At 37.9% G+C, this 60948-nt stretch overlaps 3 protein-coding genes across 8 annotated transcripts in view; all 3 read right to left on the bottom strand.

The window, feature by feature from the left end:
* mapkbp1 (mitogen-activated protein kinase binding protein 1) overlaps positions 1–10263 on the bottom strand; it is a 35237-nt gene extending 24974 nt beyond the window's left edge. Inside the window, exons 1-2 of one of the 3 annotated variants that reach the window (XM_053509549.1) lie at positions 9192–10263; positions 6343–6434 (exon numbers count right to left, since the gene is read on the bottom strand). In XM_053509549.1, the coding sequence (XP_053365524.1) occupies positions 6343–6434; positions 9192–9305 (206 nt within the window). In that variant the 5' untranslated portion in view covers positions 9306–10263. Of the gene's footprint in view, positions 1–6342; positions 6435–6946; positions 7043–9191 lie in introns of those variants that run through there. The other 2 variants (XM_053509550.1, XM_053509551.1) reach the window with 2 other exon arrangements.
* A 1864-nt stretch (positions 10264–12127) lies between these two features.
* On the bottom strand, positions 12128–36961 carry mgaa (MAX dimerization protein MGA a). Of its 4 annotated transcripts, none has more exons than XM_053509614.1 (26): positions 36938–36961; positions 35062–35200; positions 32258–33397; positions 28949–30479; positions 28720–28792; positions 28506–28613; positions 27553–27678; positions 27337–27435; positions 26519–27231; positions 26129–26402; positions 25855–26042; positions 25409–25519; positions 25294–25327; positions 24691–25121; positions 23849–24089; positions 23454–23648; positions 23005–23268; positions 21963–22816; positions 21675–21835; positions 15659–15698; positions 15334–15459; positions 15104–15215; positions 14317–14721; positions 13841–13963; positions 13622–13741; positions 12128–13410 (listed from the first exon to the last, which is right to left on the bottom strand). In XM_053509614.1, exons 3-26 carry the CDS (start codon positions 33328–33330, stop codon positions 12527–12529), a joined length of 8286 nt encoding a protein of 2761 aa, XP_053365589.1. In that variant the 5' UTR covers positions 33331–33397; positions 35062–35200; positions 36938–36961; the 3' UTR covers positions 12128–12526. The 4 variants fall into 4 exon arrangements, with proteins under 4 accessions (XP_053365589.1, XP_053365590.1, XP_053365591.1 ...); XM_053509615.1 differs by lacking the exon at positions 36938–36961 and adding an exon at positions 36644–36924 and having other exon boundaries at positions 28949–30476; XM_053509616.1 differs by lacking the exon at positions 36938–36961 and adding an exon at positions 36644–36924 and having other exon boundaries at positions 25855–26033; positions 26192–26402.
* A 1480-nt stretch (positions 36962–38441) lies between these two features.
* On the bottom strand, positions 38442–59782 carry tyro3 (TYRO3 protein tyrosine kinase). The gene is made up of 19 exons (XM_053510243.1): positions 59445–59782; positions 57332–57515; positions 53879–53979; positions 53370–53540; positions 50970–51056; positions 49565–49677; positions 48935–49115; positions 48131–48273; positions 46553–46691; positions 45518–45644; positions 45301–45395; positions 45099–45194; positions 44761–44841; positions 44563–44655; positions 44047–44168; positions 43668–43777; positions 43360–43519; positions 42823–42959; positions 38442–40027 (listed from the first exon to the last, which is right to left on the bottom strand). Exons 1-19 carry the CDS (start codon positions 59500–59502, stop codon positions 39610–39612), a joined length of 2616 nt encoding a protein of 871 aa, XP_053366218.1. The 5' UTR covers positions 59503–59782; the 3' UTR covers positions 38442–39609.
* Positions 59783–60948: the final 1166 nt, after the last annotated feature.

A 60948-nucleotide genomic window follows, 5' to 3' on the forward strand; every position in this document is an offset into this window, starting at 1 on the left:
CATACAATACATATTATACAACATCTCTCTGCTTTTTTTATATACAGTATAGCAGAAGTAGCAAGTTAGATGACGAGATCATATAATTCTTTGAGGCATTTCTATGATTCATAATATACATCAAAATATACAGGTTCACAACTTGCAGTATTACTGGAATAAAAAAATTAAATGAGAAACTTTGTTTTCCCATTTTACAGTAGGGCGAACTGTCAATTCATGGACTAGTTAGCTTTCGCCTGTAACTCCACAGCTTTTAACCAGAAAATAATGAAGTCCATCACATGCATCCTGCAGCTTTTTGAAATGCTGCTCATCCTGAATCAATGGGAAAAGTATAACTATCTGCCCTCTTCCGCATATATGAGCTCACAGACCGTGCATGAGCATGCCATCTGTTAAAAAAAAAAAAAAACACAAAACACAAAACATACAAATCCTAATTCAGACATTTGACCTCCAAAAAATGTAACCACTCGTTCCTGAGATATGGCAAAAATATGAATCTCGAAGGATGATGTTATACATTTTCAAAATTAAGCAGTTTAGAAAAGTACTCAATTTCTAAACCTGACTTTGTTATATACAGTAAGCTAAAAGAGCCTTTGTGTGTTCACATCAGCCAAATGATTAAATGCAATTGATACAGTAGGATACAAAAGAGTGGCCTTACTGTATTTGATATCCTTGGGAATGTAAATGTGGTGTTAGATACACAGATCTCTTTGCAAACATAATTAAGTCAACAGGTAAAACTGGAGTAGAAAAACTGGTTATCTTTCTAGATATGATTGCATCCGCCAGTCTCAGCTATATCCTAAGTTAGTGGATCTCACACAGAGTTAAGCAGCTGTGATATGGACGACAATGCAACTTTAAAGAAAACCAAAATTTGTGCAAAAAGAAACACATTTAAACTGAGAGGGGTGTTACAAACAAACAGCAAAACATTGGTTGTTGAAGACAAGATGGCATGTGCTGAACTCTGCAGGGCCGTGTGCATCATGTCTGTTCCTAGTGCTAGACAAATAGAACCAGTTCATTATTCCATATGGTCAGTGCTCAATCAAGTGTTGCAGGGCTTGGACCAAGGGCCACCTGCAGGCAGTACAGCTGTCACAGACTACAAACAACGTATGGGTTGATGATGTGAAACATTATAAATTGCATTACTGTATATTAATACATTTAACAAAAGTGAAATGTGGGTAAAATTATACACAAATGCACAAAAAGTAAAGACATGCAGAGTTTTATAAGAACGTTTGCACACCAAACATGTGTACATTTTTCAGCAAGAAAAGTTCAGCTATAATACATTATTACCACTTTGTTAACGTTCCTTTCCTGGATTTAAAAGTAACAGCTTGTCTAGACATAGAATGAGGGTCCAGACGGCATGGCATGATGATCACCCAGGTCATGACTCTATTGATTTTTTACCCTTTTATTTAAATTGAACTGTAATCCTATTAAAGACTTAAAGGGGGGGCGGAGGGAGATTTATGATTCCTAGCTATTTATCTGCAGGACAGCTGACCTTTAAATTGACCAACAATTCAACCTCTTTGAAAATCTGTGAAAATTTGCTTAAATTTTCACCTCCAGTCATACAAGAAGAATAAATTCACATTTTAATAATAGAATTATATACATTATATATTTCAGTGCATACTTATCAAAAAACTATGGGTATCTACAGGGTATCTTTTAGATATCTTTGTAGGTTAAAAGTTAGGGTGACCTGTGATTTTGTAACTAAGCATGTTAATCATTAAAAAAAGGCTTTTTGACTGCAAGCTAATTAAGAGTTTAAGAGAATTACTGCATGTGATAGCCTGGGTGGGAGGAAATCCTGCACTATGTCCCATGAGAACCAATAAATCTCTGAGGAAAACATTGCACAAGAGTCTCTGGATGATATTCCATAAAAGACAATTTATTCACATAGTCACTGAATGACTTGCATATTGGTACATCTAATCATTATGTGATCTCCAGTGGTGTAGACTTCCTTCGACAAGTCTATTTCCGCTTAAGTTAATGGTTTCCCCAGTGATGTTTGGATGCTGACAGTGGTGACAGTGGGAATGCATCTTTAGTCTGTCATGCTCTTATACCTCTCTATTTTTCTTCTTTTCTTTAACCAGTGTTCCAAATCATTAAAATTTATGCGATACACCCTTAATCAATATCAATCATGATTACTGATCAATCATGCTCATCATCCTTTATTATAGATCTTTCATTCTGGAACTCAAGTCTAACGTTTAAGGTTTGGACTTTAGAAGTACACACTCCGTAAAAGCTGACAAATGTTCTGCTCATGTACAACACTGTAACTGCTAACAGAAATAATGGAAATATGGCAGAAACAAACAAGTTAGCACGAACAATTGCCCAAACCAACAATCAAATATCAATATAACATTCAGTTTCCTTTAGCCCCAGTCAGCCCTGAGATCCCAGGGTTTGTAGAGTTTAAAAGTTTAATCAAGGGCTTAAGGAAATGCATACTTAAAGAAGAAAAAGCCACAAACATTATTTAGTTCAGTCAATGTTTAATGTGTGGTGCTGTTAGCCCTTAAAACTCACTTACTAAAAAAGGATTTGAGCTATTTTTCATTTTTCTAAAACATATATGGGCTCAGGATTGTCATATAAATGATGTATCCATTTTTTCAGCACAACCTAGACAATAGGATGAACTGAATGTTATTTTAACTATACAAATGTAAATTAGAAACAAATAAAAAAAATGGATCACATAGGCAAAGAAATAGCACAGATACCCCTGATCACGTGTTTCTGGTTGTTGTTTTTAGGACCAAAATTGGATCATTATTGACCTATGATGCTATGTTGCCTGCACAGATCTGTGTTGCTTGAGTTTTAAAAGTATTAACTGGACATTTTACTTCTGCCCACATACAGAATGTAGAAGAGGGGCAAATGGTTTACACCCTGAGCAATAAATACCTTTTTTTTTTTTTTTGGGTGGGCAAGGGAGAGTTAAAGTAAAAGTGGTTTACATGGTGTAGGATAGTCACCGTCTTGCTCCATCTGGTAAGTGGGATAAAACAGAGAGACAGGTGGTCAAGCCTTACACACATACACACTGATCCTGGTTCGCTGTCAAACTATTGGTTTCCAACTCACAAGCCCAACCCCCTGATGCTCCTGCATTAGCAAGGATCTGCCGTTGATCCTGGACTCCCACAATCCGAGCAGACTGAGCCCAGCTCTCCAATCCCCCAGCTTCCGATCACAGCTGCCAGGATTGAACACTTTAGCACAAGGCTTGCGAATCTTGGCACCATGTTCTGCCTTTTATACTCGCACTGGGAGCATTTGATATGGCATGACTTTGTGTGCAAATCAGGGGAAAATTAAATAATGTCTTTTAAAGTGCTGTCATTTTCCACACAATATCTAATTTGGTTTGTGGTGCAACTCTTAGAGATTACATATACAGGATTATAAGTATCACATCCCAAATGGTGCAATGCAGCAGAGATGTAGACTGTACAGTGTAAAGAAGGATTATAATAAAAAAACAAAAAAATCCTTCCTTTGTTCTGGTTCAACAACTGGGTAATTATGCTTTTCTGATTCCATCGTTCCATCCCTTCCGGCTTCTCTTCCTTTCACTTTTCCGATTCACTTAACTGTTCTGCGCTACTGACCCATTTTCTTGCAATGCTGTGAGACAGAGAACATCTGACCCACTTGTTCATGCACAGCTGACATTACTGTAATTTATAGTTAATTTTACTATCAAAGAAAATCAACCGCATATACTCAAAACACCACTAATGCTTCTAAAGTTCATACAAATACTACAGGATTCAAAAGGCTGATAAGTACACAGAAACACAAAGCTGTTTGAACATTCATTGTCCGTCAACAATGCAGCACTGCTAAAAGCTAAAAACTTCCATTGCATCAGTACATAAACAATTAAAAAAGAGAAGTGTAATTTGTCATAGGGTTTAATCTTAGTAAGTTTCTTTCCATTTGGTCAAGCAGATGACTGAACTCCAGTACATGACACTACAGTATGTACAGTAAGTTTAGCACTTACACAACAGCGTACGACCATTTCTAATATGAAGAGCAAGAAACAGGCTAAATTATTTGGTCATATTATGCCCTACAACATACACAGTAGGCAATATATAAAAGTAAAAAAAAGTCTTAACAATAACCCCTTTAATCGGTAATGGCGGTACAGTATGTTGCACCAACCACAATACCTATGACTCGAAAAGCAAGTCAAAACTAAATGAGCGTACTCCTGACCAACCAAGTACGTCTTTTCATTCAAGTGCACTTGAGAAAAAAAAAGGCCACCTCCCCAGAGAGTGCTTCAGGTTAAATCAACAAAGAATGATTTAAATGGAATTAGTTGCTCCTTCTGAAGTAAACGAGAGCTCAGTTTCCACTACTGAGTACAAGCAAATTATCAGTCGATTCATTATAGACCATTTGTTTGCACTTTGAACTTTAGCATTTACATGAATAGAATGTAAAATATGTAAGAGTTATCTGAAACCACAGAACACCACCCTCCATTTGCAGAGCTATAACCCAACATTTATATAATGTGCATTCCACGTCTTAAAAAACTAAAACTAAAAATAAACTCCCAGATGTGTGTGTGTAGTGGAACATTTGAGGAGAAACACACAAACACTTGATTTGCATTTAAATCCCTCTTGCTGTAATACTTGTTAAAAGTATTTTAAAGACAATAAAACATCCTAAAAGTCGTTTATTCTCACTCTAACTCAGGGGTTATCTGTTGTTTTACTGTAAAAGGAAAAGGTCAGCCAAAGATGCAATCAGTCAGAATGTACTGATATCAACTATGAGGGATAAATTGCATTTGAAATTGTAAAGTGTGATAGTAGTGCTTTGAGACAGATTTTGCAGACCCTGAAATCTTTTGCACCAACATAAACATTGCATTAACGTTCACTAAGAGAACAGACTTGGTATAACAGCTGCAGGGTCTCATCTGATTGCCCATGTGCACACTTCACAGTGCTCCACACTATATTCAGAGCAGACCATGGGCAGTTGTCTGCACCAACTGGTAACTTGGCTTAATCAGCAAGTTGCAGACCTTAAGACATGCCTTAAGAAAGCTGACATATACCTTGATAAGAAGGGTTTTACAACAAGCTATTCATCTTGAACGCATTTTGCACTTTAAAGACACACTGAATGACGGAATTAAATGAAAGAAATTAGGTGGCCTACTTGGAGGACATTTGCTTGATTTAATCAGTTCAACAGACTGTTTCAGTACTAGCCATGCGTATGTGTAGTATACTGCATTATTTCTAAAATTTGATTCAAAAGGCAAAACATGTCATCCTAGAAAGTGAGCATTAAAACTTATTAGCTTTAGTGCGGTAGATGAGAGGAGAGTTTAAACCCCCAAATCCATGGGCAGATTTTCTTAAATATTACCAGCATACACCAGCAGGAAGTTTAAATTATTAGTATCCAGCCTAAATGCCTGGTCTCCCTTCTTGCCCAATAATTTTAAATACTTGTTTTCCCATATCCAAACTGAATGCAGAATTACATTTGAACATTAAATGCTGTTTCAGTGCAAGAACATGCACATTTTATGGAAATACTTGTTTCTGTGGAGTGTCATACACATTGTTAGCAATACAGGAACATCCTGTGAATGGCTTTAGAAAAACCACAGCACTATAGCCTATGGGCATGTATACAGAAAAAAAGGGCTGTGTGCACTGTGTCACGCTGTACACCTCAGAGAATAAAACTGTCCTTCCTGACCCAGCTTTCTGCTTTTCATGTTTGTACTCCACCTAATTTCTGTAAATGCTTACACAGCTGTTATCAGATTTCTGGCAGATGAATTTGTATATCCGTTTTTTGCAGAATCCCATAGAGTACAAAAAGCAATTTTGTACTGTTAAGTGTGTGTTGTGTGTACCATTTAATGTTAAAAAAAACATATACATATATATATATATATATATATATATATATATATATATATATATACATATATACATATATATACACATATATACATATATATACACATATATACATACATATACACATATATATACATATATACATATATATACACATATACACACACATATATGTATATATATCTCAACATCTGAAATATTCAATTCAACGCAATTCTTGGAAGCCACCAGGTAAATGACGGAATGTCTCTATGCCCGAAAACTGATAAGAGAATGACAGCCATTCTTGCAAATAAGAACTGAGCTTGAACTTGTATCGCAAAAATTTGTGCTATGCAGTTTTTCTTGTGTTACTCACCCTGCAGGATAGGCTACCAAACCTGAATGAGGGTCGCAGGCCAAGGCACGGTTTCCTGCAGCAGTAATCCCCAAAACTTTTTCAAGAGTCACCTGTGAAACAACAAGAATAAATTGAAGTGCCTAATATGTGTGTCCACATGCATTATTACATTTCTGTCACTGAATGCAAAAGAACACTTATGAAGAACTGCCTGGGTATGAAAGGGTGTCACCGGTCTGTGTGCCAGATGCATGATAAAAGGCAATGTGCCTCAAATTTAAAAGACTTCAGACAAGCTTCTGCACAATAACAGCTCTGTAGAACAAACAGTTTAAAAGCCTATCCTGACCAGGACGGTTTCTCTGATAACTAACACTCCAAAACTGGGCTGTCGTTTGAAATGGAAATCATGAGTTAAGAATTTCCATTGCTGTGCAAATTCAAAGTTAGGAACAAACAGTTATACTTGAAACTCGTGTAACAAGCAACCATTATTATGCTCTGAAGCAAATGAAAACATATTTAAAAATCAAGGCATCAGTACTTAATACCATCCAGCAAATATTAATATGCTGTGTCATTATATGTTTAAAACCCAAATAGAAGCACACAAATCACTTACATCAGGTCCTGTAAATCTAAATGATTTCTTGGTAGAAAACATGCCGGTGCAACCCCAAAACACTCAAGGTTAAGTTTAAAAACAAATTTTTACAATACAATATTTTCCAAATGAAATCAATGTCTTCTTTTCAACAAAAATCCAAGATCCCTTAAACCCATGCATTTGGATTCCTAAAAGAGTGAGAAAATATGTCTGTGTGTATTTTGTTAGTATGACCCTGCCCTGTGATATGCATCAGTCAGTCCCCTTTCTGTTGCAGCGTCCATCAGGGCTCATCACATGATAGACTGAAGCCAGTACTTTTTCTTCTCTCTTATAATCGTCTTACATAACAGTTTAGGGTAGTCAACAGTTTACTAAAATAAGCAAAAAAAAAGCCTTTTTTCCCATTGGACCTTCTTTTAGTTATAAAAAAACAAAAAAGAAACTATTTAACCCATGCTCAGGGATTGTTGACTCAAACACATGAAAATAATCCCTGTGAGATGTTACTTAGTTAAGGTTCTAGTTGCGCACTTCTACAGGGTACCAGTTTACGACTGCTGCTACGGTCATTATCACTTGCTCTTTATTCCAAACACCCATTACTGCAGGTATAAAGGGTGGCCCAAAAGTCGGGACTGACAGGCATTTTTCTTATATAAAATTTTATAATTTACTTATCTTTCACACAGAAAATATCAAACTTACAATAGAAATTGAAAGAGAACTTATTCTAAGATATTCAAGACAGGATTGTGAAGTTACTGCCCAATTTTATATAAACATATGCTTGTTTCTCTATAAATCCAGACTTTTGGGCCACCCTGTATTATTTAAAAACAATTTAACGTTTTGCATGAAGTGTTGCTGCCAGTGGAATTCAGAAACATCCACTCTTCTCTCTCTCCATTGGGAATTTAGACTAAGCAGAAAGCAGACGTAAAGAATATTTCTGCCTATGAGATGAGACTTCTCTTGCAGGTCAAAGGTAATGTGGTACAGTATGGACGGGTAAAAACAAGTTCTGGTCATGTCACATGGCCCCACCTGTTCTGCTCTCCTTGCTTTAACACACCCATTTATACTTCCCAAAACCTGCTCCCTAAAAGGTCAGTTGAATAAAAAAATTTCGGATCAGCAAAACAGTAGAATATGGAGGGAAAAAAAAGAATGGTTTTACAGTAAATAGGACATTCATGCTCTCATGATCTCCAGTCAAAGGTTCAACAAAACTTTATAGTCAGGGGAAGCAACCATTCTTTTAAAGCAGCACAGCACGAAAGCCCCAGGACAAAAAGAAAAAAAGTCACGGTTTACAAACCACCACAATGTGGAAGTGCATGAACACAATTTTTCTTCATCTGGACTTGTAGAATTCCTCATGGTTCATCTGTAAACTCAAGTGCAACTTAGGACTTTTTTGCATACTACAGAAATTCCAAGATACAGCATAAACACTGAACAGGATGCAGGAATCCAACAACTCAGGGTTGCTTAATGGGCAAGTCTTAAGAGGCTTACACATGTTTGAATTTGGATTGAGTTGAACCTGATTCGACAAACACACCCACAGTGACAGTACAGTCAGGCAAGTCTTCTTAATACAATCTAGTCTTATTCACTGGCGTGTAAACAGGTCATTATGAGTTACTGCAGTTTGCACAGAGTATAAGGCTGCAGGGGTCAAAACCCAATTGGCTTACATCCCTCAAGTCCCAGGCAACCACTGGCTTGAAGAGGAAAGTACACGGAGCATTTGTCTGCAGCAGTAAACAGGCAATCAGGACGGAATGCAGCTCTCACAGAAACACACTGCAAACTGCACTTCTTTAAGAGATACACCAGAAAATAACTGTAACAAGGAAAGGTCTAAGGTAAACCATGAGCTACATTTGGAGGAATCATTGATCTAACCGGATCTGTGTAGAAGAGTGTGTAGGATTTGTGTGTGGATTTCTGCAGTACTTTTGTCCTTCATAAGGAGTTTAACATTAAAAGATCTAATACATAGGTGTTACAATGTAACAGTTTCTATTCCAGGGCTTTAACAGAGAGCTGTAAATAACCCTAAAGAAGCAAATACAGAAGAGCAATCATAAATAAAGGTTTATTTACAGAGTGTGTAAACCTCTCTCCCTCTCTCTCTCACACACACAAGCACATTTATAATGAATGCTCCATCACACACACAAACCTACACGAGGCATTTAAAGGGCACACATGCTATATTTTCTGTCCGGACATAAAACATGTTCCATACCTTATTTGCCAGGTTTTCCTTGTTTGATCTTGGTTTATTTCTCCTCAGTTTTATGGAGGGAGACCGGAGCAGGTTTTTAATCCGATTTTTAATGGTCGTGTTTTCCATCGTCATCTTAATCCCGTTTCAATTAAATGCAAATGTTTAAAAATTTAAATCTTGAAGTATGGCTCTGTTCTAGTCTATTTAAAAAAAACACCAACGTTACATTGTGTCTTAAACAATGTTGGGTGAAAGTAAGCTCCGGTTCAGGCGTTACTGTGCTGCTGAACATCAGAAACCAGGTCTCCTGAGCCGCAGTCCTGCTCTCCCGCAGTGAAGCCGCTCCGAGCTGTTACAAGTCTTTCTCCTGACTGCATTGGATAACATGGTGAAATGGACCATTGCTCATTCTTCGTGTAGTCAGCAATTCCGTGCTGAGCTCCGCGTCTCCTCTTTGGTCAAAAAGCCTCTTCTCGTCTCCAAGCGAGCCGTAGTGTAAAAAGCCAACTCGCTCCAGCTGTCCAGTGTGTAGGAGGAGCGAACGGTGTGAACTAATCAGCAGTTTATCTCAGCTCTGTTCAACTGACACAGGACGCTTTCTTTGTTTTTAAATCAACTGTCTACATAGCTGAAATGATAAAAACGCATCCTATAAATAACCATCATAAGCAGACCGGTAAACTCTGACACGTTGCGATGAGATACGGCCTAGCGTTCGCGAAATAAGGCTGACAGCTGATTCCCAATGAGAACACTTGATTGTACACCGCCTCAGCGCTTTGCTAAACAAACACACATTTCTAAATAAACCCTGTCAGCTAAAACACACATCTTGACCCGACATAACCTGAATTAAAACTCATGGTCCTATAGCTAGCTAGCTCCCCAAAACCTCTGGCTTGGTTTAAAGCTGAACCTAACAAAGCCTCCTGCGCCTGTAAACCGAGAGCTTCACGCTGCGCTGCTGCTGTTTATTTACAGCTAACATTGCGTTCATTCTGATCCTGATTTAATGAAGGTCGCTGTTGCTATCCAAGTTATTTTAATGCTAAGCTAGCTGGCTAAAAAACAGTCTCTTTCCCACACACCAGACCTGCATCTTCATCTGCTTCAACTAGAGGACACTCCTGCCATCCAGCGACAAACCGCTTCAGAATCCACTGCGCCATGCGAACATTCACATGATGGGAAAGGGATCCTCTTTACTCCACTCAACTCTGCTGGAAAACATCCTTAATTCATTATTCTTTTTTTGGGAACTGTTTTCTAATGCATATTTGTTTTATAAATAAATATCTATATATGCCCCGTTACCCGTTATGAATGATGTCTGATGCCAAGCAGAAAAAAGGTCACATGATTTAAGTTTTTTTCCCCCTTTAACCCTAATGATTAGGGCACATCAGCGCTACTGATCTTACGACGGGATGAGGTCACGATTTGATATTACCATATTAATCCAATTCGTACAGCCTTTTACCTAGGGTAATTAAGCATTAGTTATAACACAATGTGTCGTTTTAAAAAGTGGAAATAGCTTTAAAAAAAAAAGCAATTTCCCACCAAATGTGCATAAAAATTACAAATTAAAATATATGTAGATAACTACAAAAAAAACCGTGATATAATTAGAAATTGAATGCCGTAAAAAAGACTAAAGCGCGCCATCTACAGGCAATATATCGCCATTTATATAGATATAGAAATTTATATATACACACATTTTTGTGTATGTGTGTATATATAAAGTATATACATACACACTATATATAATATATACAGTATGTATACTGTATATTCTTCAGGCTAAACCATGTTAACCACCATTACCTGGTTTGCACACAACTCTAAACATCATTAACCATCTGCAACTAATTTAGAAAAAATAAATAAATAAAATAAAACTTTACCAACCCCCTGGAAAAAAGCATGTTTAAGAAAGGCAGGTGTGATGGGGCATGTGCAAGGCAAGTACAGTACTACCTGGTCAAAAAATTTCAATATATGAATTTAAATAAGCAATTAAGAGCATTTGACTGGATAATTAACATTCTTGGCAATAAAGTTTTTTTTTAAGATTCTAATTACTGCAGTGGTTAATATTGTAAATGATGGCCCCTCATTTCATACCACAACCATCCCATGGTTGTGGAAAAACGTTACTGTGTTTAATCAGAGGGTTCAAATTATTGGCGGGTATCAAGATCACTTAAATGCTTGGTAAAGTTGCATTTTAAAAATCCAAAAGGTTATGCACACAATGCTACAAGAACTTAACAATGCTACTTGGGACCAATCAGCTGTGTGACCATAAGAAAATATTTGTGAAGCTGGGGTTGATGGGGACTGAAAAGCAATAGGCATGTCAGGGTAAGAATGGAAGCACATGGTGCAAATCATCCATCATGCATAGTGCCCACTGCACAAGCCTCTTAGAATCAGTCTTATCTGATGTTTTTTCAATTGGTAAGATCAATACTTAGCAACATTTTCTGGCAATAAAATGAAGTCAGCTGACAACCTCAATGTTTTAACTGATGAGGTAATCAAAACAATGCATTTTTTTTTGTCTTTGATGGCATGCCCATATTCCAGTCAATGTCAGTATACATCAAGATCAAATTGTGAAATATGGTCAGGCAGTATTGTTCTTCCAACATTGGGAACAAGTTCTCCTGAAATCAATAATTTAGCTCCTTAATTAAAAATATCAGGAGAGTCCACTGGAACAAAATTTTTTAAATCACCACAGAAGCATAGGTAGGTCTTGCCTAAAGTACAAAGGCTGGCATACTGGATAGGTCATACACTATTCCATTGTTAATGTTGCTTAAAGGATTAATTATTAAGTTGTAAGAAGTCCTACTAAAACATGTGAAACATGAAATGGAGAACCCGTGCAGTATCATTTCATTACTGACTACTAAGGAACTAATTAACATTCAATAGACATCTGATTTTTGTTGTTTTAATCACATCCAATGGGTAAAATGGCATGCCCCATATAAGGCATAGGCATCTGATACTATACAGTTTAATATTCAACTTTCCTGCATAAGCATTAGCTTTTTACAGCATTTACATTACTATACACAAAACTATAGTCACTTTGCTTATTGTAATGCTTTTTTCTTTTCCTCTAAAACATAAGGAAGATTAACAATTTCCCTCATAAAATCTATTTGCACTTAGAAAAGGGCAAATAAACGTCTTTGGATCAACTAGAGGCACAACAGGTAGTTCTTGTTAAATCAGGATATAATGAAATGTGCTAAGAAACAAATCGACAGTTTTATGTCATGAGTTATACAGTACAAGTTAAGGTGAAACTATGAATATCCCTGATGTGGTTCTCATAAATGTGTGCCATGAAGACTGGGCAGTTTCAAGCCTGATTTAGGGGCATGAGGACTAATCGCTTTAGGGTGCCCAGTCTCCTGGATCTTCAGTCCGAGAGGAGCAAGCTTTGGCATTGGTCGCCATGACAAGTTGGCCTGTTCCTTTGGAGAGTCCGCTGTTGCAAAACCTCCAGTTTTCATCTGAAGTAAAGGGGGGGGTGTTGGAGCATCATGTTTAGCATGGCATATTGAAACACGAGTAGCATCACCACTGGCTGCTGCAACAATCTCTGATTCTGAAGAATTGGAAGGAGACTCCGAACCAAATATAACCTTAACAAGGTCATCTACCTTAGGAGGAATATCATCCATCTCCACATCTTTTGAGGCAGGTGATGTTATGAGATCCTCATCTAGTGTGAGAAACAGAGGACTGAGAGAACGTTCATCATCTCTGTCAATTTCTGGCTCTTTATTAGTAAACAGTTCTGTCAGCTCATCTCCTGCCCCCATAAGACTTGTAGCATCTTCTTGTGGTTCAGAAGTCTGATTGAGGAAAACAAGCTCATCAAGTAACGACATCAGACGGTCGTCATCTTGCTCAGGTTCACGAGCGTTTCTCTCATCTTCCTTTTCCTTTTTATTATCACCGTCTATCTTGACCTTGGCATCAGGCTCCGTTTTTGTTGGCAAAACCTCTTGGAGCTGTTTATCCAGGTGTCTCTTCTCTTCCACAGAAGGGACTTCAGCAGAAGAGGGATTCTCTAGAGCTTCCCCAGCTGAAGAGCTACATACTGCCTGTCTGTGCATAACTGTGGCAGCTGGAGGTGTAAATAGCAGCTTTTCTGACGGTACCAAAGAAACCACACTGGAAATCTTGGGGAGGTTTATAGTATCACCTGCAAATGAGAATAAAAATGCTAATTACAGTGGTAATGATCCTAAAGCAAAAAAGAATAAAATCTAATAAAACATAAATCACCATGATTAACAAAAATTGAAAATTACTGAATGAGTCACATGCAATATCCCCACTATAAATGATTTAAGTGCAAAAGTTTTTATGCAACCAAGTTCCAAACTTTTGCATTGGCTCTAGTTAGAAAGTACCTGGTGTGTTAACAGAGCTGTTGGCCAGTTTAAGGACTTGTGGCTGCAATACAGGAAGTGGATTCTCTACATTTAGAGAATGTGAGATGGAAGGAATAGATATGGACACAGCTGCAACACCTTTTGGGTTAAGAAAATATAATTCAATTATAATACAAAACATGCTAAATTAAAAGTATGAATTTAAACAGTATTGCACCTGCATGTTTACGAACTCACCTGGTGTTGTTGACTGCCTTTCCCCCAAATGACTTATGTCAATGGGCTGAAGAGGGTTACTTATGGTAATGGTTTGATTGGATGGCACTCCTGTGTTCACCATTGGAATCACTTGAACAAGCACTGGAAAAGATACAGAAAATATTAATGTGAGAAACACACTAGCTAGGTTTATATGAAATCATATTCCTGTCATGCAACAGAATTGTAAATTTAAATGCTAACACATGTAAGCACTGTCCTCCTTCCATATGAAGTGAACATAGTTTATGTAATTTAAAGTATAGCCACATCTCTACTTAATACTATAGTCCAAAAAAATAAAAATCCTGAGTCATATCTTTTTATAGTAAAATAAAAGTAATTTTTATCAGTCAGGTATATTTTATACATTAAAATAAAGCTATATAAACCTGATCAAGTTTGTCTGATGCTCAGCATATATAGTGTTGACCTTTCTCCTCCATAGTACCCACCTTGATTTTCAGTTGGAGTTTGAGACTTGCTGTGGGACAGGATGTTGGGCCTTGTTTTGTCATGTGGTACTAGAATGGGTGAAGGACATTTTCTCAGTTGTCTGTCTGGTGTTGGGCAAGTGTTAAGTGTTTTGTCTAGCTGACCAGGTATGGCAGCAGTCATTTTCTGCTTAGATCTGACATTTTCTGTTCTTAGATCCTGGACTCCGAGATGTTTCTGTTTGTTAGTGCTGTGTTCAACTTTTCCCCTCATTTTTTTCTTCTGTTTTGTGTCGGCCTTTGTCTGAGAATGCGTGGGAACTCTCTTTTTGCGGTTAAGATTATATGCTTTGTCATCAATCTTTGCAGATTTTTGGTTCGCAATAATTTCATCCAACTTCTGAGAGATGGATTCTTTATTTTTTCCTAAAAAAAAAATTAAAAAAAAGAAGCAACATTCCTTAATATGAACCAATTTTAATTAGCTAGCGTAACAATATAACCACGGTTTAAACCAGGACAAAGCATGTAATAAGGCTACAACTTAATTTTTGGTTATGAATGACATGAGGTTTAAAGTTGTTGTTTTTTGCCTTTAAACATGTCTACTTAGATGTGTCAAAAAGATTTTTTATTTTTATTTTGCCCATACTTAGCACAATCAATCATCCATCATAATAAAACCATTGTAAATAATTGACATTATGAAAGTCAAAATTGTTTAGAATAAATATTTATGAACTAATAAATTTAAATCCAGTTGAAACAATGTGGAGAGGAAATATGCATATATTGAACTCTGTATTACCAGATAACACGGATGCCATTTCAATGTAGTAAGATCTTTTCTGTGTCATCTTGTCCCGCATTTTTACCAGAGAATCTCTTCGTTTTGTAAGAGAATGAATTTCTTTCAGGGCCTGATGATAATGAAAACATTAATAAAAATAATGACATTACTGTCATAAGTAAATTGTTGAACATTGCAAGAGTCACATAGTAAAAGAATTGTAGTATTGTTTACTTTATCATACACACCTGTGACAGTAAGGTTATTTTGGGAACTTTAGTATTTTCAAAATTAAGAGTCTGCTGCAGATTTCGAAAACTATTACTCAGTGTAATGCGTCTCATCTTCTCATCCTTCCTCTTGCGAATTTTAATCTACAAAAAAAAGGTAAAAAAAAAGTGTTCATATACATTATACAAACACGCATATTATATATTACACACACACACATATATGTGTGTATATATATATATATATATATATATATATATATATATATATATATATATATATATATATATATATACACACACATATACACACACAAGACAAAAACCCTAGTAACAGACATACCAAATTTTCATTCTCCTCGTCTGACGACTGATCTTGAAAGCTGTTGAGATAAAAGAAAAAAAATAATTTTAAGGATCAAGTCATCACTGAACACTGTACATACAACTTAAACTTCAAACAAATTAATGTTCTGAATACCTTAAAAAGGCTTTTAGCCAGATTGTTTTTCTGTATTAAAATCACCTTAAAATAATTTTAACAAAATTGACCTTCAGCTTTGAGAATATTTTATGCGCTTTATTAACATAGGATACCGTAGTGATGTATGGCCTTCCATACCCCACAAATATACAGTATGTTTAAATTTAATAAATAAAGAAAACAAACTGAATATTTTTTGTATTTTATTTTCAAGTATTTTATTTTTTAAATCCTTCATTTTCCATCTTACATGCAAAATATAAGCTTTTAAAATAAAATAAAAATAACCTAATAACTTATTTGCAAATAAAACAGATTGGTCACAAGCATGCTTTACAATCTGAGCAGTCTTTCTTTTTACTGCGCCATTTGTTCCAGTCAACCTTAATGGACAGTGCCACATCACAGGCCATGCACTTCTTTGTCTTCTTTTATCCACCTTGCAGCAGTATTCACTGGTTTTGCGCGTTTGTGTTACCTTCATGCTTCTGTCTGTGGAGATGGCAGCAAGCATGGGCAGGTGTTGCCTGAAATTTTTGCTGAGATCTCAGTAAACACAGTCCCACGCAGCTGCATTGTGAGCTCCTCCATAAAAACTGTGTCAGGTATTCTGACCTTGTTTAGATGATTTTTTTGTTGCATTGTGTAATATTGGAACAGCTGGTCAACCCCACCCATAAATTTTATTACAGTAAAACCTTGGTTTGCGAGCATGATTGGTTCCAGAATGTGCTTGTAAGAGCACTTGTATATCAAAGCAAATTTTCCCATATGAAATAACTCATGATTCGTTCCACAACCAAAAAAGATTCTTAAAAATGATAAATACAAAAAGTACAAATAAAACAAATCAACATACACTATACCTTAGAAAAGGATCATGGCTGGTGTGAGGAAGACAAGAAGAAGAAAAGGAGGAGGGTTATTGTGTAGGACAACTTTCACTATCACTACCGCAATCACTGCTCACTGGAATTTTTTTTTTATGCACAACTTTAACAAGGAACCCATCCAATTAAACTAGCTTTTGCCTCCTTTTAAGGATTTCGCGGAATGCGACACTGCATTGTCAGAAAGTGACTGCAGCCTTTTCTCTTTACAGGGGCCATTATTGCAGTACAATAACTAAAGAACTATCATTACAGTAAAAAATGCTTAATGAAACAACATGGTCACAATGCTTTAGTAAATAGTATACACTTGCAGGGATGCTGACTATACGAGTAAGGCACGTCGACTTAGTCCAAGCACAGGCATGAATTACCCACAATTCCGCAATGAGAGAAAAACCATTGGGCTCAGTTATGTTTATGTGACAGTTGACAGACAAAGCATATACGTACTACTCGAGAAAAGAAGCAAAGTCTTGCAATAAAGACTAAGTTAAAATGTATTTGCGTTTTTTTTTTTTATTGTCTTGCAAAACGCCGGCTAAGTTACTTGCAATCCAAGGTTTTACTATGAATAATAAAATTGCAGCAGTGCTTGGACAGTTTTTCCACAAACTCTTGTCTCACTTGTCTCAGGGTTTGACTGGGCTCAGGATAGAATTTCCTGAGAAGGCCTGGTAAATTTTGGATTATGTTCCTCTGTATATCCCACAAACTCCAAAGTGTACCTCTGCCAAGTCTGTGAAAAGCCTAGGACTTATAAAAGTTGTCCATATATAGGATGAAACCAGTTCACAGTTTAGTAGAATTTACGAGAGCCATAATGCTGTCTCAAAATTTTTCATCCCTCTTACTTTGCTTGTTTTTTCAGTGCACTCAAATGAGTTGTATAGGCATTAAGAGTTTTCTAAGCTTGGACTTCATATACCAGGTCAGGACAATTTTAGCTTTTGTTGGCACCATTTTCTCTTCTATTGCAAGCTTCATTCTTTGATGGTAATATGCCTGGCAGAAAGCACAAATCCCATCTTCCTGTCATCTGTTCAAGTAGGCTTTATTGTCACTTCAAAAATATACAGTTGCTACACAGTGAAACGAAACAACGTTCCTCCAGGACTAAGGTGCTACATGCAACATAAATTTACAACATAAATTAACAGAAGAGCTAAAACTAATCTACTAAGAGGCCTAGTTAGCTGGCTAGCAGAGACAAGACAGATTGACCTGACAACACAAATTTTACACCAACATAAATTAACAACATAAATTAACAAAAAAAACGAACTATCTAACCCAGAGACAACAGACAACAAAGTGCATGTGCAAATGCGCAAACGAGCAACAAAGTGACGATGTGACAAACACAACATAACATAATACTTCGTGGTGTTGAGATGATGAGTTGAGGTAGTGCAGAACCAGTAAACGTTTTAAAATTAAGAATAATTATGAATGAATATTGTGCAAAAAAGAGCATTTAGGTTGGTGTGTACAATAGTTTGGTAGTGTAGGTCAGTGTGTTTGCGCTTGTGTTGATTAGTCAGTCCAGTCTCAATGTTTTAAGGTAGTTGAGTTTAGCTAAGTGATAATGTTTGTGCGTGTGTGTGTTTATCAGTCCAGTCCCTTTTTGTTGAGAAGACGGATGGCTTGTGGAAAAAAGCACAGTCTGGATGTGTGTGCCCGAATGCTTCGGTACCTTTTTCCAGATGGCAGGAGTGTGAAGTGTGTGTGAGAGGGGTGTGTCCGATCAGCCACAATGCTGGTGGCTTTGCGGATGCAGCGTGTGGTGTGGATGTCTTCAATAGAGGGGAGAGAGACCCGATGATCTTCTCCGCTGTCCTCACTATCTGCTGTAGGGTCTTGTGTTCCGATATGGCACAATTCCCAAACCAGACAGTGATGCAGCCGCTCAGGATCAGTGGTGGAAGTTGGGCCTTCCTCGGCCTTCTCAGAAATAAGGGAGCTGGTGTTGAGGGACACCCAGGAATTTGGTGCTTTCGACGATCTCCACAAAAGAGCCGTCGATGCTCAGCGGAGAATGGTCCCCTTGTGTCCTCCTAAAGTCAACAACCATCTCCTTTGTCTTCTCAACATTCAGAGACAGGTTGTTGTCTTTACACCAGTCCGTTAGCCTCTGCACTTCCTCTCTGTACGCTGACTCGTCGTTCTTGCTAACGAGACCCACCACGGTCGTGTCATCAGCGAACGTGAGGATGTGATTCGAACTGTGTGTTGCTACACAGTCGTGAGTCAGCAGTGTGAACAGCAGGGGACTGAGCACACAGCCTTATGGGGCCCCAGTGCTCAGTGTGGTGGTGCTGGAGGTGCAGTTCCCGATCCGTACTGAATGAGGCCTTCCGGTCAGGAGGTCCAGGATCCAGTTGCAGGGGGAGGTGTTCAGGCCCAACAGGTTCAGCTTCCCGATCAGTTGTTGGGGGATGAGGGTGTTGAATGCTGAGCTGAAATCTATGTACAGAACGACTATGTACAGAACAACTTGTCCAAGTGTGTGAGGGCAAGATGAAGTGTAGTGGAGATGGCATCGTCCGTTGAACGGTTAGGACGGTACGCAAATTGCAGTGGGTCCAGTGAGGGGGGCAGCAGAGTCTTAATGTGTCTCATGACGAGCCACTCGAAGCACTTCATGATGGTGGGTGTAAGTGCAACGGGACGGTAGTCATTGAGACAGGACACACAAGACTTCTTGGGCACGGAAACAATGGTGGTGGCCTTGAAGCACGTGGGAACGACGGCGCTGCTCAGAGAGATGTTGAAGATCTCATCTGCCAGCTGTTCCGCACATTCTCTGAGCACTCTGCCTGGGATGTTGTCTGGTCCAGCAGCTTTACGTGGGTTGACTCTGCGTAGAGTTTTCCTCACATCAGCTGTAGGGAGACAACACCTGGTCGTTCGGAGGAGGGGTGGTCTTCCTCGCTGCCATGTCGTTCTGTCTGTCGAACCGAGCGTAGAAGTTGTTCAGCGCATCTGGGAGGGAGCCGTCACCATCACAGGCAGGTGATGTCGTCCTGTAGTTTGTGATGGCTTGTAAGCCCTGCCACATGCACCGTGTGTCGCCGCTGTCCCTGAAGTGATTTTGAATTCTCTGGGCGTGTGCGTGCTTCGCCTCTCTGATGGCCCGAGAAAGTTTGGCCCTTGCTCTTCTAAAAGCCATCTTGTCTCCCGCTTTGAAGGCAGAGTCTCGGGTCCTCAGAAGTGCATGCACTTCCGCAGTAATCCACGGTTTCTGGTTGGGTCGTGAAATGGTGCTTGGAGACAGTGATGTCATCGGTGCACTTGATGATGTAGCTGGTCACTGATGACGTGTACTCCTCCAAATCAGTAAAGTCGCCGTAAGTTGTAGCCTCCCTAAACATGTTCCAGTCAGTGTTCTCGAAACAGTCCTGAAGAGCAGAGATGGCTCCTGCTGGCCAGGTTTTTACCTGCTTCAGAACCGGTTTTGAACGCCTGACGAGTAGTCTGTATGCTGGAATTAGCATAACAGAGATGTGGTCCGAGTAGACGAGGTGGGGGCGGGGCTCTGCCCGATATGTGCCGGGGATGTTTGCGTAAACAAGATTTAGCATGTTTCCCCCCTCTCGTTGCAAAGTCCACATATTGATGGAATCTAGGAATCTCCAGCAACAATAAACAGTCCATCCCGGTGTGTATTTTGCAGTTCACTGATCTTTGTATACAGTTCCCATAGCGCTTCCTTAGCATTAGCGCTAGGTGGAAAGAGAGTTCTTGCACCATTTCGTGTTGATGTAAACACACAAGCCATCACCGCAAGTCTTACCGCACAGAGCTGCGTTTGTCGGCGCAAAACGAGACTAGCCCGTCTGGCTGAATAGTGGCATCCGGTACTCTGTCGCTGAGCCATGTCTCCGTGAAAACAAAGACACAGCAGTCTCTAACCTCACGCTGTGTAGCCTGCTGGGGTCGGATGTAGTCCAGTTTATTGTCCAGGGAGCAGACGTTGGATAGGATGATGGACGGGAGAGCCGGTTGGCTAGGGTTTGTTTTTAGCATAGCTCGCGCTTCCGCTTCCTCGCGCTTCCGCTTCCGATGTCCCCTTCTCCAGCATCAGGCAATGCCAAGGCTCCGAGGCCTGGTTCGCAAGGGCCTGAACACTGCCCTCTGGAACTGAATCCTGGACCTTCTGACCGGAAGGCCTCAGTCAGTACGGATCGGGAACTGCACCTCCAGCACCACCACACGGAGCACTGGGGCCCCACAAGGCTGTGTGCTCAGTCCCCTGCTGTTCACACTGCTGACTCACGACTGTGTAGCAACACGCAGTTCTCGCAAGCCGAGGTCATGTAGCTTTTCCCGCAGCTCATCATGAATGTCGTTAACCGGGTTATTTAGGTGTCTGGTGGTTGTTTGTACGGACACCAGTCGCGACGATATCCATACACAGAGTAAAATAAACGCGCTACACACAAAACGTAAACAACTTAGCACCCTTTTGGCTCCGGAGCGGCCGCTGCGTGCTACTGCTGCGCCGCCATCTTGCAAGTCACCTTCCGCACTGATGCCATGGCTTTGTCCAGGTCTCTCATGTGAACGTTTTGATAAATGTTATTGAACCCATTTTCTCTGTTGTAAATGGGCCAGAGTAGGTATACAATAGTCCTGGACATGTCTTTACAAATGTGTAGATGACCACACCAAATTCTCTAGTGACATCAAACAAGATGTACTTTGCGCCAATTTTTAGACTTCTGTCTGCCACTTCAGTAATATTTGTGCAAAGTGTCTGCAAAGAACCCTTTGAAAATCCTGGTGAAAGGGTTCTGATCGGGTTTAGCTGTGTGATGCCTTAACCTGGTCTTGGGACTTTTGCATGGATGGAACAGGTGATGTGTCTCCACATACAGTTGCAGCAATTATCATTTTCACACTGTACAGCCTAATGAAGACCAATAATATAGGTTTTATATTTTAAACCCAGGGACATCGGCTTTGTAAAGCTTTAGTCTCACCTGTCATGTTGCATCTGCTCAGGGTGCGCAAGGCTTTTCTCAGCTCCCGGGTCAAACGTTTCTATATCAACCAGCTCATCATCATCCTTCTCATTCAAATCCTGTGCATGCGCCTCAACAGAGCCTTGTGTCTTCTTATTCATTGCTTCTCCATCAGATTCCTGGAAGGTAAACGGCAATTTTTAAAAATATATTTATTTATTTATATATTTATTTATATAATTGCCACAGGAATTGTCTTGTTAATCATAATAGCGAGTACTATTTTTAACAACTTGATTTTCTTACACTGGCTGCACACAGATCCTCCTTGTCACTGGACTGACTGCAGTCGTTATACATGTCTGAATCTTCTGTTAATTCTGTGCAATCTGAATCGACTTCATCTGCCACCAGATATGCCTTAGACTCACTACCACTCTCAGTGGACAAGTCAGAACCACTGGTATCGTAACCCTCTTCAACAGGACCCAAATCCAGCGCGTCCTTGAGGAGCATGTGATCTGTAGAGCGGTTTGAGGGATTAGAGGTATCATTAGAAAGATCAACAGGTTTCATTGACGATGGGCTCGTCTTCTTCTTTTCAAAGGAGTACGAGTGGTCTGTAAAAACCACATTTTCAAGTGACATTTTGGAGCTCTGGGAATCTTCTTTACAGGCTTCCTTGGTGGTTGTAGAAATGGTGTGCACAGGACTGTCCACTTTTTCAGGGTCTTTCAGAATCTTATGGGTTAAGCAGTTTTGGGAAGTGAGCTGTGAGCCTTGATTTGCAGGGCGACCCTGTGAAGAGCTTTGAGCTAAGGACACTAAAGATGTGTTTCTGGGATCTTTAACTACTTTGATCTCTTTAAAAACTCTTTGAGGTATAATTCTTAAAGTGGTTGTGGTGGAATCCCGTAGAAATCCTGGTATAATTTTTACTGTACTGGGTTTGTTACAAACCAACAAGGTCTTTGGATCAGTGAGAGAGCTGACTGGTTTTGCAGTTGCATTCGAGGAGGTGTATGGAGTGGTACTGTGCACTGGGGCAATATTCTGAGCTTGTGAAGCAGAAGAAGGCTCTGTGAGTGAAGCAACAGTTGTGGAGGGTTGAGGCTTACTCAGAGGGACATGATTGGGGGTTGGTAAACGGATAAGAGTGGCTGCAAAAAAAAAAAATCAAAAATGCAAAATTTAAATCAGTTGACCATAAACAACCTTTTTTTTTTCAATCCATTTTAGCAAATCGGTAAACTATTTATAATAGTCACAACTGGATGTTGCAGAACTAAAACGGTTTAAAAAAATCTCAATGGTATTGTTGAACAGATAAAATATTTTGCACACTTACATTGCTGAGAATTTAGGACAATGTTGGGATTGAGAGCCTTTATTTGACTGAGAGGCAAAAAATGGATTACTTGGCCATCAGAATTAGCTGCCTTAAACATCACCATCTTCTGGCCTGGAGGAGCTGGGCCAGTAGATGTTAGAGGCTGCACCAATCTGATTTCACTACCAGAAAGCGCAACATTTGATCCAGTACCACTGAGCACAAAAGTCTTCTCTGATACAGCTGATCCAGGGACTGCCTTAACCACTTGGATGGAGCCATCTAAATCAAATACAAGTCACTGGCTGCATCGGTTGTGTACATAACACTGAATTATATTAAAAACATTGAATATTTTTAAAATTCTAATATAATTTATAAACGTCAAAGGTAGTAACAGTAGTCACAGTAGTAATAATTTAGTAATAAAAACCATGGGTATCATTAGCTTAGAAAGGTGAAGGTACCTGTAGTGCCAGTTACAGGTGCTGCATGGAAAGCTGGAGACAAGTTAATCGACTCCAATATCCCGGTGGACCCAGTCAACACAGACGAAGAAGGAAGGATAGGGTTTTTAACTTTGCTCTGCATTGGTAATGCACTAGTACTGGCTGACTTTTTCTGCAGCAAATTTAAACTGCTGATCTCAAACTGCTCATCCACTGTAAAAAAAAATTATAATAATAAAAATAATTGTATGAAAGCTTAGACTAATACTATTTACCAGCAATCAGCCATAACATTTAAACCACCTGCTTAATCTTGTGTAGACAAGACAACTTTAGTGTACAGGCAGTGATAAAAGTAAGGTTTTTTTTTTTTTTTTCTTCTGTAGACTCGATTTTAAATGTCTGTGACCTACCTCTGGAGTTGTACAATGTTGCAGCTGAAGAAAGTGTGTGGGTAACAGCTGTTGCAGCCGCACTGGTAGGAGTGAAAGGAGTCGTAAGAGAAGCTTTGGTGGCTGTGGTAACAGTCTTAGGGTCAAGTTTGTTAGCCACACACACTCGTCCTGTAATATATGCAGCCAATCTGTTTGCAGGGTGCAAAGCCCCCATCTGGCCCAGTTCTAGTTTTGCTTGTGGGTATAGCTTTCCATTGACCTGTATAAAAAGATGGTGAAAGATTGTACTGCAAAGTCAGCTAGAATTTACCTGAGTTTTGTCATGACAAATTTCATATGCAGTGACATTGCAAGATAAAAGGTCATATTATAACAAACTGGTGTTTTCACACTATTAGTCTTTTTTGTCAAATCAGAACCAGAGCAATCTCTTTGATTTCACACTGCACAAGTCAAATAGTATAAAAAGACACAAAGATTAGCTGGAGGGCATGGTTAAGGGGTAAGGGGCAGTAAAAAAAACTCATAAAAAGCTTTTATTCACTGCTCAGTGATACAAAGACAAAAACGCAAACAGCCCACTGGCAAGCACAAATAAAAGTTAAGGAAATAAATCTTAAATCAGGACAATATTTTTGCTGCACTTCAGCTATGTACCTAGGCACAGTGTGTACCTCACGGGACTAAATAAAATGGCACTGTGTTGATTCTCATTGCATGTAAATCAGGCTAGAAACTTCCTCACACAGTTTGTTTCAAATCTGTCGTTTTGGCTAGCACACAAGCAAGAATGTATTAAGAAATGATTGGACTAAATGCTTCATATGCAAAAGCACCACTGAAGTGTAAGTTGTCCTTACCATTATCTGGCCCAGGGCACCAGAAGGTTTTTTATCAGCCTTTAGCAAACCTGCAGGAGTGACTGGAGAGAGAAGAGGGAGGCCCTTCACCTCACTTTTTCCTATGGTCTCAATCAAACGAGCTTCTAGCTGCTTTATCATTTCCTCCTTTTTCTTCTCTTCACTCTCTTCCAAGTATGGCTGGGAGACGACAACTTTATATGTAACGATGGAACCTTCATCTGTCTCCGTTATGGTCTTGGCTGTGGGTTGGATATGGAACTTGCCAATCCAGAATGGGTGCTTCAGACGGTCCTGTGCCATATGCTCACACACTGTACGCAGGACGATATTTCGGCTGCCTTCTGTTCCCCACTTGCATTTAGACACTATTTCCAAACGTTTGATAGGACCAGACTGAGTGGGTGGCCGAAGTTCCCCTTCCTCTATCTCTGTCAAAGGAATGTCAACGTGAAGATGGTTCAGTGATGGATGAGAACATTCTAACTTGAATATGTTTCTTTATGTTTAGAATTATGAGATTCTATTTATAGACTACATTCATATTATAAGATTCTAACTATAAGATAGAAGAAGTGGCATAAATTGTGCTGATTCACCAACCTTTCATTGGGTCCTGTGGACTTGGAGGACTTTCCTGAAAAAAAAGAAAAAGAAATTCTAATCCGGTCCGACCCCATGATTAACAGAAAGAGTTCTACCTGCATTTTAGTCTTACCTTCGCATGCTTTTGTCTACAGGGAGAATGTTTTCTCCAACAGAATGGCCTCACACGTGCACAGTCCAGACCATCTTGATTTTTTACTTTGCTCAAACCTTCCCCATCAACCTGTCCACAAAGATTTTAAAATACTTACTATCACATACTCGGTGTGTGGAAAATTAAATCCAAGCTACAACTTGGACCTAGCAAAAACTGCAAAGGAACTGCAGTATTGCTGAACATTTGCATCACTATGCTACTGAGCTAAATGACTTTATTCTTTCCTAATGCATCACTTGAAAAAAGTATTTTTACCTAAAGATTTAATATTATTAACTAATTTAATCGGCACTACCAATTAGATTTTTACTTGTGATCACCTTCGGAATTGAGAGTCAAACATGCCACGCAATTTTAAACAAGAGTCGTTTTAACATAGAAATCTGATTTAAAATGCTTACAGCTTTACGGTTAGCTGAAGGACGAAGAAAGTTCTCAAAGTCTTTCTGCAAATCTGACGACACTGGTTGATGAAGGGGCTTAGCAGGAAGAGGAATATAAAGTTGCTCTGAATCCAAGTCATTTTGTTGATCCCATAATGATTTTACATGAAGGACTGGCTCAGGAGCTGCATCAGGACCTGAAAGAACTAAAAAACAAGAACATAGCAAAACGTACGAATTGAAAATTATTACTTTGTTACATTTAGCTCAAACCTAATGAAAGCATACTCACAATAAGATATACGGTTTTTCTTCTTTTTTAATTTGCTTCCATTTTCTTTCTCATAATACGGACCTCCAGATGCCTCATCTGTGTCGCCGTTTTTCAAAAGTACTACTTTGCGTCTAAGGCAGTTACAACCCAGCATGCACTGGGCTTTGCCACAATGTTGCTGCCTTCTCTCCTGAACAAGACTAGCACACACACACCCTAACCGGCAGAAGTCATTTAGGCAAGGTGGTGCACGGCGTTTTATGACAGTAGAAGGGCTTCCTCCTATTGTACCCTGGATCCAGAGAAACGGACAACAAAAAGAAGAAAAAAAAGGTCGGAAGTAAGAGACAGGCTATCAGTGAAGAATTCAGTAAAACATTACAAAGTCACCTGTAGCTTAACACACACCTCTGCTGTAACAAGACAGGATAAAGCAATGGCTGCCCGTTCCACTGTGATATAGGTACGGTTCTTCCCTTCCCAGACTGCACCATCCTCCACATCCCTAAGTTTAACTAGGGTTTTAGGTAGACTGGAACTGCGTCCTGCTGCCAGGTTTGAACCTGGGGAACTGGGAGTGTTCTGTTTTGCAGGAACTACTGGCACACCATCCTTAACAAGCTTGTCAGATTTCTGTAAAGAGGTCTTGGATCCCTTCTTGGTCTTAATTTTAAGGTTCGTTTTGCTTTGCGACAAGTCAGAGGAAGCAGCCGGCACACTAGGTACTGGTTTGGAAGTATCAGACTTTTTGGATTTCCTGGAAGAGCTTCCCCCTGATTTCTTGTCTTTGCTAGAAACTGGGATTTTAATGGATTTCTTCTTTCTTACCTCTAGAACAGCTTCCTTACTTTTTGAGGTCAGTGCAGTTTTTTTGGATGTTCCAGAAGGTTTGGGAAGAGCTGTCGCTGATGGAAGTGCCTGCTTTTTTAAAACACTGTCAAGAGTAAGAACATAGCTTGTGCTCTTGGTGGGAAGCTGGTAGGCCACAGGAGTAACAGCAGCCTGCGAGAAACTGGCAGCTCGCTCATCAATAAGCTTGCCTTCACTTTCCAGGTACTCATCAAGCATGTCACTACAGAAAGCAGACAGGTTCCTTTGTCCCGTTTCTGAGGATGTGGTGACTAAACAAAAAACAAAAAAACATTTGAATTACTTTCACATCCAGATCACCTAACATCATACAAGGGTAGTAGATTTATTAAATCATACAATGTAACGTGATGTACCTCCAGCAACAGACAAAGAACTTGGTGTGGAAAACTTCTCTCTCCAGCCTTTAATTTTGGTGATGTCACTGGTTTTCCCTGTCCTAGAAACAAAATGAACTAGGAAAAAAATAACCCTGCTGAACATCTGATTAACCAAACTTCATACATCACTTTACATTCTGACATCATTTATAAAACTATATGTGTAGCTTCATTCACTTCCTTATCACTTACCTTGTGATGAGGAAGTCCCTGAGCTTCCCTCGGGTAAGGGTACAGGTGGAGGAATAGGTAAACATACACCCAGATACTGTAGATCAATAGATAATGTAACATCCAAAAGGTGTAACTTCAGACCAACTGCAAAAAAATAAAAAAATAAATAAAAATAGATATATATTTATATATAATTCAGCTATATTACTGTAAATGCTGTAAATACTGTTTACTCTGCCTAGCCAAAAGAAAGGCAGACACTAAGATTCAATTCATTCACCATTAGCATTACAGTTTATGATTACATCTATTCCAATCCTATAGGACACAGTTCGCATTGTGTCTCTATGGAAATGCTCTTACTTTCACTATTAAACATAGCTATGGTTGTTCAAAGTTGTTGTAAGTTCAAAGTTTTTTGTGACCACAATTCCTGGCCAACCTTGATGGTTCAGCACTTTCCTTCCAGGTACTGAAGGCTTCTTAACCCAGTCCTAGTAATTTTAAATCTCCTTAGTTGTTTACTTTTCTTTATGCAGCTAAATAATTTGACCGTTCTGTAATGATGACCTTTCCTTTGATTAGACAGTGTACTATGTGACATACACATTCTATTAGAGGCCCCATCATAGTTTACCATCCCACTACAACTGTGAAGGTCTCTTCCTCTACTACAAGTTCTTAATAAACCATTTGGATCATCAGGGGCTGGCCATAACCACGAATATCTATGCTACACTACTAGTTTCCTTGCACCACATTCTATAAAGTTCTCCAACTGTAAACCAAGCCCAAATATGTCTACCAATACATCAGATTCTGAAGCATTATTTACTGCTCCAGAGACATTAACTTTTAGTCCCCTCTAGCAAATTCTTATTTCATTTGGATTTAAAGATATTTAAACCTTAAACAGAACTTATCCCAAGGGTTTCAGAGACAATATGCCATATACACCTGTACGTATGTACCTGCTTGCAGAACTGGATGAATGACCTGTCTGTGTTTCATATTTTTTAAATCACGCAGAAGGACCTTTTCAAGTACGTCAATACTTTCCTTTTCATCATAGACTTCACCTGTAACGTAAAATATTTTAAACACAATACAGTTAAATTTCAAGGACAATTTGTGAGTAAATGGCCTTACAGAGTAAACCACAATCTTTCCTTTTTCATTTCTTACCATCAGGGATTTTTGCCATTTTTTGTAAAATCTCTTCTTTAGCTTCATCTCCAAGGTGAATTTCAAGTGCTTTCTGTTTGTAGACAGCATTAAATAGAAAAATCACAAACATTTTTAAATGCTGATATTTTTTAAAATCTTCATAACATGATTTTCAGGACAGCACAAATCTCTGAATATAACTACTACAGAAAAATAATTCAAGTACAGTACTTGCACAAGACTTTACCTTTGACATGAAGGAAACAAACAACTGACCCTCCACGTCTTCAAGGTTGGGCTGCATGGGGACAGGAATTGTGCCTTCCATCACTTCTGTTTCTTCCCCTAACTTTGACTTTCCCCCTTTCTTTTGTTTTCCTTTGAGTTTTATACCTTTACTAGTATTTGAGGACTGTTTTGCTTCATTTGGTTCACAAGGGTCAGGGGAAACTGCAGGACACTTCACTTCACTAGGGACATTAAAAACAGACGGACTTGCATTTCCTTGTGGAGTGGGTCTCGCAAACATTTTGTTTGCTAATGGATCAGCAAACTCCATTACTGATCTTGGTCTATCGAGTAATAAGCCAAGTGGAAAAGACTCAAGTGCCTTTCTAGGAGGTATGGGTCTATCAGAGAACATGCTTGGTGGAAATGGATCAGGGGAGGAAGGAGCAGATATGTATGGGGAAGACATTGCACAAGATGGTGAAGATGGGGTTTTGACTCCTGGAGATTGGGACTGTGGAACAGCCTCTGGAACAGACTCAGGACATGGGACTGGACAGGTATCATGAGCAGACTCTGTGGTGGACTTGTCAGTATTGACATCATTTTGCACAAGATCATTATTGGGAGCATGAGGTATGGTGGCTGGAGAAGCTTTTGGATCACAGCTAGGTAAACAGTCAGAGGAAATGTCATGTCTGGTGTCTGAAAGACTAGTGTTGGGTTTGACATTATGTGCAAACTCAGAGGTAGTGTCAGAAACTTCGTTAGGTGTGGGCATTTTATCACAGACCACACTGACTGTCACAGCAGCAATGGCATCAGTGGCTGAACTTTCTGGTGAGACAGTTTTATCTTCAGTGCTTGAAATGGACGATGTAATGTCTTGAGGAGTTGGGGAGGCTGCTGGTTGTATCTTTAATTGTGTGTTAAGAGAAGCGGTAAAAGATTCTGGAGAGGATGACTGGTTTTCAGCAGCTGGAGTGTCACAACAGGATTTATTAGACTGTGATGGCACACCACAAGCTTCAGATTTAGGTTTTGTTCTAGTGGGCCTTGTTTTTGACTTCAATTGCTGTAGAAATAAAGCGAGAAGTGGCAGTGGAACAGGCTCAGCCCGCTTTTTCTTCACTTCTCCACAGTCGAGAGGTTTGACGTCACTCGGTGAAGTTTCCTCAACACTTCTATCGTTCCTTAGCTTTTCATCACTGAATACCGTGGCCTCATTGTCATCTGAGGGTGTGTCAGAAGCAGTTTCATTCAGTTTATCTTGTATGCCAATTGTAGAAAATGTCTCGGTTGTGGTTTTAAAGTCTGTGCCTTTTGAAAACGGTACTGGTTCCTTTGCCTCATCTGGGATTGGAATGTTTTCAGATAAACAGTCCTTAGAATCAACATCCATATTATTCTCTTTTAAAGCCAGACTGTCAAGATTGGTTTCCTGGCTACTGCTATTGTGGACTTTCTCAAGGGATATCCTTTTTACCTTAACATGAGCACCTTTAATTAGTTCGGACAGCCCCCCTGGCCATGGACGCTTCATGTTGCTGCTGAAATCAAAAAGAGTGTGTTCTTATATACAAAAAAAAAAAAAAGAAGAAGAAGTGCAAACTAGATCAGGCACAAAAACATTTCATATTATATATTCATAAATATTATATTTATACATAGGCTCTTGTAAAACCATATAGCCAGCCTGCCTTTCTTGTTTTTAAAAACTTTAATATTAAGAAATTTGGTAGACACCATTATACAGAGCATCAAAAACCAAGTACAAATAGTCCAAACACTAGGGAAAGAAATCATCAGTAATAACCCAGTAGAATATTATTACAATCCTAGGTGTTGATTCTATATAGCATCTTGATTTTTATGAATATCCTAAAACTATTTACATTTTTTCAATTGTGTTACAATTTTAACACTTTGTAGCTTTAAAAAAAGCCATTATTCAAAAGTTTTATATCTTCGATTTATTTTATAGTATTCATTCCTCATAACGTTATAAGGCGATTCACATTTTGCATCAACTTTCCGCAGTATGTCTTACAAAGACACGTACCCTACACGTAGCCTGATGTGCACCTCCACCAAAAATGTAACTAAACACCATGGCAACACAGTTTGCAACAACTGACTGGTTCAGCAGGTAGCATCGTGTTTCCGGTTTTTAATTCAGTTTAACAAACTGTGCACATGGATAAATAAACTCAAAGCACAGATTATTAAATTACTTAATTAAACTAAATTGATCATTGTTTCTCTCCAGACAGATTTATTTTAAAATTGCCCTGAGATATGTGGATATGCAATGTGAGTTTTGACTGTTAAGCACAACCTTGTGTTATCTTTGAGATGCTTTAAACATGACTGATGTTTACTGGACTTTCAAAGTTTCTTATGTCAGTAAATTCACATCACAAAGACCTGGAAATGCTTATTGACATTTTCTTAATGTAATGTAAAATCTTATTATATTGCCATGTTTCTTAAAGAAAGACAGAGAAAAGGACAAAAATAGTTGTTTTTTTGCAGTTTCGAAATGTCCGCTTTTCAAAAACAAACTCAAAAGAAACTCAACTCAGTGGAAAAGAAACTGCAGTGACACAGACAAACTAGCACACAAGTATTAATGCTCACAGTGCATTAGCCACTAGCACCCTACAGCGTAGGCTCAGCATAGACTTGACGCAGGTGAGTCTCGAGACAAATTTTTCATAAATCCTTTATACCATAAATGGTGTGTGTTCATTACCTTCAATTATAGACTTTTTGGATCTTATAATCTTGTAAGAAAGAGAAAAGATATACATTAAATAATATTTTTATAAATAATAAGTGTCTTAATATTACATTTATTTTAAATAGAATAAATGGTTAAATTCATGTTGTCATGTTCATGTCAGGTTAACATCTCATGTTGCAGCCTGTCTTCAGACGAGTGACATTTGTACCGCCATAAAATTAAATAAGGATTTCCACAAGTTGGCGTACTGTACAAAAGTTACAAACCACACTTTTGTTTTTAATGAAATCCCCACTTATTAATCACTGTTAATTATTTGGTGGCAAACAATAAAAATGAAAAAAGGTATAGTACACTAATTTAATTTTCAATATACCGGCCATTTATTAACTTAGTCATGCTAGTCAATACTGAAGTGGTAAGTGGTTCAATACCATAAAATTATTTATACTAATAATTTATAATAATAATTATCAACAATAACAATAATAAATAATAATGATGTAAATAAAGTTCTGCATGAAAGTATTAAAAGAAACCAATAATACAAGCTTTAAACCTAAGGAAGAGTAAAAGACTTACCCGGAGCACTCAGGCTCATCTCTCCTGGGCCCATCGCAACTAACAGGTTTAAGATCCCCATTGGTAGAGACTTTTTCGGAAGCATTTATCTTTGCAAACAAGGACTTGAGATTATTCAAAGTTGTAGCCTCCTTGCTGGATTTGACCTCACTGTCTAGTTTTTCAGTGGAAGTAGCATTCTTGGGCTTGCCACCTCGAGAGTTGTTAGCATCATCTCTAAAACCTTTTGCAAAAGGGTTGTAATCAATTTTCAGCTGGGTGATGGACAAATTCTGGTAAGCTGTGACAGCAAAGAACTCGGTCTGAGCAAAACTAAATGTTACAACATCAGGGCTGTCTAGTTGAATTGCATCCACTGATTTATCTTCAGGAATAATGTGAAGACGAGGAATGTACCGGTGCATAGAGTTTATGATAATATGGCCCTCTCGGTCTATTGGGTTATTGGTAAGCTTTAGTCTGTAAAAAGAAACAGGATTTTGCATCCAGGCTAAACCTGTAGCAGGTGAGTCAGGATGTACAAAGGAGCGTGTGATATGTGGGTCAGCTTTCCCATTGGTCTCCCATCGTCTGTCACTCCATTTGTAACGGTAGTTATCCACTGGTTGCATGTCCATTACTAAGGAGTACCTCTGGAAAGGTTCCAATCCAGAGATGCGGAAACGACAACAGGGAAACATTCTACGACCTTGCTTGGTTAGAATCATTTCAGTCTGACATCTGAAAAACTCATTCCACATGTTATTGTTGTCCAAAGTCACTGTGATGCCTTGGCATGTAGATTCTGCTGGCAAATTACATAGCTGGTTACTGGTGTTGGTAGCTGCCATAGTTGACAAAGACATGGACGAGACTTTATTGAAGCTTTGTACACATGAGCCAAAAGTGGGTTTTGCCAAAGGGCTGGCCTCCGTACTAGCAAACAAAGATTGCTTTTCCTGCCTTGTACCACCAGGATGAAGCTGGTTGACAACAACAAAAAGTGAACAAGCAGAAGTCTGAGGTACCAATGTAGATGTAGTTGTGCCCTCTTGATGAAGCACCATTATGGCCTGATTATGTGGAACAGCCATGTGACTGAAGAAGTCATCTGAAGAGCTGCAATCTTTTACCTGAAGTTATGTCTGATCTTTCAGCATCCTTTAACAAAAAAAAAAAAAAATATATATATATATATAAATGTCACAATATTATGTTAGCTACTGTATGTCCACATAAACTTAAGCACCTGTTCATCAATGCAAGTACCCAGTGAGTGGCAGTTCTTTTAGCTAAAAAAATGCCTTGTTGATTCCAGAGGTCAGAGCAGAATGGCCAGACTGGCAAGAAAGGTAACAGTAACTTAAATAAAATCTTACAACCTAGGAATGCTGAAGAGTATCTCTGAACACACAACACGTCAAAACTTGAAGCAGATGGGCTACAGCAGCAGATCACACTGGGTGCCACTCCTGTCAGCTAAGAACAGGAAACCAAGGCTACACAATTTGCATGGGCTCATCAAAACTGGACAAAAATGACTGGAAAGACGTTGTCTGGTCTGATGAGTCTCGATTTCTGCTCAAACATGCTGACCAAAACAGCGTGAAAGCATAGTCCTATCTCGCCTTGTATCAATGGTTCTGGCTGCTGGTGTAATGGTGAGTAATGGGGAAATTTCCTTTGCACATTTTGGGGCATTTCTCTAAGAAATGTTTCCAGCTCTTCGCTGAATCTAGTTCTTAAAGCAAAAAGGGGCTGACCCAGTACTAGCAAGGTCTACGTAATGAAATGGCCAGTGAAACAACTGCCAATGAGAAAGATGGATTACATACAGATGTAGAACCATCTGCATTTTCAAACAGTTCATGTAACCGAGTACTGAGAGCAGCAAATGTTGACTCCATAAGTGCCATAATAACTGCACATTGCCTGTATGACGTATGCGTCACCTAAAGCATGCTAGCATTATTTGTTATATTTAGCATACATGAACGTTTTAATTTAATTGTACCTGTACTTAAAAAAAATATATATATATTATATATATATATATATATATATATATATATATATATATATAATAAAAATGTCTTAATATTCTTATTGCCCCTTTTGCATACGTTCAGTTGATACCATATTTTTATTTCTTTCACCAGCATTAAATCCTCATAACTTTTCTTCATTTCTATGATATAAAAATCTATATATCATTTGCGCATACACAAATCATCCATATCATTATGATCAACAGCCTAATCTTACGTACGTCCCAATTTTGCGACCAAAACAGCCCTGACGTGTGAAGGCATGGACTCCACTAGACCTCTGAAGCTGTGCTGTAATATCTGTCACCAAGCCTTTAGTAGCAGTACCTTAAATCGTCTAAGCTGTGATTCATCAGCCCAGCCCACCTTCTTTTATCACTCCACACCCCAGTTCTGATGTTTATATGCCTATTGTAGGCACTTTTAGCAGCATACACGAGTAAGCTAGAGCACCCTGACCAGACTTTGAGTACGCAGACCCATACTGTGTTTTCTGACACCTTGTGTTACAAAAATATTAAACAAGAACTGAATGGTCTCATGACAAGTATCATGTAGTCTCCTTCACACCAGCAACTTAATTTTTTTTCTATTTAGATAAGAGTACACGGGTGACATGGACATGAAACATTATATTTTGATGAACTCATCAAATATTTGTCAAATGTACCAGTGTAAATTTAAACAAACAAAAAACGAACAAAAAGTAAAAGCAGAAACATATGGCCAATACATGACTTGCTCCTTAAGAAAGGGGAAAAAAAGTTTTCCACTTGCCTAAACTGTCCGTGCGTCCTCTGCTCTGGGCTCAGCCCTGTGCTCACTCTGATCGGCATAGCATGACACCAAACAAGCCAAGCAGAAACTGGAATGAATTCTATGCTGCATTCAGGCAGTGTCTCCTCACATGTTCTGTCTAGAGTAAAGAAATCATTGCGGGAATTGGTAAGTTCATGTTCAGTAATGGAGAATGCAGAATTCAAAAACACATTCTAAGATACAGAGGGAATCACTGAACAGTCATAACCATTCAACCTTAAAAAATGTATGTAGGTGTTCTTCAGTCATACATTGTTGTCATTGAACTTTTAATGGTGTTGTATTTAAAACTGTATCATTGTGTAAACAACACATGTATTGAATTGTAATATATATATATATATATATATATATATATAAAAAAACACTTCTGTGCAAAAGTCTTAGGCACCATATTATATGTTGTACCAATTTTGTTATACATGTTTATCATGTCTGCGTAATTATGTATAAAATCATTCAGTATTTCCATATATAACAAAAATTTATAAATAAATAACATTACAGGAGAATATAGGCATGGCTGTAAAGAAAAAAATATATATAGTACAAGACTAGTTTTCAGATGGAAACAAAAAACCTAATCCGGAATTTGCATAAAAAAATAAAAAAGAGCTAGTGTGACAAAGTTACCAGAAGAACTCATTCTCCAGCAAGCTCAGTAAAACCTACTTACAGCTGTTTTCTTATCAAACTGCACAATTCTGTGTTTAAAACACCTAATTTTAAGCAATGAGTTTTCACTCCAAATATTGACTATTTTATTACTCTTTATAGAAGTTTCTTTTATGCAGAAATGTTTTCAAAAGCATTGTTTGCTTATGCAATATTTTTGTATGTGCCCAAAACTTTTGCAAAGTAAAATTGTTGTTAGGTTTTACTGAGCTTGCTCGAGAATATGAGTTCTTCTGGTAACTTTTTTACACTCGCTTCTTTCTATTTTTATGCAAATCCCAGAACATACATTAAAAAGTTTTGTTTTATATGCAAAAGTATTATTATAGTGCTGGAAACATTATTTTATGGGTCATCCCCAGCTGATCTCTTCCACTCTCTGCCCTTATTATAAATATATAAAGAGTTAGCTGCAGCGACATGACCGATACTCTAATACAATTATATATTTTTTATTGCTTCCATGAAATTGTTTTTGCAAATGACGGTCAAGTATTTAAATAAACCATGTATTTAAGTATTTAAATAAAGCCCATGTTTCCCACTGCAAACCGGCTACAGTGCGCGCGGACTAGCGATTTTACCTCCTCCAGGACTTTTACTAAAGTATAAAGTCCTTTCACTCGGACCGAATGCTCGACTTCACACTTGTTAACTCGTTGCTTTGGGTCTGCGCGACTTGGGTTCCTGTGAATACATGAGGTTAGCTAGCTACACTTCGACTGAGGGAGGCCTACCTTTAAGCCAACAACACTTCACTCGGGCCCATTTGCATAATCTTCCTTAAACCACCTCGTAACACTTCGCGTGGCGAAGCAATCACAACACTCGGTGTCCGTGTAAACAATAATTAAGTTGCAATCACCTTTATATCATGTACGTCGAGATATTTCGCCGACGTCGGATAGATCTCGACAAGGCCGGAGAAGGGACGCGCGGCGCGTGCACGTCGACCAGTGAGTGCGTGTCGAACGGCGGGTGAAACAGACGCGAGTCTCAACAGCAAACCACGCGGTCAACTCAGCCTGCTCGAGCTCTCAGTAAGAGCATGCCCGTATCAAAGTGTGTGTCGTCTAAGGGAAATATATGCTCAACCCTTGCCTCCGATAATACAGTCCGTTTGCGTACTAATCTCAAAATATTATGCTGTGCGTCTCACCCTCGGACTTTGCGTGCATGTTACGACGCGCTACGTCACGACACCAACAGAACAGGCGCGTTCACGCAGCCTCTCCTGCGCAGCCTCCAGCGCTACGACATCAGGCTGGAAACACCACTGCGCATGCGTTTACTTAACACTTCGCCGCTGTTTTGTTGTCTGGTTGGAATCGTTTGTTCTCTTCTCGGATTGATAGCAGAGGACGGATTGTAGCGTCGGAAACCTCTAACCAGACCTGATGAACAGTGTGTAACAGTCATGGAGCGCACCTACCGAGGAGACCGGAAGAGCGAGGGGAAACACAAAGGCCTTCGGTCGCGTGTTCTTTTCCCCAAACACCTTACTTCAGTTAGAGTAATGCTATCTGCTGATGGTGCTGTGAATGTACTGTAGCTGTAACTTTTACTCAAATAGTCTATTTTGCTGACAGGATTGGTGTTAACACTATGGAGGAAGACTCTATCTCAAAACACCCTGCGACTGAATGAGCATTCGGATGAGATTAGATGAGGGGAGAGGAGGGGGTGAAAACATTATGTTCGAGTCAAACCAGTTCGGTTGACTGTGCAGAATGACAGAACACAGTTATGAGAGTAAAAACTACTTGTTAATCCCAGCGTTTCACTAGTACTTGGATACCATCATGGTAGAAGTTTTCTCAATATGCCTGCTACTGTATCTAAAATGCTAGCCAACCATGAACTCCCTTAAAACGAGGTCAGCACTGTACAAGGGACGTGGCAATAACTCCCAGCTGAGTTCTTGTTATGTGCAGTTAAAAGTAAAGTGTTGTTCATGAATAATTGTGTGTACAACTCTCACAGACCGATGTTTCTATTCCACAAGTTGTTGACAAGTTATCCATCACTTTTTAAGGATTGGACGTTCGACTTGTAATTTCGTAGGGCTTTTTCGTTTCGATGTAATTGACAGATTGCAAAGAATAATATAATAATAATAATAATATACTAAAAATATATAATAATATCCCAACCGGTGTGAGAATCGGTTGCATCCCATCATCCGAACACGACAAATGCCAATATACAATCAAGAGAGGTAAGGAAGAACCAACAATTTTAAGTTCTTAGTTAGTTAATGGAAAAAAAAATAATAAATAAATAAACTAATCTATCTCCTGGGTGGGGTGAAGGGAGTCCTCAGATACCGCCCACATGGGCGGAGATCTCAACCACCCAATGTTAAACCCAAAGTTATGCCCTTGCTCCTATTCACTGAATGTTCGTGGGGAACGACTGCAGGGAGCTCACCACAGCCAGGATCATCAATCGATGTATTTCAGAATGGACTACATCGATTGACAAATATAATACAAACAGTATTTTGCTTGAAGTCTTCTATAAATGTTCATCAGTTTTATGTCTCTCATGAGATATGTAATGTCCCTCGTAGAAAGAATTGGGTTGTAGATGTTCCTTCATTTCTTTAATATAAGTCATTTATATTCAACTAAATATAAGAAATGATCACAATTCACTGACACTACTACAAAATCCATGTTTATTGTTTCAAAATCAGAACTATGCATTGAACAGAAACATGTTCCACTTCAGTTGAGGATAGTGCAATATCACTGTTGTAATACTGTTATGAGAAACTTTCCCAGTAAATACTTTTAAGCAAAAATAACCGAAAAGGTTCTTATATTTCAAGTGTCAGCTAAAGGCTGTGTGTAGTGTTTGGCCTGTGTTTTACCACATGGAATGCTACCTGATATTTGTTGCCTGTATATTACTTATTATGTATACATGTATTATTGCATGGCTTAGCTTGAACTGTATACAATCATAGTCAAATCATTTGTGATTTTCTGTATTAATGTGCACTAAATAAAAAACAAAACAAAAAAAACTTGTTAGACAATATGACACTAGTTACTAATTGTGATCCCAGTTCATATTTGTTTCTGCCAAGGAATGTTAAATACTTCAACTGACATAGCCCCGTACAAAGTACAAATTTAAAACATGCAACAGGGAAAAAAAATGTTCGTATACACTAATGAGGTAAACTAAAATGCAAACATGCACAATATCAAATCTGTTATTCTGCCCTAATAAGGCACACTTGAACTCTGCAGCATTTGTGAAAGGTGGACCACTTAACATTAAAATAGCTTAAAACAATAATACACATCTCAGCACTTACTGTAACATCCCTTAATATACAAGGACATTCAAAAAAAGCTTATGAAATGCACAATTTGTGTAATGCACCAAACCACCAATCCTGTGTAGATGTACAAACTCTGCAATGGCATTTTAAAAGATTTTTACACAAACAATGATCATCCATGACGAGGGAAAAGACAGATTTCTAACAGAAAATTCATCAGTTAATGAGAAACAACTACAGTAAATCAATGCTTATGGTACAAAGTTCATAAATTCACTTTTATAGTTATTTTTTAGAGCTGTTTAGTGTGACAACTTAATTTTGCTTGTAAACATTAATATATAACTTGAAAACTATGCATACTTCATGGTATTAGCTGATTGTATACTGTAGGTATATGTTGCCTCACAAAATAGTTAGCATGTTCTTTACGATATCAAAAGTTCCTCCAGTCTATCAGACTTTGCTGTTACATAATGCCTCCTGTTTTTGTACAGTAGTCTGATTTGTTCAGTCAGAAAAGGTTGTATAAAAAGTCACACATTTATGATGGCATCCTCTTCATCATCTTTGATATCCTCAGAGATGCCATCCTCAGACTGTCTGCTCTCCCTGTCTGTCGACCCACATGGTCCAAGAATGTAGCGATAGTCACCTCCGATAGCCAGAGCAGCCCCTGAGGGCACTACAAGCCAGTTTTTTTCATCCTCCTCCATATCTGCACATTGCCAAGGCACACCCCATTGTGCTTCACAAGTGCCCTGTGTATCAGCGGTAGCCCCGAGTCCAGAATCTGGCTCGCTGTCTCCATCTTCCAGGTTTACGTAAAGCAGTGTCTCCTTTGTGGCTGCTGGAGAAAGTTCAGTCCAGAGATTCTCTAACTGAGCCACTAGTTGTTGGAAACTGGGACGGCACTTAGGGACAGGAGACCAGCAGCTGTGCATTATCTCATAACTGAATGGAAAAAGGAATGTTTATTATTTTTTTTTAGCAATAAAGGAATTTGAGCCATAAAATCTTTATCCTCAGTGAGATCAATGTACATGCATTTCAATTTAATTTTTCTGTTTCTTGTAAAAATACGTTAATAAAACTTTGAAAATAAGTTTTTTTTTTTAATACGTCATAATGTCTAAAGTATCATACTTTTTAGCTCATCACTTACTTGTAAAATAAGTTTTTCAAGATAAAACTGAATTTCCAGTGTAGGGTGGTATCTCCATGTACAAGAAAATATTTATTGCATGCATATTCTACACAATCCTATTTTCTTTTATTTTTATCTTTTTTTACTTCAAAGTTTACCATTTCATTTTGTACATTCTATAAATCCTGTGTAATTTATATATTCCTATTTTAAATCTGTTTTATTTTGTAACATTTTTGTAAATCAGATTTTTAACAATCTGTTAACAGTACAACACAAATAAAAACAATTAGGCTGGAAATTTACAGATTGTTAAAAATAAAATATTTTAAAATACTGCTATTGTATTGGTAAATTGTACTCTATAGTGAAAAATTTTAAATTTCTAATGAAATATTTCAATTTCAGGTCACGGACGGTCATCAAATCATTTTACTGTATGAACATGAATAAAAGTAGAATTTTTCTCCCTCTTAAGCAGTATTTTTCTATTTATTAGGGGTTTAATGATACCCTTGAGTATACTATGGGTATCATAGTAACATAAAATAAATAGGTAAATATATACATTTATAATCCTAACTTTATATAAATCTGACTGACCTGGTTTGGGGGACAATGACTGAAACATAATGAACCCCATAAAAGCAACTAATGGGTCACTTTACCTGGAAATGTTATTCCAAAGTCATTCATTAAAAATATATTAAAAAGATTTCTCCAGGACCTTATCTCGAGCACTGTAAATTGCTGTGGTAAGGGGCTTAAGTGTAGTGTCCTTTAAAAGCAACTGAAGAGCTTTTAGCTTTTTATTTTACCTATGAAGATGACTGGTGGTAGTTGTGCTGCTTTTGCTAAAAGAATGTAAACCTGTGACTGTACAGTGAAATCTCGGACTGCAAGTAACGCAGTTTGCGAGTGTTCCGCAAAACAAGCAAAGATTTTTAATAAATTTTGAATTGGAAAACTAACTCTGCTTAAAGCTTAGCCTGCTATTTGCCTGCTGTGTGTCTGTGCGCGCCCGTCATTGGACACCGTGCCACACACACACACACACAAACACACACACACACACACACCCCGCCTACTCTTTCCTTCATAGCTACACACAATTCTTTCATTATTTTTAATTTGTTTTATTTTTACTTTACAGTAGTGATACCGTAGTGTGTCGCTCAATCGAGTGTCATTAGAGAGATTTTATGTTTATTTTACCAATAAACCAGTGTTTCCGTTGTGTGCCTGCGCGTGTTTAAAAAGAGTGGAGAAAGGGTAATTGCGTAAGAAGAGGGGGGGGGGAAGCTTACTTCAGATTCACACACACACAATGCCTGCGCGAACAAACGAAAACACTTATCTGTCTGGATTTATTTTTACTTTTTTAAAAGACAAAGTGCAGGTTAATTAGTTTCATTTTTTACTTAATATTTTGTGTTAATTATTTTTATGTATTTATTTTTTTGGGGCTGTGGAACGAATAATTCAAGTTTCCATTATTTCTTATAGAAAAATTAAATTTATGAGTGTTTTGGAATACGACCCCACTTCCGGAAAGAATTATGCTCGTAATCCAAGGTTCCACTGTATATTTTAACTCTACTGTTTGTGCGGATTTGGACCACTGGTGACCAAACAGTGCAAATGCTTTATATGTATACATTAAAATGAATGCTGATTTCAATACAGTTGAACCTCGGGTTGTGAGCATAATTTGTTCCAGAAGCGTGCATGTATATCAAAGCACCCGTATTTTCCTCTAAGAAAATGTAAATGGAAACTCAGAAGATTTGTTCCACAACCCAAAAATAATTTATACAAAATGAAAAGTAAAAATAAAACAAATTAAGCTGCACTTTACCTTTTAAAAAAAATGTGGCTGAAACAAGACGAAAGAGGAGAAAAGGGCAACTTTTACACACACACATACGTGCACAAATGCACACACACACACATGGAAGGAACCTCTATAATGACATTTGCCTCCTTTTGAGGATTTTGCAGAAAAGTGATCTTGCATTTTCACTAAACAGCTTTATCTCCCTGTTTACTGAAGCGCACTGCTACAGCCGTTTTTAAACCTTTTTCTTTCAGGAGGCTGTTGTTACAGTGGAACAGTCACTACACTTGGACACATGGTCACAGTGTTATAGAAACAGTACTTTTGTACGGATGTTGACTATATGAGCAAAGCAAGTGCACTGAGACCGAGCATGGGAGACGATTACCTATAATCCAGATTACCCACAGCGTGATAGAAAGAAGAACCAAGTTAAAATTTATTTAAAAATTTTGCTCATCTTGCAAAACACTCGCAGACCAAGTTACTCGCAATTCAAGGTTTCACTGTAATGTAAATCACACATTTTCACAATATACATCACTAGCACATTATTTTTACAACTTCAAAAGTCATGTCATCTGTTATTTAATTAGTATTTCAAGCTGTACCCAACTTTTCAGCCTGATGTGTAAAGTTAATTTGAATAAACACAGAATCACCTATTCGACCACACATGTGCAGAAAAGCCACAATGTCATATTTAATCATTTAATACCTGATGTACGAGATAAATAGTGTGTAGTAGCATGGTTTTTAACTCACATGTCATCAGGACAGTCTGGAGGCTGTTTAAGCCTTTCACCCTTAATGAGGTATTCATAGACTTCTGAGTTTTCCACCCCAGGATAAGGAGTCTGTCCTCGAGCCATAATCTCCCACATGGTCACCCCAAAAGCCCACTGAGGGGAAAAAAGCAATATATTCTGAAACAATGCTTTCTAATAAAGTCTATCTTTTAAAGTCTAATAGTTTATGACAAATATGTGGATGTAAAAGAATATTTTTGTAACTATATTTTGGTTTGATTTCATATTCTCATTTACAGTCTCATTGCTGATATTAATAAAATGTCAATATTCCACCTAGATTTATTATAGTTAAAACACATATTTAAAATGTGGTAAAGTCGATTTTTACAGTAATAGTTTTTTTCTTATAATAACTTGACAACATGGTGAATTCCCTAATCAAATTAGCAATCAACAGCGACCAATATATAATTCACTGTTATAACTACTGTATGGTTTTCTGGAAAGTACAGTTATTAACAGTCAGTTCATAAATAGACACACATATTACCACATCACTTTGCGTTGTATAAACATTGTCAGCCAAACTTTCCAGTGCAATCCATTTCACTGGTAACTTTGAGACAGACCCTTGTCTGTAATAATCACCACTGTAGATCTTCTTGGAAAGACCAAAGTCTGCTACACATACAGTCATGTTCTCATTCAACCTAAAACATATGAATAAAACAAAAAAAGACATTCTCCTTAGTAGGCCATTATTTGAAACAACATTTAATATGAAATAGTTTGCTGTATATAGAAGCTACTCATGAAAGCTTCATCTAACTGGTTAAAAGCGTTACTATCCAAACTCACATGCAGTTGCGAGCAGCTAAATCCCTGTGGATGATATTTTTGCTGCCAAGATATTCCATTCCCCGAGCAACATCCAACATGAACTGGACAAGAGTTTGTACCGAGAGGGTCTGTAGAAAATACAAAGAGTGGATGGGAAAAAAATGGAAAGTGTGAATTTAATAAGCAAATATTGACATATAAATGCAAGAGATTTTAACAACAGACATCAGCTGAATGGATGATTGAACACAAATCTATTAGTTTATGATTTATTATATAATATGTAATATAACTGTGTATGAAATCTATACTTTACACATTATGTATTTTTTTAAGTAACTTTCATTGTTAGTCTTTTTCCGTTATTAAAACAGACACCATGAGTTGCGACACTCACAAAGGGTTCGTCCCCCAGGCGGGACATAAGGAGAAAAGTATGCAGGTCCCCGTGTTTCATGAAGGGAAGGATCACCATAGGAATAGGTAACCGCTGCTGAGGCCGTCTATGCAAACTTACACCTGTAAAAAGAAACACATATGTGAAAACACACATTTCATCTAGTTAAAATACAAGCATTTTAATCAAAAGATATTTTTTAAATGATCTTTTAGATTTAGGTCTGTCCATTTATATACAATTTAGACAAAAGGTGGAGGACATCTGACCATTACACCTATGTGTGCTTTTTGGACATCACATTATATATTTTTTCCATCCTTTGCTGTGATAACTTCCACTCTTCTGGGAAGGCTTTACACTAGATTTGTGCACAAGAGTATTTCCAAGTGTGGACAGGTTTTAAGTTTATGCAATGGCTCAATCCGTTATATATCATATACAGCATCTACAGTATAAAATTGGTTACATTTGTGTATTTCATCCAAAGTTAATATTCAGTAATGAAAATCAAACCTATAAGCTGGATGACATTGGGATGATGAAAGTCCTTCATGTAGGCAGCCTCTTTAAGGCACTGCTCTATATCACTTGAAGAGGTGATATCAGCTTTTAATAATAAAAAAAGAACATAAATATTCAATAATAAAGCACAACAAACAGTGGCCTTAATATTAGTTTGCAGTTGTTATTGTGTGAAAAATGTTTACTTACTTTTCAGTACCTTCACTGCCACCTTCTGTACCGAGCTGTCCTCCATCTTGAGGAAGGCCTCTCGCACTGAGCCAAACTCCCCTGCAAATAAAAAAAGAATTTCTCACTTTAATTTTCACTGACTGAACCTTAAATTTTTCTTTTCATAGTTAGATTAATTATCTATAATTTAGCACCACATTGCTTTCAGACAGTTTGTGTTTTGTCTAGCATGTGAAGGGTACACAATGTTTTGTAAAATTTAGACTAAGTTTGTTGCCAACTTTAAGCAAGCACGGCTCATCTGTACAAAATGTTATATATTGAAATGACTATGCAGTTAAGATGGAAATGCTTACCTTTTCCTAACATGTTTCCTAAAGTGAGAAGCCTTTCTGAGATTAGAACATCCTGCAACTTGGCCTTTAACTCATCGTTGATGCCCAAACTGTCCACTAGAGAGAACACAAAATTTTAAATCATCACATTCACTGAAGTGTATAATTCAGCAATTATGGTGCTTGGGTTTATAGTGGCAACCCTCATGTCATTTAAACATACGTGTGTATTCCGGGACCTCTAAGCCCTGCCTGTTGAAAGATCTTGCTGCAGTAAAGGACACCACAGATTCACTCCCTGATGACTTGAATGCAGATCTGATAAAGAGAATATAATTCTTGCTGATATACAGGAACAGTCTCACAATATTTTAAAAACTAGCCATAGCCCATAGTTGCATTTGCCTACAGTTAGTCTGTTTCTAGCTAGGCCAACTTACCCAAACTGAGACTCTTTGCTTCTGCGGTGTACCAATACCATTAGCAGAAGTCCCAGAACCGTGGCCACCAGCAGTCCAAAAAGCAGACCCACCCACATGTGCCCTCTTGGAGACTGAGCTTGCACAGCTGAAATTAAGATCCAGAACAAAACAAGTTGATTTATCGAGCATTAGACATTGGTTTATGCTAAGAAATTGTAATTTCTTCCATGTTCTTGCATTTATTGATTCATTTATTGATTTATTGAAGTTATATCAATGGGTGTTTGTGTCAAACTTGTTTACAGAGAGCAAGCAGTCATACATCTTTCCAATGTTAACTTTCTTATCATTTTCACAGGAATCATGAGAGAAAATTTCAAAATAAGGTATTTGCATTATGTTCTGGACCCATCACATCTATAGTTTGAGAATAGAGTGGTATCTGGAAATATTTAGCCAGAGTTGTTAGTGAGAATGATAATGGGGAATTAAATCTTTAGGATGTCACGGTATGGAAAGGTTTGGCTATTGGTAAATAAAATACTGAATTACTGTTAAATTAGATACTAAAATCTTATCTGAGGCAACTGTACCAACCTGTAACAAATGTACCAGTTAGCTAGTCTCTATTACATTACATACTATCTATGAAAGATGGCTGAAAGGAGTGTGGGCAAATTATTTACTTATAGTGAAACATCATGACATTTGTAATGAGGCAAAAAGAAACTAAACTGTTTCTTGGCTATTTAATTATTTATGGTGCATTAAACCATATATGTATTTTGCATATTTAGCATTTTGCAAATATTACTATGCATATTATTATGCATACTATAATTTTAATTTAGTAAAATAATGTGCATGTGTAGCTTCTTACAGCATATATAACATTTAACATTTATAACCCTAGGAATAAACACAAGCACAGTACTAACAAACTAACTGAGTACTAACTGAGATTAGCAAAACTGTTAAGGGTTAACGTTTAGCAAATTGCGCTTAATCCAAAATGCCACCGTAGCAGATTTCCTAATTCCTCATCAGACTTACCTGAAGCTGGCATAATGAGCACTGGCTGGCTTAAGGGCCCACATCCAACCACTGTGCAAGCAGCCACTTGAAAAGTGGCATTGAAGAAGCGAGAACCTCCAGAGACATGGGCAAAGTTTTCCTTAAACAGTAATGGCTCCTGGAAACAAGCAAGGCGTAGTTATTTAAAAATTTGTGTCAAATTCATTAAGAAATCCTTGCCAATATTTTCTAAAACAATAATAACAGGCATAGCTGTCATTATGTGACACGCATCATTGACACAAGAAGATACATTTTTTCATAATTATTTAAGCCCTTCCAATGAGTCACCAAAAGCACTAACAACAGTTCCTGGTAGAATAAAAATTATAACAAAATATTAAGAAAGAAAATAGTCAAATTATATCAGAATTCCTAAATCTGATTGGCCAGAAGCTGTCGTTTAATTTACTCTTACATGGCTCTGACAATAATAAAGACCCCAAATGATGTTTATACAACACAATAATAATAACAGTGTTCTAATGCGTAAGTGATCCTATGGTAAAAATTAATTTTGGGGACTAACATGGCGGAAGCATGACAAAATCTAGGGCTAATAAAAAATAAATTGCATGTTCTTATTTAATAAGGACAATTGTCCTTATTAGTTCTGTGGAACTTCTACTTTTTTTCCTATAAAATAACAAGCTACATTTTTTCTTTGATAAGAAGAGAAGAGAAGAGAAGAGGGTTGTTCAGGTGGTTAAGTGTTTCCAGCAGTTATAAAGTAAGTAAAAACAGAATGGAATCATGTATGGATGTTCCACAAAAAGAAATGTAAAAACTACAATATGTTATTAATACTTTGGCGGCGGCTGACGACCAGCATGCCTTGCGGGGATGTCGGTGTGTGTTCACCATGTTGGGGAAAGGTGTTTGGGTTGGTGGCTTCGGCCCTGTTTGTGTGACGTGTGCTCCAGTTCAAGCTAGTGCTGAATTGGATGTAGGCTCCTGAGTGAAGGTGCTGCTCATGCCTTACATGCTGTGTGCTTAATAAAGTACTCCCAGCCATTGCATTGGGTAGCAAATAAGCTCACTCGTCTCTCCAGCATTCTTCCCGGCGTAAAAACGCTACAATACTTTAAAAATTATCTTCTTTAAAATTTATAATCTATAAAACTGCTTTAGTTTGAGGAAAGTAAAACTTATCAGGATGTGTTGTTATAGAAAAAAAATAAATTAAGGGGATAAAATAAACTCTGCTTAACATCATCACATTACACCACCCTCAACAAGTCCACTTTAACATAAATTCAAGTTCATTTGACTATCACAAGAAAAATTTTTAATATCTATGAATACAGGTGTAGCAAATTATAGTCTGTTTCTGACCAATGTAAAATAAAACTTTGGCCTATATAAAATTATTGCTGTCCGAAAACATATGGTGTACAGATATTAAAACAGTTTTAAGGAGTAGTATTACTTTTATGCCAGTTCTCAGTTTTCAGATGCCAACTATTGACATAAAATGACTACGAAATAAACACTGGCTCACTGCATGTCTTCCTTACATCTAGTGTGCTTTAAGGTCATGTCTTTACTTCAATGTACCTGGCTCTCTCCTCCCACATTCCATTGCAGCTTATAGGCCAGCAGTCGTCCATTCAGGTCCTCTCCTTCGAGCGCTGCCCAGGTCAGGGTGAGCTGCTGCTCTGTCAACTGAAAGCTTAGGTTCTTGGGCGAAGCTGAGGGCACTGTATATAAGAGGCAGACATAGACTGTAGTGACCATATAATAATTATCATAATAACTCTGAAGATTTAAATTACATAATTTAAAACCATTGAAGAAGGTAATATCAGTCCTGAGCAGTGGGTGGCAGCAGTGCCAAGCCCTGCATAAGCCCAGCATTAAGATGGATTTGGGACACACACAAAAGCGCATTGTACCAGCGAGGCTGGAATCCACTGGACTAGGGCCAGTCTCACCAATGTACAAACATAAACAAGATCAACAGCAGAAACCCCTACTGCTCCTCCAGCCAACCAGACCAACCCTTCTCTCCACCCCCAACAACAGCTGTAGAGGGCCAAGAGCCCAATTCTGGGAAGAAAAACAAAACTGCCAGGTTCACCTAAGGACTGTTTATTTACTCTTCAACAGCTCACAATATAGAGCTATTAACAGGCTTTGCTGAAGTCTCACAGTTGGCCTGGTTTGTCTTTTTTTAGATTAAAACAAACTAAAATTAACATTGTCATTTATGGAAGGAGACACATCGTAGATGGTGTAAGACTCTGACCTTTTCACCTTTCTCACCGCTTCTTAAACATCTGTGTTACAGTAAAGTACTTAATGACAAACACATCAACATGCACTGATGATTCATCACTTCTTATCACAAGGTGTGTATACCTGCTTCTGAAGTTTGAAAGTCCATCCAAGGAGAAAAAGGGGAGGACCCAACCTCATTGCCACAGCGGATTCGAAAGCTATAATTGGAGTGACTGCTGAGTCCAGCAACCGTGTGATGGAAGGGTGGCACTGTAACTTGCTGGTCAGGAAGTTTTATCTTTCTCCCTGAGCTCTTAGACATCTGCAAACAGATTGGGGAGGTCAGGGAATGAGAAGGAGAGAGTCTATTCATGACAAAGACTTCAGGAAATACTCACAAAAGGCTTATACCTAACAAATGTACATTCAAACTAATTTTAGAATCTTTTCAAACAAGTGGTTTTGGGTAGGCATCCTAGTCTGTGACGTTTTGTTTTGCAAGATTCACACCCTAATCCTTGGATGAACAGCTGTACTCCTAACAGAAGCTCATTCACTCATTTTCCAATTGATTTATCCTGTGTAGGGTCATGGGGACCTGGAACCTTTATGAGGAGGCTCAGGGCACAAGGAATGGGGTGAATGGGGTGACAAGCTATTATATGGCACAGGGGCACTCATTCATTTATACCCCCAATCATTTAACCTGGGAAAAAAAAATTTTAACAGTTGTATTGCACAACATTTTAACTGATAGGATATGTATAGTACCTGAATGGTGCAGGTGGACAAGTCAGAATACCCAGTGAACCCTGGGCTCCACATGAGAGTCACATTATTAGACACCTGGTCAATCTGTATGTTAGTAGGAAAATCGGGAGATACTGAAAAATAAAGAAAAGAAGTATGACTTCTATTTTAATACAAAACACACTTAAACTTTAATACAAACACTTTATTACATTTATACTTAATTTAAAAAAGTATACACATGAGAAACAAATTAAAGTTTTGGAAGTATGGATCTTAAGCATTCATGAAAACCAAGACGTTGCATTAGTTGCTGCTGCCATTTCTCTGCTTATTAACTGTCAATCAGTGCAAGCTGCGAGAAGATGGCGATTTACCCAATTAGAATAAAACTTTCCAGCTTTTTTTTTTTTTTTTTTACATGATTTGCTTTGGGAGAGACTTCACATAGCTCTGCAACAAAGTTTACCTGCCTTTTTAGTTGTTTGAGAATGTGGACTGTTATATTCTTCTGCTATATATATATATATCTTCTGCTGTTGTTGCCCATCCACCTCAAGGTTGTGCGTGTTGTGGCTTCACAAATGATTTGCTGCATACCTCGGTTGTAACTAGTGGTTATTTCAGTATTTTTCAAGTTGCTCTTCTATCAGCTTGAATCAGTCAACCCATTCTCCTCTAACCTCTAGCATCAACAAGGCATTTTCGCCCACAGGACTGCCGCATACTGGATGTTTTTCCATTTTCACACCATTCTTTGTAAACCCTAGAAATGGTTGTGCGTAAAAATCCCAGTAACTGAGCAGATTGTGAAATACTTAGACCGGCCCGTCTGGCACCAACAACCATGCCATGCTCAAAATTGCTTAAATCACCTTTTGTTCCCATTCTGACATTCAGTTTGGAGTTCAGGAGATTGTTTTGACCAGGACCACACCCCTAAATGCATTGAAGCAACTGCCATGTGATTTGTTGATTAGATAATTGCATTAATAAGAAATATATTACGATAAGTTTTATGTCTGATGGGCTTTTGATTGGTTTACATTTACAAAGCCAGTGTATATTTACTGTATGCTTCTTATACTGCCTCATATGCCCGTTTTAGTAGGTGTTTTAGTTCTGTGAGGTTGAGCTCTGCGGTATGTACAGTACAGGACACTTGAGATTTGTACTCCAACCTTGGCAGACTATGTCTTCATGTACCTCTCTTTGTTCACAGAAGCCTTGTAATGGTTGAAGAGGTTTCGCCTTTTTGTTCTACTGACACAAAATTATATAGCTACAGTATGGAAAAAACATTCAATCCAATTGTAGGTGTCTAGTTTTCTTACTTCTCGACAAGCTGTAAGAATTTTTCTTACCCATTACACAGCTCTTAGCCATGCTTTATCATTTGTGTTAGATAAAGATAAACCCTGCTTACCTTTAATAAACACGGTGCCAGTCCGTGAGACAGAAATACCTCTTGCATTCTTGGCTTCACAGTAAAATTTTATGCTGTCATTTACACCTAGAGCAATTAGAGAGTGAATAGTTAGTGTGCATGTGATTTTGTCTCTGATACCCTTTAACCTTGTTAAACAGCTACATTGAGCACATTTAGCTATAGGCCACCGGGCAGCAACATTGAAAGATAAGATTAAAATATCTGCTAAACATTCTTCTTAAGTTGCAGCTAAGATGACACAAGACACATACACACTCTACGCAAGTAGGAAAAACCCATGTGATAATTCACTTACTCCTTAACACCATCTAAATATGGAAAGTTTGTCTGGGGTCTATTGATTTCTGTAATGCAATTCACAGCAATAAAAGAAGTAGGAGCTGTTGTGTAACAGAAAAGATATAATGGGATGGTGGAATATATAAACAATCGCTGAAAGCCAAAGACAGGAACTGCACAAGGATAAAGGGAACCAAAATGCAATGGTAGATTCACTGAATGCCACTGCTGGGATATTTTACTGGCCTCTCTTTAGTCACCTAGTGTTTAAACCTACAATAGCCATAACAGTATCACAATAAATTCTGACTAACACCAAAGTGTAAACTTGAAATAGACTCTCTGAGATGCAAGAAGTCATCCTGTACCACCTGAGCCACTACTGCCCAATGTGCCACCATTGCCCACGAGCCTAATAGACAATAAGCCAAATAATAAAAAAAAGTGATAAGGAAATTATATGACTACAAAGATTTTGTTGTCTGGTTCTTTTAAATGAAAAAAATAAAATAAAATTTAAATGGTGAAATAGGAACCCAATGGGAAAAAACAGACTAGCTCATTTGTATGATGCACTATATTAGGTGCATTTGAACATTTACACAAGTTGAAATCCAATATAAACCTCACCGTACCTTTGGTAAAAATCCCAGTTTGCAGTTTTCCGTGGATAAATGTTTTACTGGAGATTAATAAATGAATAAATCTCATCCATCATTAGAGAATAAACCTAGTGATGTTATTTTCCAAAATAAATCAAGGTCCTAGATCCAGCTGTGACAATGATTGTGATACAGTACATATAATTACATTTATAAAAGATTAGATAAATTTAAGGTTATATTTTAGCAGGATATGACCACATCTTTACCAGGGGTGCCAATAATTTTGAAGCAGACAGTTTAAATGGGTCAAGTTTTAGCACTATGGCAGCTACTTTGATAGATTATTCCCTGTGCATAATAAAAGTAAACAAACAGTTTAAGACAAAATTGGAGAAAGTAGCATATCAACACAGTGTTGCCAAAATATTGTGCAGTAAACCCCAAATAGTCTGTTAGGGTGGAATAATAAACTGTCTGTGACTTACAGAAAACATTTGATGACTATCAGCTAGTTCTGATCAGAAATAAAATACTTAGTAAAAAGTATAAATAGCATTTGTGTGTACACAACATACTTCCTCTCCTCACTGTCCCTGCTGATGCTTAAACCAGTGCACAGGAGTGTAAGGTACACAAGACAATAAGGATAGATATGTATGGTTCTATCTTAGAAGCCTAACATAACTAAAAAGTAGATAGCCAGGCCTTAAGTTGCTGATATATTTTGGTTGTCAGTTTTGACATTAAACTGCTGTAAAATAGCTGTATTTTCTGAACAAAGATCCAGAGATGTGATATATTAAAGGAAAAATCTACCCAAAGTGGGTTTGCTGTTCTGACAATTAAACAGAAGTCATTTTTAAATCATTTTAGAAGCATTTTAAACATGTATTAAATTCTGATTACGTCTTAGAGTTGGCTTAAAGCATGGGTGTAACCGCCCAGCTGTTCATTGCTGCTGTTTTGGTAAAAGTACAATATGATTTCCGGCACCATCTGAGAATCATCAACATCTAACATTGAATATCTCAGCCTGCCTACTTTATATAAAAAATGCCCAATAACCGACTGCCATATACTCGCTAGGTACGCAGTATATTGAAGTTTCGAATGACATTCAGCTTTTTCAAAATCCTAAACAAACAGAGGCAAACAAAGCTGGGAGTGTATTGCAATGCATACTAACTTTACAATAATAAAGGAACAGCCCTGTTCTCTTCATATGACCAGTAACATGTAGAGCTATAGTTCTCAAACAGAAAGATGGATGTGAAAAAATGTCTGTGTAATTTTTTATACAACCTGACTTTTGAACTTAAGTTTACAATTCAAATTGACCCATCAAAACATCACATGCAATGCGTTAGTCATAATGTTATGACAGCAATGCTCCTATCTTGAAGAATGCAGATATATAATATGTCCTTGACACTGTTTCAAAGTTTCACATAACAATAATTTTTCTCAGAAAACCAGGGACAGGGTGAGTTACCTTCTACCCGGAGGACAGATGGAGAGGGCCTGAAATCCCCTTTTTGTTCTCCTGCCAGCCACCAGAGCACTTGCACGGGTTCTGGAGGCCCAACAGCTTCACACGACAGGTTAAAGGGAACACCTGGAAATGTTGCTATATCCTGTGGTTCCAATGTAAAGTGAGGTACGCCTGAAGCGCAATCAGAAAGAACATAAAACTATAAGTCACCTTCACCAAATGATTAACATTATGATAATATATATATATATATATATATATATATATATATATATATATATATATATATATATCAATGACCAAATGAATCAGTTCCATATAGTTAGACATAGCAAACAGTTTAAAGAGGAGCATTTTAGAGTAATAACAGTGTAATCTAATCTAATGCATTCTCCGGTCTGTTTATAGACCCCAGCTCTTTTTAATAGAGCAGCTCAGCATCTTTTAATTGCAATATGTTGGAGAAAATGTGCAGCTGGAGAGTAAACAGACACAAAGTATTGGTTTACCTTCCACTGTGATCCAGGCTGGCTCAGAGGAGATGACTGTACCATGATGCTCAACCTCACACCAGTATTTCCCAGCATCCTGCTGCTGGACTGATTTTATACTGAAAATAATTGATAATGCACATGCTTATGTGAATAAATAAATCCATGAGAAGAAAAAGACAGTACAATACAAATGTGTCCATCTAAACAGATATATTCTCAGTACTTTTGTTAAGGCGGGGTGAATACTGTAAGTCATAATTATAAGGGGACGAATAAAGGTATATCTTATGTCACATCATTCACAAATGCCTGAGGAGCATAAATTATGAATATCTGAAACCAAAAGAATTGGTGTCTCATACACATATAGATAGATCCTTACAGATTAATCATTGCTGCTCTCTTCATAGGAACCTCCAACCTCCTAACACACAGTACGACTGCAGATCAATCCCTGCTATCTGATGTCACTAAAATGCGGATGGGTTACCTTTTGAGTCTAGTTCCTTTCATAGTTTCTTTCTATTGTCATCTCAGGAAGTTTTTCCTTGCCACCGTCACCCCTTGGCTTGCTCATCAGGGACAAACTTACAATTATAATTTAGACATATTTCCTCACACTTTTAACCTCAGTTCCATGTTTTAAATTCTAAGACATTTAATTACATGAGCAGCTTTGTTAAATTGACCAGTGCTAAAACATTATATAAATAAAACTGAATTGAACTAAATAGTGTTTTATTCATAACCTGCTCTGAAAGACCTGCCAAAAACTCTAGAACGTCAAGGATTAGCAGAAATGACAGCATCTGGTACACATAACCACATTCATGACAGCCTGGGCATTACTCATGGCCAACACGTGGCTTTCAACTCTACTAAACCAACTCTACCAAGCGATGTCCTTTTCCACCTAATGGTCCAGGATAAGTGCTGTGAGTTTCTTATTTGCAGACTCAAAAGGGCAAAAGCGAAGTAAAGCTGATTAAGCAGCAGCACCTCCTCTCCACTCCCACAGTTTCTATCAGGATTTTTCTGGTCAGGTGTACATGTTGCATCTTGCTACTCTTTTACAAAAGTAAAAACGTTTAATAAGAATACCAGACAAAAGAAAAATTAAAATCGGGGTCAACTAAAAAAAACTGTTATCCACCTGTTTGGGCGTAAGCCAACCCCATTCTATTGTATCTCAGACTGGGCAAAACACTTAAAGAGAAACTCCAAAAAATAGAAAAAAAAAACAGAACTTCACTAAATATATGTGCAATCCAGTGAGAAATCCACACAGTTATTTCTGGAGTAGATCTTTGACAAAAGACTATGAGCCAACCCTGGCCAAAAGTCAAGAAAGCAAAATTGGCCACTCTCTCTCTCCCCTGTCTATCCCCAATCATGAGCTATAGCCAATAACAGCATTTGTAAGCGCATGCATGGGAAACAGGGTAAGTAGATAGACAGTGCTCTGTACTGCAGCATGTGCATCTTTCAAAAAAGCTGCAGCTAGCGGGCTTCATGTATTCTGAAGGAAACCCATTTTCACCATGATCCTTGTTAGTTAATAGTTTTCCTATTATGGTGCATAGCTGGCTTATACAGTAGGTTGAAACTGGAAGGTGAACATTTTCTTATGATGATTATTATTTGTTGTTATATGGGTCATCAAAATAACCACTCCCCCTTGGGACAACATAGGAAAAACAACACCTTATTTAAAAAAAATAAAAATAAAAACCTTAATGATGCATGTTGATTGAGCTGCTTGATGTTGGTTTAGTGAGTGAGACTTTACAGAACAGAAAAGAAAACCTTTTTTGGTAAACCTGGTCTTGCTAGAGAGCAAAAACAAATACAGTATGATCTCACTGCTTACACATGTGCAGCTAGCAGGAACTATTCCGGTCTATTTTTCTGCAGGGTATACACAATCTAGATAAAAAGGTCAGCAAGTTTTAAAGAGGCAATCTATGTCAAACTGGAACAACAGGCTCTAAACAGAAGCACCGTCAGCAAAATCTTTCATTTATCCACAACTCCATCCCCTTACATGTTTTCCCATACCATTTTAAATTCCCATGTCTTATGTCCCGCGTCGGTTTTATGACCTCAAATTAATAACCTGATTAATTGAACATGTTACATTAGCTATGATTAATAAACTATTTGTTTTGTTTTTGCCCTCATGGTTTACTGACAAGATCTGTACTGTAACTATGCTCAATTATCAAAGGGGGAGAGTCATGAGACGTATGTTTTAAAGAGGACAGTACATTAAATCCACGACTTACAAATGAGTTCTGTTCCATGAGCAGGTTTGTATGTCGGATTCGTTTGCAAGTCTGACAAAGTGACAAAATGCACTATTAATGCAAAAATGTACAATGTAAAGCATAAAAAACCTAACACAGGTTTGGTGTTTTGGTTCCACATAATACTCTCACAAGACTGCACCTTCGCAAGGAGAATCACAGTGACGCAGTTTACTGGCAGCCTGGGATGACAACATGGCAAGGACAACGCTACATGGTATTTACTGCGCATTTCAGTGGGTGCTATTTTGTCTCAGAGCTGTACTGGACTGTATACCCTGTCCTGTTGAGGATTTTCCGAAATTAGAATCATTCACCATCGAGACAGCTTTACAGGACATCAATTTTCTATCATCGTGCTCAAAGACTGATTTATTGAAACCTGTGAGGACGAACCATATCTCCCGCCAGTGGCGGCCGGCCCATAGGGGGCGCTGGGGCACCACCCTCCCTGATAAGAGGGGCTAAAAATGTAAAATATATTTTTACAAATTAAGTTTTTAAATTCGGTTTACCCACCAGTATGTGCCTACATGCGATATGAATATACAACATTTCCCACCTAGTGACATTCATTCACCAGTGATTTTCCACAGACAGACTTGTATCGTTTTTTTTTTTTTTCTACATGTTTCTTCAGAATTTTCCCTTTTGGGTTAAAACCTTTTTTAGAGTATATTTCAATACACTAATCCTGACAAAAGATACATGTATACAAAATCTGCAGATATGTGTACCTTAAAGGCCATTTTAATTGTATAATAGCATAGAAAAAAGGTTTGTGGATTCTTAAACAGTCATTCTGTGTGAAAAAAAAATAATTATGCTTTGTTAAAATAATATTGCTGCTGTGACATATATTGAAAAGCCTAGTCACAGTTCCTCATTAAATGTTTAAAGAACATACCTCTTACCATTAACCCGGTACCTTATGTGGAGAAAAAACTTGGTTGGAAACCATATAGTTCCTTAAACAACAGGCTGATAAATACTTATTTAATTCTATTGAAAAAGTTCCATGTTCATTTTAAAAATATACTAAAAACCTTAAATCTATATTGTATATAATCATTATTTTTCATCTGCCTTAGTAAACATCATGCAGTTCTTTCCCCTTGTGTGAACCCTGCAGAAAGTACAGATACTCTAATAGCTCTCTTACCTGTGATATGTCTCCCAGTGATAGGTGTCTATAGTGATGTACATCTGGTCCATGCTGTACAGTTTTTCTCCATCCTTCATCCACACGATCTCTGGCTCCATTAAGCCCTCAACAGCACAGCCAAGACGGGCCACGTTACCTTGGGTTACTGTGAGGTTGGCTGGGTTCTTGGTAAACTTCAACCCTGACAGACAGCACACAGGCCAGATATGACCATCACAACATTTCTTTCTTGTGAATGACATTCAGTGTACTGATTTTGGGAAGCATCTTTGGAGAACATATTGCAGTACTTAGGGAGCTTTTGTTTCCGAATCTGTGCTGTCTATTGTGCCTGATCTACAGCACTGCCCTTCACACAGTCCAGGATCTGAGTCACATAAGCAGATGTAATGCTATCTGCAGTAAGATGAATGCTTTGTACTGTGGCTTTAACAATGCAAAACACCACAATCGATACACATTAGTAACTATTACAGAAAACCTATTAAATTAAATACAGTGCGCTTGATGAGAGAACAACAATGCTCTTGTGCATGTAAATAATTTAGACTGATTTCTACATGTTACATGTAAACATGTGTTATACAGTATGCATGGAATATCTACAGTGCTGTGAAAAAAAGGATTTTCTTTTTTCATATTTGTCACACATAGATGATTGAGCTTATCTAAGAATTTTTATATTACACTAACGTAACCCAAGTACATACAAAATGCAGTTTTTAAATGAGCATTTCCTTTATTATGAGAAAAAAGTTGTCCAAACCTACCTGGCCCTATGTTAAAAAGTAATTGGTAGAAGTAAAAGGTGGTGGTATTGTGATGGTCTGTGACTTCAGAACCTAGACAACTTGCCATAATTGATGGAACCATTAATTCTGCGTTCTACCAGAAAATCCTAAAGGAGAATGTTTCAAACACACCAGCAAGTGTGCATTTGAATGGTTCCAAAAAAATTACAAAATAAAAATAAGGTTTTGGAGTGGCCCAGTTAATCTCCAGCAGCACAGTGGCTTAGATTAGCTCCAACTTTATTGTCACTGCACACAAAGGTACAAGGCAACGAAATAAAGTTAGCATCTAACCAGAAGTGCATTTTCACAGTGCAGAATAATTTGCATATATAAATAGTATATAGAGCGTTAGATTAGTTACAATGGGTGCAAATGAGCAAATGATTACAGGTGGTACAGTAAGGAAGGTATTGTATACCATGCTAAAGAAGTTTGCATATGTGGTTGCTTAGTGGTTAGCACTGTTACCTCCATGGTCCGGATTCGATTCCCACCTCGGGGTTTGTGTGCCTGGAGTTTGCATGTCGTCCCCATACTTGGGTTTCCTCCAGCTACTCTGGTTTTACAGTCCAAAGAAGGGTAAGGGTAACTTGTGCTTCCAAACTGACCGTTGTGTGTAACTGACGATCGAGAACGAGAACGAAAACGAGAGATATATATTTGCAGTGTGGGGAGTATCCATCGCCCAACATGGCCATGGACAGACCAAAAATGTCAACGTCCGGACTTAAATTAGATTAAGATGCTGTGGCATGACCCTAAACAGGTCGTTAAAACAATTGTGCAAAGAAGAACGGGCCAAAATTCCTCCACAGCAATGTTAAAGACTTATCGCCATTTATTGCAAACTGCTTGAATGCACTTGTTGCCGCCAAGGGTGGCATAACCAGTTATAAGGTTTAGAGGTAATTACTTTTTAACATAAGGCCAGGCAGGTTTGGCCAGCTTTTTTTCTCTTATGAAAGAAAATCATCATTTAAAAACTGCATTTTGTATTTACTAAAGTTATCTTTGTGTAATATTAAAATTTGTTTGATGAGCTCAATTAAATAGTGTAACAAATATGCAAAAAAGTAAATAAAAAGGTAAATAATAAAGTAAATAAAAAAAGTAAATACTTTTTACAGCGCTTTATAGATTTAATATCAAATCACTGTATCCACTGAACATTTTATTTGTATTTATTTATTTTTTTAAGTTTCCCAATAACTAAATCCTGACTGTAGTTTAAAGATAATCTCATCATTAAACAACTGTTTACAACTAAAAGGGTTTATAGATTTAGTTTAATCTGTCTGGAAAACAAATGCACTTACCTTGAACTCTGGAAGTGTAGTGTAACAGAATGAGTATCATCCATAGATAAATCCCCATTTCAGCATAATCTTATAAAAGCGCTGATTTAAACAACTTTACTCGGACTGAACTTTCTCGCTACAGGAGGAACAGGAGCCCATCAGCTACAGTACACACCGAGACCGGCTCCAGCACAGAGAAACTTTTGAGGAAACCTTGATAATTTAAAGGTGTACGGGTGTACAAAAACGCGTTACACTCTAAAGTTCAGAAGTAAAACTAAGCTCTACATTTCTAATCGATAAACTACTCGCAAAGTCGCGAAGCAAGCAGCACGGCGGCTCCGGACGCTACTGGAGACTCCCCACTGTTTTTCCTCCTTAGAGCAAAATTACATTATTGTTAAATGCCCGCTGTCGCCCCCTAGTGTTCCTTATTAACATCTTCGACTAAAGTTATGCAAAACAAGACCCAAGGCCTACTGCAGGCGCTCATTTAGGTGACGAGGTTTCCCACCCAATAGTCTCACAAAAGGTGGTCTCACTAAGTGCTTCATTTAAGGGCTCATTGTACTGACATCTAGTGGACAAAATTTGTGTAGCAAATAGATCGTAACATCGCAAGCAGTACAATTAATATGGACATATACAGTAGCTGCAAGTGATGCTGCATTCATCATTATCGACGTATGCCAGTTGTGTGTGTGTGTGTGTGTTGTTCAAATCCTCTGTTTAAAGAAAATGCTTATGCACATAATCACTATCTCTGAATGTTTGGAAATCAACTGAAGAACTGGAACAGAAAGAAACCGTGAAGAACAAACAGGGACGTCATTTTCTCTCTTTCTTTCTTTCTTTCTTTCTTTCTTTAATTCTTTCATTAGTTAAATTATAAACAACTAACATGCCACTGTTTGAAATCTTTAAACAGAATATATAAATTATCACCAGTCAGTGTCAAAGATTCAATACACAAGTTAAAAAAAAAAAAAATTAAGAAAAAAATGGGAAGAAAAGAAGAGAGATTAAAAAAACTTAGACATAATAACAACACTAGAGTGAGTGAAAAGGACAAGTACACGGCAGACTAGAACTCCAGAGACCAAACAGAGAAAGGATAATAGTCTGTAATTTGCCTTAAGTAATATATAAGTTTATTTGTCAGGGACAATGGATATAAATAAATAATTTTTTTATGAGCAAAAAATATGCTTTTGCTTCTAGCAGAGTAAGCAGGCTATTTTGTTATTCAGACTTTGTTATAACAAATAGGTTAGAGATGAACAGTAATAAAAATACTACATGCCTTTAAAAAGTTTACAGTTATAATTACAACCTGAATTCTAAACCACTTTCTCTACCTCAACAACCCTTCATCAGCTCACTCACACACACCCAGACTGAGCATGTCATCTGTCAAACTGTACCAACGCATAGGAAATTTAACTATGGCACAAGTACCATGGTACTTATTTGCTAATTTAATATTTGTACCACACTATGGTAGAGTTCTACCATTGTATTT

The sequence above is a fragment of the Clarias gariepinus genome, chromosome 13 (genome assembly GCF_024256425.1).
Source record: "Clarias gariepinus isolate MV-2021 ecotype Netherlands chromosome 13, CGAR_prim_01v2, whole genome shotgun sequence".
NCBI classification, from domain to species: Eukaryota; Metazoa; Chordata; class Actinopteri; order Siluriformes; family Clariidae; genus Clarias; species Clarias gariepinus.

What these genes read in the sequence shown, in the direction of transcription:
- tyro3 (XM_053510243.1), bottom strand. Translation starts at nt 59,502, where the DNA reads ATGGGGATTTATCTATGGATGATACTCATTCTGTTACACTACACTTCC. An exon ending in ATCTGTCCTCCGGGTAGAAG is followed by an intron (nt 51,057 to 53,369) that starts GTAACTCACCCT and finishes TAATTGCTCTAG; the next exon opens with GTGTAAATGACAGCATAAAA. An exon ending in ATGTGGGAGGAGAGAGCCAG is followed by an intron (nt 46,692 to 48,130) that starts GTACATTGAAGT and finishes GCTTGTTTCCAG; the next exon opens with GAGCCATTACTGTTTAAGGA.
- mgaa (XM_053509614.1), bottom strand. Translation starts at nt 33,330, where the DNA reads ATGGCTGTTCCACATAATCAGGCCATAATGGTGCTTCATCAAGAGGGC. An exon ending in CCTGTCTTGTTACAGCAGAG is followed by an intron (nt 26,403 to 26,518) that starts GTGTGTGTTAAG and finishes CTCTGGATCCAG; the next exon opens with GGTACAATAGGAGGAAGCCC. An exon ending in ACCTGTAACTGGCACTACAG is followed by an intron (nt 23,269 to 23,453) that starts GTACCTTCACCT and finishes TATTTGATTTAG; the next exon opens with ATGGCTCCATCCAAGTGGTT.